The 60,948-nt window shown below is 37.4% G+C and overlaps 3 protein-coding genes across 8 annotated transcripts; 1 reads left to right on the forward strand and 2 right to left on the reverse strand.

Moving 5' to 3' along the window:
- Window positions 1-5,167: 5,167 nt before the first annotated feature.
- Window positions 5,168-6,917, reverse strand: MC5R (melanocortin 5 receptor; the record flags this gene model as incomplete). Its single annotated transcript, XM_081322774.1, has 1 exon — window positions 5,168-6,917. The coding sequence occupies one exon, from the start codon at window positions 6,915-6,917 to the stop codon at window positions 5,940-5,942; it is 978 nt and encodes a 325-aa protein (XP_081178900.1). The 3' UTR covers window positions 5,168-5,939.
- A 15,048-nt stretch (window positions 6,918-21,965) lies between these two features.
- Window positions 21,966-40,870, reverse strand: RNMT (RNA guanine-7 methyltransferase). Of its 4 annotated transcripts, XR_014026125.1 has the most exons (12): window positions 40,752-40,870; window positions 38,213-38,436; window positions 36,136-36,256; window positions 34,310-34,432; window positions 33,676-33,791; window positions 32,923-33,104; window positions 31,255-31,419; window positions 28,967-29,084; window positions 28,198-28,299; window positions 27,228-27,267; window positions 24,461-24,494; window positions 21,966-22,911 (listed from the first exon to the last, which is right to left on the reverse strand). XR_014026125.1 is itself a non-coding variant. In XM_081325259.1 (11 exons), exons 2-11 carry the CDS (start codon window positions 38,411-38,413, stop codon window positions 22,877-22,879), a joined length of 1,197 nt encoding a protein of 398 aa, XP_081181385.1. In that variant the 5' UTR covers window positions 38,414-38,436; window positions 40,752-40,870; the 3' UTR covers window positions 21,966-22,876. The 4 variants fall into 4 exon arrangements, 3 of the variants coding, with proteins under 3 accessions (XP_081181385.1, XP_081181387.1, XP_081181386.1); XM_081325259.1 differs by lacking the exon at window positions 27,228-27,267; XM_081325261.1 differs by lacking the exon at window positions 27,228-27,267 and having other exon boundaries at window positions 28,198-28,310.
- Window positions 40,871-40,931: 61 nt separating this feature from the next.
- FAM210A (family with sequence similarity 210 member A) lies at window positions 40,932-60,385 on the forward strand. Of its 3 annotated transcripts, none has more exons than XM_081324430.1 (5): window positions 40,932-41,095; window positions 48,038-48,220; window positions 49,846-50,341; window positions 54,230-54,341; window positions 57,438-60,385. In XM_081324430.1, exons 3-5 carry the CDS (start codon window positions 49,872-49,874, stop codon window positions 57,735-57,737), a joined length of 882 nt encoding a protein of 293 aa, XP_081180556.1. In that variant the 5' UTR covers window positions 40,932-41,095; window positions 48,038-48,220; window positions 49,846-49,871; the 3' UTR covers window positions 57,738-60,385. The 3 variants fall into 3 exon arrangements, with proteins under 3 accessions (XP_081180556.1, XP_081180558.1, XP_081180557.1); XM_081324432.1 differs by having other exon boundaries at window positions 48,038-48,155; XM_081324431.1 differs by lacking the exon at window positions 40,932-41,095 and adding an exon at window positions 45,461-45,695.
- Window positions 60,386-60,948: the final 563 nt, after the last annotated feature.

Here is a 60,948-nt window from a genome sequence, read left to right on the forward strand (position 1 = left end):
AAATATTGCTGCATTTGGATGTTTCTATTTGGAGCCCTGCAGGAACACCAAATTGATCTCAAAGTCTTACATGATTTTTAAAAACTCTATGATTCAGCATGCTTTATGTCAATCCAGGAGCAACAACAATGCACACAGCTTTTCCTCCAAATCCTTTCTTGCAACTTCCCTAAGAGTTGAGCTAAAGGAGAGTAAGCAGCCCAAAGTCATCCAAGGAATCTTCCTGTCTGGGAGTGGACTCTATAATAGTGCCTATAGTATCTTATGATACCTATAAGCTATGCACTACGTATTGACTCACCCAGGAGGAGCAGTGTTAAAAATGGATGAAACATTGGATTTTGCTCTGATCTGTCATTTTTAATCTGTAATAAAATTAGGCTATTCCTCATGGCATTGATTCCTATCAATATGCATATTACTGTCAAAGGATGCGACAGCATGAACATCAGATGAACTGATTTTAATATTATTTTGCAAACAGTAATATACTTGTAGTTGAGGCATCTTGTATGTGTACAAGCATGTTCCCGACCTCAGCAATGATTAGTGAAAGAGACTTTATAACTATAACAGAAAGCAATTTACAAAGAGTAAACATCAACATAGACAAAGCCTAGCACTATAGTATGCAGGAGAGAATATAACAGCATATGTTCTCTGTGTGTATGGGTTCACACACACCTACAAAGAAAAGGAAGCAGCCTCACTTTAGCAATTTTTAGTCAAAGAGTAGGCCCAATGATAGAAAAAGAAAGGACACAAAGTAAAATTTTAGCACTCTATCTACTCCCTATTGTTCTGTCCTCTTACATTCCATACATTGAATTTAGGCCTTCAGTATGATGTAGCTAAATATACTACAAATTACAAACTTATTATTTTGCTTAAAAAAGAATATTAACCAGAAATATCTCTTTATCCTTAGTTTATTTCCAATACTCAAAATCTGTTTGTGTTTAGATTTTTTTTATTTTTCCTTAGAATCTTGAATTACCTGCAAAAATGTAGAAGTCCCTGATCAAAATCTAAGTTTCAATGAATACATAAGTGAATAAAAGCTGATATAACTATTGCATAATAAAAAGCTACACAAGACATTTTTCTCCAAATGTGAATGCACCCTTTATGTATGGGCATCTGTTTATTAATTCAAAATAAGAAAAGGGTGAATATGATAGGTGTAGATATTGGAACATGCTTCCAGTTGGTGTAGTAATATTTTGGCATATGTAAAGTTTTAATAAGACCCAAAATGGTAATTAACTTGTTAGGCCTATAATTAGTCAGATGAAGATAATTTCACAGGTGAACAAGTTCTCCGACCCTTCTAATCTCTCAGGTTGTGATTATTATTCTGTCTGTTTTCAACCACTGTGGACTCCTTTAAGCAGCTGTCAACTTCATTTGAAAATGAAGTTCATTAACTTTCATACACAAAGGGAAGGCTGTAAATAAAATCTCTAATTGGTCCCAACTAGTCATTTAAGTTTGATAAGCATTCTTAAAAACTGAACTTGCTCTGAACAGTTTACGTCAAAGCAAGATCTGGACCACTAAGAAAAATATCTGCTAGAGTTCATGAAAACCTGGTTAGCTCAGAATCAATAGTTTTCTTCCAACACCCCCTACTGAAAAAATTAGCTGAGATTAGGGTAGCTGGTCACAGACCTACAGGGCAGCACTGCACATACAACAATAAACTACACAAGAGAGTTTCAGAAAAAACTTTGCAACAACCTCATCACAGTCAAGGGCACATAAACAGTAAATCTGCATTCATATCTGCAAGAAAATTATGCATTTAAGATTTAGGCAGGGAGGCAAAGTGTTCTGTTCATTTAGGGATTCAATGACGCATACAGTTTGATCAGGAATAGCTACATTTGCATATGTTTAAGTTTTATTGTTATTGTTTGCTAAACTTTGGTCAATTTAGACTTTCTGGCTTCTAATTTGTTGTGTGATTTTTGATAGATCATTCAAGAATGAAACCTAAAATCAATGTATCCATTTAGTGCATGTATTTAAATTGAACCAAAGAAGTTTGGTTCAAAATTTGAAATTAAAATTTTAAAAACTTGTTTACCAGTGACTTTAGGAGGCACTATTATTTATAATGCAAATCATAAGTAATTCCACTCCAACAATTCTAATTATTAGCTCAAATGCCTGCATGTTTATTTCAAGTAAAATTCCAGAAAAATTAACTAACATATATTCAGCAAGTTTACACAGCTTCACATTTCCTATTTACAACATAGTCTATACCACATGGAAATCAAATAGTCTTTGAGTGTCCATGGTTTCCTTTTACAACAACTCAGACACTGCCTTCTGCTTGAGACAATATTATTATAAATTCTTCAATCTTCATCCTATAATGAAATTTACTACAACACAAAGTATTTATTTGTATAAAGGTAAATGGTAAAGGTTCCCCCACACATGTGTGCTAGTCGTTTCCGACTCTAGGGGCTGGTGCTCATCTCCGTTTCAAAGCCGAAGAGCCAGCGCTTGTCCGAGGACGTCTCCGTGGTCATGTGGCCGTCATGACTAGATGCCAAAGGCGCACGGAACGCTGTTACCTTCCCACCGTAGTGGTCCCTATTTTTCTACTTGCATTTTTACATGCTTTCACACTGCTAGGTTGTATAGCAGTATGTAATTTCCTTTTCAGGGTAGGGCTTGTGATAATGCAGTCATTCCAATAAGAGTTACATTTCGATGAAAGATTATTCAAAATCCTTCATTAAGTCAGTAATTTTGACATGGTAATCTGTTTAAAAGCAAATTGAATCTGAAGAATCATTTATAGCAGCTTTTCCTAACCAGATAAGTTGGAACTGCTATTCCCCAAATTTCCAGCCATGCTGAACATTAAACTATAGGATTATTCTGCTTTTTTTTCATTCGTAGCCTTAGGGTACCATCAGAAAGAAAACAAAACTACATATGATCTAGAGCAGGGGTGTCAAACTTCTGGCCCATAGGCTGGACGCATCATGTGGAAACCGTGTCCACCCGACCCCAGCAATGGCAAAACAGTCCTGATACATCACGTGACATCGCGAGTTTGACATGTCTGGTCTAGAGGCTGAAAATATGAATAGACTGTAATTCACCTGCTTCCATGGCTTTTCACTATCACAAGAATATTAGGAAATATAAAGTAGATAAAAAGTTGTGAATCTACCCTATATATACAAGATTTGGAAGTTTCTTAAAAAGATATTGGATTTCTTTGCTCTTTGAGTAGTCTTTTTGGTAACATTTCTGTCATATGGTTTTCAACCAAGAGCTTTATTGAAAGGAGATTTAAATAAAACAGTTTCCAATAAGAATTTCAGTAGAGCTGCAAAACTTTCTTTTAAACTTACCTTACCCTACTGCATTAAAACTAAAAGAATATTTCAAAACAAATTATGAAATAGGTAATTTGTTACTTTAAAATATATAATCAGAAACATATCTTGCTGATATAGTAGATTTCCTAAAAGATTTGATGTGTTTTCAGCGGAAAGTGGAGAATCATACACTTAGCTAAACCTCTAACGCAGGGGTGTCAAACTGCTGGCCCATGGGCCAGTTTTATCATACCGAAGCCGCATCCACCCCATTGCCGGCAATACAAAAAGAATCATGATACATCGTGACACATCAAGTGACACAGTGAGTTTGACACCCGTGCTCTAACGTATATTGCCCTCTGCTTAGAATAGGAACCAGAATTAAAGTAGACCAATGTATTATTGTCTAGCTGCTGTTTGAACACGTCCAGTGAAGGCATCCATTTATTGTCATATTATCCCATACTTAATTAGCTTGCTAATTAGTGTCTTGGAATACTATAACCAACGTATGTCATATCTACACATTCCCACAACCCACTAAGCAATTCTTAAATAAGACTTATTTGCCATGCCAACATCTGGCAATTATTATATTGTTTTTAAGGAAAACATTTGTCACTTATTCATTATAAGTATTAATTCTATAAGTTGTTGTTCCCTTTTTTTTCTGAAATGATGTAGCTGTACATTTCTTGGAAGAAAACATTACTTATTATTTCTGAACATTGACCTTAGAAAAACTGCAAATCTAACAACATGCTAGTCAATTAATCTGATTGTGAAATGCATGCTTATTGATAGAAAAATGGATTTTAAAATAGTCTTCCTTGAGCAATTAAAAATTTGGGATATTAATCCAGCCAACATTCAGTCCAATCAATTTTTACAGCTATCACTATGTATTTAATTTTATTACTGAAATCAGTAGAACTATAAAAATGGTTCCCTTTAATTATAACTTAGGTATTCTAAGTGACTTTTTTTTTAAAAAAAAGTGGGGGTAGGGGAAACAATATGCTTGGATCTCAGCATCATTCAGACTTTGCCATCATCTCCAATAAAAGTTATAGTTTTTGCAACTGGAGACTTGCTGTATATGTTAACACTTGGCCCCTATATAATCTACCTACTTTTCTGATTTTGGCACACTTCAGATATATCTCTGTTTCTAGTGTATGTATAACATTGGACAAAGTTCAACACTTTGTGTATTCAAAATGTATTTATTTTCAAAGAAAAATCAGTTCATTTTTTGTAAATGCTGGCTCAAGAAACCCACATTCAAACTAACAGGAAATGCACATTTAAATATCTGTCTGATAGTAATGTAGTCATTGCTCCAACGTACGCTTAAATTTATTTCTGAATGATAAATAAAAGGTGTATCTTATTTTAGCACAATTATAAATTGTTGCGTTTAAAAATAGTAGTAAAGATAGGGATTTATCAGTAATAAACAGCTGCATCTAAATAATTAATGGACTTTGCTGAATTCTGTCCTATGCTGTCTATCCCAGACATATGACATAGCACTTAGCAATAGCACACGCTTCATAATACTTTACAGCCCTCTCTAAGTGCTTTACAGAGTCAGCATTTTGCCCCCAACGATCTGGGTTGTCATTTTACTAACCTCAGAAAGATGGAAGGCTGAGTCAACCTTTAGCTGGTCAGGATCGAACTCCTGGCAGTGAGCTGAATTACTGCAATACTGCATTCTAACCAATGTGTCATCACGGCTCATGCAGGAGAAACAGCAATACAGTAGCAATGGCTGTAAATACATACAATCAAGCCACAGACCACTGACCATCCACAACATTCATTCCCATTGAATCCTCAGTATTCAAATTGAGACACACCTATCCTATAAATATTTGAGGGCAAGTTATTCTTAGTTTTTATTTCAAAGAAAAAGAAAAGGACATGATAGAAGAAATATCGGCAAATATCAAATAATTCATGTGAGCCATAATCATAGAGTTGGATGTCTTTATACAATTTTAAACAAATAAATATGAAAATATTGTACTCATATTGCGTAATCTATTGTGTTTTCCTTGTACTTTGGCTTCTTTTCCCATGAAAAACTGAGTTCCTTATAAATTAATTACAAATTGCATTCATGCATACTGTAGAATTCATCAAAAACACTTTTTAGGGAACAATATGATTCTTAAGTATTGGTTGTTTAAAAGACTTATCTGGATTTATGGGCAGTACAAAGACAATTTACTATATATGCCCACCATTATAAAGCCAAACTGTTTGTATCTGTATAAATAATGAACACATATCATATTCATGTTTCCTGAAGGAATATAAAATCATCCAAAAATGGCAATACAAACAGAAAAATGCTTGTTTCCCACATAGACTGTCAACAAGGATCACAAGTTAAAAGTGTAACAGTTCATAATGAACAAGAAGATAAAACCAATAATTTAGTTTGTAAACTAACAGACAATCCTATGCATGTTTTCTCACAAATAAGCACCACCAAATGAGCTTTCAGGTAACTGCATTTAGGCTAAGCGTGTTTTTTTTTCTTAAAAGTTCTTATAGTATGGGATCCAGATCTGTTTTCTAATACTTGTTCGGTAGTCCACAGATCAGGTTTATGCTATAGCAGCATATGATCTCCTTTAAAGTCTTCCACATTTCCTGGCTCCGAAAGGCATAGATCAAGGGATCAATAACTGAATTGCACATTATAAGAATGAGGTACATGTTGAAATGAGACATGAAGCAAACACAGTAGAGGTTCTGAGGGCAGGAGATCATCAGGATGAGGTGGAGGAAAAAGGGAGCCCAGCATACAATGAAGATGCCCAGTAGTATTGTCAAAGTGATAGCTCCTTTCATGCTAGTCCTTTGATGGACAGAATTATATCCTGGCAAAGCTGCTATCCTCTTAACATGAGTACGAGCCAAAAGAAACATGTGTATGTAGAGAGAAACCATGAGAAACAACATGATGAAAAACATTGTGATGAGACACATGATTACATACTTTGATTCATAATAAAGGATGAAGATGATTCCACAGCCAGTGCAGAAAGTCCATATGCATGCAATGATGAGTCCCGATCTTCTCACAGTCATGATATTATGATAACGGAGGGCATAAAAGATGGTGATGTACCTGTCAACAGCGATAGCTAGCAAACTGCACATGGAAGCCACCACAGATATGCAGATCATTGAATCAAAAACATTATCTATGTGACGTACAAAAACATCTTCAATAATAAGATGCCTATTGTTTAACAAATATATAGTTATAGTCTCCCAGGCGTTTGACACACTGACCAACATGTCAGCAACCGCTAAGCTACATACAAAGAAATACATAGGAGAGTGCAAGTTCTTGTTCTTAAATATGGCACAGATGACAAGGATGTTTTCAAGAAGGCTAACAATGCCAAGCATGAGAAACACTTCAGCTGCTATAACCACCTGGTCACATGTTGATGGGCTGGTCCTGGTTGTGGGGATGGTCACGTTGCTTCCAAGAGCAGTGAAGTTAGTGTCTAAAATGTTGAGACGGTTAGACAAATTCATCTCTGCTAACAATTATATCCTTTTAAGATGGTCTTTTCAGTCTGAGAGGCTTGTCAGAACATAATCTTGGAAAGGCAGTTTCCAGAAATGTGTAAGTTCCTGCAAAGAGAAGGACCAAAAGTAATCTGATATCAAGAAAGGAAGTGGAAACTCAAGACATTGTTTCTGAGCTCATATAAAGCTAGGAAGAAAGGAATAAATACAGAATACAAGAATCCAAAAGCAATGATGAAAATCAATGTATCTCCCACTTGTCTACCCCCCCGAAAGATTTCTTTCCTTCCTCCTCCATCCTCTATTTTCACCTTTCATTTTTTTTATGGATCTGAGAGAATGTTAATATGCTAACCTTTCTAGATTAGCAAATAATACTGCATAATTGAATCAACCTCCTCTATTCTAAATTATAAATGTGTGATTTTCTTTTCAATTGTCTACTAAACCCATAAAGCAACATATTTAAATATTTTCCTTGATCTTTCAATCTATGAAAGAATGATACATGTCAGCTTCCTTGCTGCAAATCTCATACCTTCTAATAATATATTGATATTCAAAGGTGTATTATATGGCTTTCGTTGTTCTTTAGCACAATGCATCGGAATCTTAGCCTGACTATGCGTGCTTGAGTTCAGATTTCTTTGACACAGCAGGAATATTATCAAAAACAGTGCAAGACCATTCAGGTTGACAACATATTTAGATTCTTAGTCTAAGCAATAGTATTCAAAGAATCCCAGTATTTCCCAAAGACTTAATTTGCAAGTAAAGAAGAATTTTAGCTATTTACCAAATCCTGTTATTTGTTCTGATCCTATTTCTCTTCAGACCTCGTATATTTTCATCAGGATGTCAGAAGTTTCTCTTGCCCTTTCTTACATCATCAAAGCTTCTTGGGTTATTTGCAGGTGTAGGTGCCATGTCAAGAGAAATGAATAATTCACATCCAAAAAAGACAGGGCTGCTGCTGTTATAAGTTATTTACTGAGATCCTGCCTTTTTATAGTCTCAAGAGTAAAATGATTTCAATGTTTCAGCTCCTCCTATACCCCTCCTTTCATCTAACTTCGCAAAGACTTCCCAAAGATGCAGACTTGAATGCTTAGTGCCACCTCATGGCTGCTACTGGTAGCGCACCCCCTTCTTCTCCCCTGCCTGCTCTGTTATTAGAAACCATCCCTGTGATACTTCCTATCCCAAACTGAAAACATTTTTTTAAAAAATGAACTGGGTTTTCTGTTTTTAAAACAGCCTTTGTCATATATACACTGCAAGGTTTAATTTGAATCACAGTTCTCAAGCCCTTAACCCCAGCATGTCTGCAGCATTCAGGCTCTTTCCTAACATCACACGATAGCGTGCTAGCTTTTGAGCATACACAAAATGCCTCCTGCTCAACCTCAGTGCAGGTTGACTTTGTCTGTTGCCTTTAATAAGCCCTGGAATTTAGCATCTATTATGACTAACCAAGAGTGCTCCAAAATGACTATACTGATCTGATGCTGCACTGGAGTGGATCATTTACAAAAAACGTCAGCCTAACCTGAAAGGAGATGGATGAGAATTGCATTCTCTTCCGCAGCATATTCTCTGAATACATTTCTGTGACAAAGGTTAAAGATGACGGCTAAAATAAAGACGAAATAAATTTCTCAAATTTACCAGAGTTAACAACAAACCTCCAAAAAACCTTGCTTTGAAAGGCTTCATGAAAAGCTAAAAAGAAAATGTATTTTAGATTCTCATTGATCCATACCCTTTGTACACCACGCAAGGCTTAACATCCAAACTATGTTAATATTACAGTCCAGTTTTAATTCACAAACTTAGCTCAGTCTTTCAGCATGTGAAATAATCACATCTGGGGAAAATACTCACTTACTTGGGTACAGAGGAGCCTTGTACTCTGCTCCTTTGTTCTAAATTATACAACTATATTCAGCTCCAAATGATTTAGAATGACATATGTGAAACAACAAAAACCACTGAAATAGAATTATAATAATCAGAATGCTATCTCCTAATAGCACCACTCAATCAATCCTCATTATTTCCAAATGTTTTCCTGAAGAGATATGTCTTCAGGGCAGCTCAGAAGCTCAATAGGAGAAAACCAGTTGCTTACAAGACAGAGCTATCACTGATAGGGTTTGATTTCTGATCCGTCAGTAATAGGATATTTTACAAGCCTTTACAAGCATTCAGGCCCTTAGCCATATAGGGTTTTAAAAGGTAATAGCCAGCAGCACCTTGAGCTTTATTCAGAAGCATCTTAGTGGCCAATGCAGACCCATAGCGGTTCTGAGTGAATTTAGGTATACCCATACTTACCTGAACTACCACACACTGGGCCAGTGGAAATTTCCAGATTATCTTCAAACACAGCCCCATGTGAATCAAAATACAATAGCCCGGCTACAACATGTCCAGTAACTGCCCAGTATCTTCCACTGCAGGCAAGGTCACATTTGGTACACTAGACATAATTATGCTGTCTTGGCTGCAGCTTCCACCTGCTGTGAGAAGCCATGAATCCAAGAAGAACCCCCAAATTGCAAGCCACCTCTTTTTGATGGGAAGAAAGACCCATTTAGAGGTAAGGATGAGCTAACCCCAGAATCAGATGGTCTTTAAATTTACACCCCATATTATCTTGCTAGGTTAACCCCGAGCTTCTTTTTTGCTATTCAGTCCCTGTTAGCCTCCAAGTATTATTTATATAGATATTAAACAGCAGAGCAGAAAGGACGTGGCAGCCAACAGTGAATTGAGTTCCCCCAAATCACCAGGAGGAACTGGACCTTCAAGAAGAAAAAGAGTCATGGCAATATAGTGCCACACTCCCAGTTGTCACTGTCAATCTAGAAGGATGTCATAACTTTTGAAAGGAATTGGTATTGAAAGACACTGAGGGACCCAGCAGATCCAGAAGGACTGTATTTATCCTATCCTAGTCTGGTCAAAGGTCATTCAAACAAGCAACCACCTCAGTTTCCATTCTATACTCCTGAATCCTGACTGAGAGAAATCTAAATAATCCACTACAGTCAGTGGTGGGATTCAGCCAGTTCGCACTGGTTCAGCAGAACTGGTAGTTAGATTTTGCTGCATTTGGAGAATGGCTGATTTCCAGAAGTCCAATCTAGGCCTGGGAGGCCTGGAGGCCTCTAGGTGTAGAACACCTGCTGGAAGTGCATGGATGCCACTTCTGGAAGTCCGTTCTAGGCCTCGGAGGCCCAGGCCTGCATCAAATAAGAGAACCTATTGTTCAGGTATTTTAATTCCACCACTGACTACAGTTGTATGTCAACTATCTTCTCAGCAACTTTAACTTCAAACTAAAGGTAGGCTGCAGGACTATGATGGTTTAAAATAGCCAGATTGAGCAATGGCTTATTGAGAAAGGGGTCTACCACCACCTCTTTCAGAAAAGGATATGAATGTCTTTCCTTCAAGAGTGAACCCAGTCTCCGGTAATCTCCATGGCAGCTTCCACCAGCCAGGCAGATAATGGATCCCAATCCACACATGGCCAAAAAGTATCCCACAGAAGAACCTGTCTACATCCACAGGAAATGTTTCATACTAATGTTGTTAGTAAAAAAAACACCTCTTTTAACACTGGTCAACTTATTTTTGAGTAATAGTTTTACTTTGGAGATTTTTTATAGTTTTGTTCTTATTAGTGTTGTAGCGTAGCATAGGTGACTCAGGAATTCTGGGAGTTGAAGTCCATGAGTCATAAAAGAGCCGAGGTTGCCTACCCCTGGTTTAGAGTGACCCTATTCTATGAAATCATTTGAGACAGAGAACTCCATCTTCCTGATTGGGATGTAATAATACACAGAATGCCTTATTTATCTACTCCCAAGGTTGATCTCATTAAAAATGCTGGGGGGGGGGGAGAGCTGAGCTTTTAAGTCTTCTTGACTGCAACCAAATTAAAAGCTATCCTTGAGTACCATTATCTTGGTTATACAGATATAGTGCTACTCCATGATGGTATACCAAGACTTTTTGAAAGCATAAATGTATTTTGCAGGGCATTTTCCATTTAAATTTACTTTAAATTAATTCACTTTAAATTGAATGAATAAAATTGTAAGCTGCCCTGAGTCTTCGGAGAAGGGCGGGATATAAATGGGATTAAAAAAAAATGTTCTAATTGCCATTTTCTTCCAGCTCTTCCATAAACTATGGAGATATTTTTAGTTTTGCTTTGTTTTGTGTTTCTATATCATTCTTAATTCTGTACACCCACATCCTCTAAAAGCAGTACCATTTCCATTTGGACAAAATATTTCAGTCAGAAAGATCCTGTACTCTTTTAAGGATTAGTCATAGTAATTCCTACTTTTTTATAATTTGTTCAGATTTAATTTCTAATGTTCCTCTTATAACAATCTTTCCTTAATTTGTATTCTACTATAATTCAGGCGGGTTGTTGTTTTTTTAGAAAAAGCTTTAATCAGCTTTTTCTTGTTCCAAAGAAATTATAATATTTTACTTTATATGGATTCATCAAAACACAATAATAGTTAACACAAATGCCACAATGGTGTTTTAGCCATCTTGATGGACATTTCTTGCCCAGTTCTCAAGAAATAGTAAGATATATCTTAATAGAGAAGATGACAAAGTACACATTTAGATATTGCATATGTGTACAGTAAAAGGGACGCGGTGGCTCAGTGGGTTAGGACGCTGAACTTGTCGATAGAAGGTCAGCAGTTTGGCAGGTTGAAGCCCGAGTGCTACATAACAGAGTGAGCGCCTGTTACTCGTCCCAGCTTCTGCCACCCTAGCAGTTCAAAAGCACGTAAAAATGCAAGTAGAAAAATAGGGACCACTACGGTGGGAAGCGTTACGTGCGCCTTTGGCATCTAGTCATGCCGGCCACATGACCACAGAGACGTCCTCTGACAAGCGCTGGCTCTTCGGCTTTGAAACGGAGATGAGCACTGGCCCCTAGAGTCGGAAACGACTAGCACACATGTGCGGGGGAACCTTTACCTTTACTTTACCTTACAGTAAAAGTATTATATCTCAACATATTTTCATCTGTTCTTTTGAAAGATTCAGAAATTGTTAAATGCATTTAAGTTTCATAGTATAATGATCAAATAATAACTATCATGTTTAGAATGTGAAACTATAATACTGTTATGACAATTAGCTTCTCTGGAGGAACTAGAAAAAACTGCAGTTGTATTAAATAGTGTCTAAAACAAGAAAGAACTAAAAGATGGAACGCACCCCTGCAATTGTTGATTCTTCTGTAAGCACAGTTCTAAAATATGTATGACAAGCATTGTATCTGCTTTAGACAAGTGGAATTATCGTCCAATGTAGTAAAGCCAATAAAACTCCTAAGCTGTGTTTTGCAAATCCCCTACAGCACTTATGATGAGCTTCCTGCGGGTCTCATAGCTACTTAAGGAAGTCATTTCAATGTACTGTAGGCAGATGCATAAACTCAGGAAATTATTTTAGAATGTCCTTAAAGTGTAATTATGCATAAATTATATTATATTTATCCTAAAATACTTCACTGAATTGGAATTTGACACCTATAATCTGTCTTTCAGAGTGTTTTGCACTGTATAACTGCATAATGTAAAAAAGATATGGGAATATTGATTTATTCAACTCTTATCCTACTTGTTTTACTTATTTATTTTTATAAATAACTTAAGGCAGTGAGCATATATAATACTCCTTTTTCCTCCTATTTTCCTCCCACTTGTTTTATTTTTTTAATAAATAACTTAAGGCAGTGAGCATATATAATACTCCTTGTTCCTCCTATTTTCCTCATAACAACAACCCTGTGAGGTGAATCAGGTTGAGGGATGACTGGCCCAAGGTTACCCAGTTAACTTTCATGCCTAAGGCAGGACTAGAACTCACAGTCTCTGGGTTTCTAGGTCAGAATATCAACCACAACACCAAAATGGCTCTAAAAAGCTCAACTTGAATAACTATAAATTTTGTTTTCACCAAATGTGCTTTAAAGTCACATTGTGACTATCTGCTTTGATTGGATTTTTACAACACTATCCTGGGACATGTATGTTTGCCTTCATTCATAGAAAAAACCCCTAATGGTGACAGTAGCGCTGCTACAGAAAAAGCCCAGTTGGAATGTTCCTCTGTACCTGCTAACTGCTGAAGACAAAATTATACAGTGAAAGCTATTGTATAATATTATTAAAGTAGCAACACCCTATTCAATATTTCTCTACAATGCTATTGGAGTATTTCTGGACACAACAGGAAATTGAACAAAACTATTACGGATAATTTCCCTACCCAGAACTATATGTTATTGCTATAGTTAGGTTTAATGTTATTCTTTATCTTAGCATGTATTGTTATTATTTCATTCCTTTTATTCTATTTTTGGGTATTTTATCTTAACAATGGAATTCAATTACTCTATATTCAAAAGCAGCCCTGTAATCAATAGGATCAATTTCTCATTGTGTTCTTTGAAGGATTACAGATTCAGTGGCCAAGTATAGAACAATGAAACTTCCAATTTTTGCAGAAAAGAAGAACAAGTTATTGGACAGTGTTTAGTAATAGAAACGTTTACCTCTAAATCAGAAATACCAACATGTAATGATAAAATTTAAGAATCTAGTTAGTAAATTCATGTAAATGAAACCTGAAAAATAGTCCTTGAATTAGAGCAATTTAGTACTTTTTGGAGGGAACATAACTTAATATGAGCACAAAAATATTTTCAAAAAATCAGTGTTCTCCGTGGATTTGCAGGAGGAAAGAAAAGGGCCTATTAACAGCTGCAAGTCTGGAGAGAGTGCTATCTGATCTAGAAAAGTTATGCAGCAGTGGATATGACTTTTAAAAAAAGAAAATTAAAGGCTTGCCTCTCTACACACCCAAATCAAAATTTATGATTGACTGTTTTTTACAAGCTATATTTCCAGGAATATATCAAGACTGTATTTCATTAGTCACTTTATTACATATTTCCCTGGTTTTCAGCTAGTGATTAGACTTCATAATTCATGTGTGAAAAACAACAAAATGTACTCAAAGAAGTACATTTAATCTATTCCATAGTTAAATTGGTTCACTTTTTCCTTGTTGTTGTTAGCTGCGAAGTCGTGTCCGACCCATCGCGACCCTATGGACAACATTCCTCCAGGCCTTTCTGTCCTCTACCATCTTCTGGAGTCCATTTAAGCTCACGCCTACTGCTTCAGTGACTCCATCCAGCCACCTCATTCTCTGTCGTCCCCTTCTTCTATTGCCCTCAATCTTTCCCAGCATTAGGCTTTTCTCCAGTGAGTCCTTCCTTCTCATTAGGTGGCCAAAGTATTTGAGTTTTAGCTTCAGGATCTGGCCTTCTAAAGAGCAGTCAGGATTGATCTCCTCTAGGACTGACCGGTTTGATCGCCTTGCAGTCCAAGGGACTCGCAGGAGTCTTCTCCAGCACCATAGTTCAAAGGCCTCAATTCTTTGGCGCTCAGCCTTTCTTATGGTCCAACTTTCACTGCCATACATTGCAACTGGGAAGACCATAGCCTTGACTATACGCACTTTTGTTGACAGGGTGATGTCTCTGCTTTTTAGTGTGCTGTCTAGATTTGTCATGGCTTTCCTCCCCAGGAGCAAGCGTCTTTTAATTTCTTGGCTACAGTCCCCATCTGCAGTGATCTTGGAGCCCAGGAAAATAAAATCTGTCACTACCTCCATTTCTTCCCCATCTATTTGCCAGGAATTGAGAGGGCCGGATGCCATGATCTTGGTTTTCTTAATGTTAAGTTTCAACCCAAGTTTTGCACTCTCCTTCTTCACCCGCAACAAGAGGCTCTTTAGTTCTTCTTCACTTTCTGCCATTAGAGTGGTATCATCTGCGTATCTTAGGTTGTTGATATTTCTTCCGGCAATCTTAATTCCAACTTTTGATTCATCTAGCCCTGCCTTTCTCATGATATGCTCTGCATATAAGTTAAATAGGCAGGGCGACAGTATACAGCCTTGCCGGACTCCTTTCCCAATTTTGAACCAATCAGTGGTTCCGTGTCCAGTTCTCACTGTTGCTTCTTGACCCGCATATAGGTTTCTCAAGAGACAAATAAGATGGTCTGGTACTCCCATCTCTTTAAGAACTTGCCACAGTTTGTTATGATCCACACAATCAAAGGCTTTAGCATAGTCAATGAAGCAGAAGTAGATGTTTTTCTGGAACTCCCTAGCTTTCTCCATGATCCAGCGTATGTTGGCAATTTGATCTCTAGTTCCTCTGCCTCTTCGAAATCCTGCCTGTACTTCTGGTAGTTCTCGATCCACATACTGCTGAAGTCTAGCTTGTAGGATTTTAAGCATGACTTTACTAGCATGAGAAATGAGTGCAATGGTGCGATAGTTTGAACATTCTTTGGCACTGCCTTTCTTTGGAATTGGAATGTAAACTGATCTTTTCCAATCCTGTGGCCACTGTTGAGTTTTCCAAATTTGCTGGCAAATTGAGTGTAGCACTTTTACTGCACTGTCTTTTAAGATTTTGAATAGCTCAGCTGGAATACTGTCACCTCCACTAGCTTTGTTGTTGCTCAGCTTTTCTAAGGCCCACTTCACTTCACATTCTAGGATGTCTGGCTCGAGGTCAGTGACCACCTCATTGTGATTATCAGGGACATTAAGCTCATTCTTGTATAGTTCTTCTGTGTAATTTTGCCACCTCTTCTTAATCTCTTCTGCCTCTGTTAGGTCCCTGCCATATTGGTCCTTTATCATGCCCATTTTTGCATTAAACGTTCCCTTCATCTCTCCAATTTTCTTGAAAAGATCTCTGGTCCTCCCTATTCTATTGTTTTCTTCTATTTCTTTGCACTGTTCATTTAAGAAGGCATTCTTATCTCTTCTAGCTATTCTCTGGAATTCTGCATTCAATTGGGCATATCTATGTTTTTCTCCCTTGCCTTTCGCTTCCCTCCTTTCCTTAGCTATTTGCAAAGCTTCCTCAGACAGCCATTTTGCTTTCTTGCATTTCTTTTTCTTTGGGATGGTTTTGGTTGCTACCTGTTGTACAATGTCGCGAACCTCTGTCCATAGTTCTTCAGGCACTCTGTCTATCAGATCTAATTCCTTAAATCTATTTGTCACCTCTACTGTATATTCAACAGGGATATGATTTAATTCATACCTGAGTGGCCTAGTGCTTTTCCCTACTTTCTTCAGTTTAAGCTTAAACTTTGCAAGGAGAAGCTCATGGTCTGAGCCACAGTCAGCTCCTGGTCTTGTTTTTACTGACTGTATAGAGCTTCTCCATCTTTGGCTGCAGAGCATATAGTCAATCTGATTTCTGTGATGACCGTCTGGTGATGTCCATGTGTAGAGCCGTCTCTTGGGTTGTTGGAAAAGAGTGTTTGCTATGACCATCGTATTCTCTTGACAAAATTCTATCAGCCTGTGCCCTGCTTCATTTTGTACTCCAAGGCCAAACTTGCCTGTTATTCCGGTTATCTTTTGGCTTCCTACTTTAGCATTCCAATCCCCCATGATGATAAGGACATCATTTTTTGGTGTTAGTTCTATAAGGTGCTGTAGGGCTTCATAGAACCGGTCAATTTCATCCTCTTCAGCACTGGTGGTTGGGGCATAGACTTGGACTACTGTGATATTGAATGGTTTGCCTTGGATTCGAACTGAGATCATTCTGTCATTTTGAGGATTGTATCCCAGTATTGCTTTTCCTACTCTCTTATTGACTATGAAGGCTACTCCATTTCTTCTGAGGGATTCTTGCCCGCAGTAGTATACCTGGTGGTCATCTGAATTAAATTCACCCATTCCTGTCCATTTTAGTTCGCTGATACCTAAGATGTCGATGTTCAGTCTTGTCATCTCTTGTTTGACCACGTCCAGCTTTCCTTGATTCATGGATCTTACATTCCAGGTTCCTATGGAGAAAAAATCTTTACAGCATCGGACTTTCCTTTCACCACCAGACACATCCACAGCTGAGCGTCCTTTCGGCTTTGGCCCAGTCGCTTCATTCTTTCTGGCGCTACTAGTACTAGCCCTCTGCTCTTCCCCAGTAGCATATTGGACGCCTTCCGACCTGAGGGGCTCATCTTCCAGCGTCATATCGTTTTGCCTTTTGGTACTGTCCATAGGGTTTTCATGGCAAAGATACTGGAGTGGGTTGCCATTTCCTTCTCCAGTGGATCACGTTTTGTCAGAACTCTCGGCTATGACCTGTCCGTCTTGGGTGGCCCTGCACGGCATAGCTCATAGCTTCATTGAATTACGCAAGCCCCTTCGCCACGACAAGGCAGTAATCCATGAAGGGGTCACTTTTTCCTAGCCTTGGTTTTTTACAGTACATGTAACTATTGCATCTCTACAAAATTATTGTTTCACTCTCCTAAACCACCAATGATGAATTTTTATCAGCAGAAAGTCCAACCCCCTGCTCAGGCAGGAAACCCTATACCATTTCAGACAAATGGCTGTCCAGTCTCTTCTTAAAAATGTCCAGTGTTGGAACATTCACCACTTCTGGAGGTAGGTTGTTCTTACTGGTTAATTGTTATGTCAGGAAGTTTCTCCTTAGTTCTAGGCTGCTTCTCTCCTTGATTAGTTTCCATCCATTGCTTCTTGTCCTGCCTTCAGGCGCTTTGGAGAATAGCTTGACTCCCTCTTCTTTGCGGCAGCCCCTGAGATATTGGAACACTGCTATCACGTCACCCCTCACCCTTCTCTTCATTAAACTACACATACCCAATTCCAGCAACTGTTCCTTATGTTTTAGTCTCCAGTCCTCTAATCATTTTTGTTGCTCTTCTCCGTACTCTTTCTAGAGTCTCAACATCTTTTTTACATCGTGGTGACCAAAACTGGATGCAGTATTCCAAGTGTGGCCTTACCAAGGTATTGTAAAGTGGTATTAATATTTTACGTGATCTTGATTCTATCCCTCTGTTAATGCAGCCTAGCACCATGTTGGCTTTTTTGGCAGCTGCAGCACACTGCTGGCTCATATTTAAGTGGTTGTCCACTAGGACTCCGAGATCCCTCTCACAGTTACTACTATTGAGCAAGGTACCACCTATACTATACCTATATATTTGGTTTTCCTTGCCTAAATGTAGAACCTTACTTTTTTCACCATTGAATTTCATTTTGTTGGATAGCGCCCAGTGTTCAAGTCTGTCCAGATCCTCCTCTCAATCCCAAGTTATTTAAAGTTTCATAGATTACATGCTATATTAAATTGTATCTGCAAAACTTGTGACAATAAATATTCCACCAGTGTAGGTTAATGTGCTCCTAATCTCTGAACCAGTTAACAGCTTATTGCCATATTTCATTTTTATTTTGAGAGAGGGGGGCAGAGATTTATAAAAGTTATATACATGAAAATACATTTAAAAATGTTAAAAGTAGAACTAGCAAAAGGAAAAAGATATATAACAAAGTGACTTCTTTATAAAGACGTGACGTCTCATCTTTTTACAGTAGTTACAAACTTATTATCTCTTTTCCTCTTTAATATTACATGATTATCTTCTTTCCATATTCAATCCATTTTAAACAGCAAATCCATACATCACCAATACATCTTTTTCCATGTTTAGCAGAAAGTCCATAAGAAGCTTCTTGGCTGTTGCATTTGGCATTAAATTAAGTTTCTGCAAACTCAAAGGTAGTCCAGTGTTGACTACAATAATCAAAATAATATGTAAATATCACTAGATAGAAATTTTTGTAGTTAGAAGTTCCACATCATTTCACATTGAATTCAATTAGGATTTAAAGTTGACATCTGAAGAAAAACAAAGTAGGCCATGGAACATGCCATAAAATAGTATCTCACATCTACTTATTTCATTATTTTTGTCATGGAAAATACGCAATAGATTTAGACTGTGCTTTATATCTGTGGCAAAGTAGTGACATCTGGTCTCTTTATTGCCCACATGCCTTCTGTCAACCTCTACAACTCTGTTAAGCATTAAAACCATAAATATACTCCTGCTGCTAAGCATGAGGTGGCAGCATGTTAGAATAGCTTCAGGTACATCAGATTTACTTAAAAAATAATAATTGCCAAAAGAAATCCAGCACAACAGAGTAAGAAGGGGAATATAATGTGCTTCTCTGAGTTGTCCCTTTCTCTTTTTGCATAAGAACAAGGCTGAAATGCTAGTGCCCATTCTACCAAGTACCAGTTCCTGAAGTGGGGCGTGGGGGATTAGTTGGCAGTGTTGCTGCTGTACCACCCTCCCTGTTGCATGAGCTGCTGGAGGCCATCTCAGGATTGGCAGTGGAGTCCCCCAGGTTTATGGTCTTGGGAGATTTTAATCTGCCATCCCTGGGATCAGCCTTGGAAGCAGCTTTAGTTCATGGCCGCTATGGCAGCCATGGGCCTATCCAAATTATCTATGGCCCAATTCAAGACATGAGCTGGAGATATCTGGAAGGCTCCTCTGCACGGACCTGTGGCAGCTTTAGCTACAACCTGAAATCTGAAAGCAGCTGAGGCCTTGGGCAGGATCACCTCTATGCACCCTTTCCTGTAGGACATGACTAGGCGAGAGAGGGGCAAATGCCTCATGAATCCCTGCATGCCCACAAGAGATTTAAGTCCAGCCCACTTTGAATGCCTTAATTCCTGCTCATTTCCCTTGACTCTTAGTAGCTCAGATTCTTGTAGAGGGCTTAAGCTTGCAATAAACCTTTATACTCATTTGAACTGCTGAACTGCCTGATTTCCCTGGCACTTGATATCTCCTGGCCCATTGCTCCTGAAATCCCATGAATTAAGGAGATGAGAGCAATGAAAAGGTTCCAAAAGACAGCTAGAGCTGCTGGACAAAAACCAAGAACAAATCCAACTGGACACAGGTTAGAGTTGCAGAAAGAGTGCCAAAACATCACTATTTCTCTGGTCTTATTTCATCTGCAGTGTCAGCCAAAACCCTGTTCCAAGGTCACTTGGTTCTTTCTCGAGAAGGGGGGCTCAGATGATCATTTATAAGGCCATGCATAATTTGTCAAACATCTGCTGGATAGAATTACTCAGATCTGTTCTCAGTAGGAGACCAAGCATGAGGCAAGACCATTAGAGATGCCCAGGGAATAAACTTACCCAATTATATGGGAACTTTGACCCTGTTGGACATGAGAAAGTGGACTTCCTTATTAGATTCTTGTCCCTTGTGGTTGGTAAAAACCTCCAGGATGGTGACCTGCCGATGGATCCAGGCAGTGATTAATGCATTGCTGTAGGAGGGGATGATCCCAGCACCATTCAAGGATTGGTCTACCCTCTCTTCAAGAAACTTTCATTGGATCCAACCTGTCTGGACAATTTCCATTCAATCTGTCACCTCCCCTTCTTAGGAAAGGTGGGGAAAATCCTATCAGTATCCATCAGGCCCAAGAACTAAGGGCTACGTACATACAATAAATTTCACTTTTATTGTGAAATAAACATTTACAACTACCTCATTTTTAGGTACAGCTCTGATTCAAATTCAATTCAAGATCTGAAAAGATTCAAGAGTATATCATTTGAACATATGATCTGAGAGATATGTTTTGGTTTAATACATTACGATACTTAAAAAAATGAAAAGAAAAAAAGATTTGCGAACTGTAGGAGATGCCAATTCATTTTTTGGTAGAAAGGTAAAATAGGAACGGTAGAAGAGATTAACCCATGCAAATATCAGATACCCTCAAGGCTTTCAGTATTGTACAATTTTGAAATATGCCTCATTCCTCTCCTTAGCAGGAATTTTTCCCTAGCTACACCAATTGTTAATATTAGGGACCAAAACAGGGGTCATGACTAATATTACATCCTGGCAACTAACATTGAACTTTGTCTGGGAGACAGATACAATGAAATCTGGACAAATGTATAGAATGAATAGGAAAGGGGACAAAATGTGACTGATCTTTAATTATTATTGCTTAGCTTTCTTTTAATTAAAGACAAGGAAGTGGTTTTTATCTTGAATATGCGAATTTAGTACAGATCTTATCAAGAAAAAAGTTACTGGGTGCTTAAGAAATTAGGCAATAGTACACAAAATAATTGTCAGGGAGGAAAACTAGCTACACATGCATGTGGAAAGAGCCAGGAAGTGCCCCAAATAGGTGTTTTGTACAGGTTCCTTCTTGTTCCAAAACATCTCTACAAGATTTTCATTCACTCACATAACATAATCCACCTTTCCACCAGCTGTAAATAGCTTTATTATGAGAATTGAGCAGTTGGCAAAATATGGAGAATGAAAATGGGACCAAGAACAAATATGCAAGTGTGACTGAGCAGTTATTCATTTAAGATGGGAAGTTGTTCATTTAAGGTTACACAGTTTAAGTCACATGATGTTGTCTCATATCAATGTATCGTGTAGCAGCTGAGTGGTGAACTCATTTTTAAGACTACAATTTAAAGCTACGGTTACAGTAAAAATCTATGTATGAAGAATTTTGTGGGAAATTCTAGGCAAAAATCTTTCAATTTCAAAGAAATAAGTCTCATCTCTTCATATATAGTATATCCCTCACATATTGGAAAAGTATGCCACAAACCACACTTTTATATCTGCAATCATGTAGATAAGTGCAAGAGCTTCACAAGATTGCATTTCTCCAGACCATGCTTATCTTAAGCCATTGTCCCAGAGTTTTCCAGAAGTTAACCCTTCAAACCAAAAACAGAATGTAGTGTTTTTCATGGTATAAAATTGCCCTGCTTCATCCAGAACACCACGGCCAGACAATCCACATTCCTGCAAGCACCTACCATCATTTACTGTGTACATTCACTGTAGTGTCGACCCATACATTTCTCATTTAAAAGTGTATATCTAATTAAATCCAGCTCAGAAAAAATCATGATTTGTAGGATAATTCTAGTTGGTAAACATAGTATTGGTAAAAAATTCTTCTGGCAGTGACTTTTGCCTCTGACGTATCACAAATTTTCAAAGAAAATATATGATCAACCACATAGTTAGGAATTCCGACTTCTCAGATACACATAAATGATAAGAAGAGAAATATTTTTAATTTTCATTACCTGTTTGAAAAGAAATTACAGTCTAAGGAATACAAACAGCACAGTAGTATTTCTGCAGATATTACCCACCCTACATACCAACCACAATTTAGCAGCGAAAATACTCCACTGTGAAATAGAAAATCCAATAATAATGAAGTTCTGGTATCCCAACACACATAGAACTCGTACACATGAAAAGAGCTGTTGAAGCATGTAAGCTCGACAAGGTTGTCTAAAGAAAATGCCCACTAGTACAGGTTTAAAAACAGGGTAACATTTCTACTGACTGCAGCGAATACTGGATCCAGACTCACATTTCAGTGCTTACAAATTTACTAGCCTACAACTTGATACAACCCAACAGCATCTTGCAGCAGAAGATCTCAAGTGACAATCACTTGGAAATTTATTTTACAACAAGTGTAACAGTAAGTAGAGTTGTAGTCCTTAGCAATGTAATTTGTAGTCCTTGGCAATATAATTACCAAATCCTTTATTCCTTAACCGTTTTAGCTGGCAGCAGTTACATTATCATATTACTACGTTATGATCAGATCTTCATACAGTACTGTGACAACTGTCACGATACAGCTTTAAAGAGTCAATGTGGCAACTCTGTACCTGAAAACACCCTGAGTATTCCAGAAAACTCATCTTTCGTTAAAAGTAGGAACCCAGCCATACCAAACAAAAAGTAAAATGTATAACACATACACTGTATATACACCACATACAAACAACAACAAAAAATCCATCTGTCACAGACAGGCAGCCATGACTCAAACATAAGCATGCCCGATCTTGGTTGCTTCCTGCAGACGCTTAAACATAAAAATATAAAATAGCTGTCAGTTTGGATGCGTGATCACATCATCTGTACTTCATTGTTTTCTTTTTCCTTTTAAAGTTTTTCAAATACAAAAATCAAGTATAGACCTGAAAAGGAAAAAGGTCAAATTTTAATAGCCTGATCTCATTTCAAAAATTTTCTCACCATTAAGTTTCCTAATACTCATTTCTTTTTGTACATATACAAATCTGAAATTATGCAAGCTCTATTCATATTACTAAATTTTTATTATTAATATCATTCATAATCTTTCCAGGCAGAATTACTTAATGTGTATATACGGGAAGCAGGTGGACTTAGCCATATATTTTAAGAAAAGATCTTTTTTTTTTTTTTTAAATACAGGTAGTCCTCGGCTTACAACCACAAACGAGCCCAAAATTTACGTTGTTTATACGTTTGTTAGTGTGTTTTGCCACATTTGCAAGATTGCCACATTTTATAACCTTTCTAGCCACAGTTAAGGGAATCATTGCAATTGTTAATAACAGCTGTTAAGTGAAACTGGCTTACCCATTGTCGCATGACCCCAGGACACTGCAACCATCCTAAATATGAACCAGTTGCCAAGCACCCAAATTTTGTTCACCTGACCATGGGGATGCTGCAACGGCCGTTAGTGTGAAAAATTGTCATGTTACTTTTTTCAGTGCCACTGTAACTTTGAACAGTCACTAAACCAACTGTTGTCAGTCAAAGACTACCTGTACCACATATTGATATTTGAAAGATAATTTGCCCTATATATATGACCACATTTAACTATTCTAAATCCATGTACTCGCTTAATACAAAGCCCGGCACCTGCACCACCCTTCACCCAAGCCTTGGTTACATCCCTAGGATTTCTCTGAGAATTGCTAATGAATTTTAATTTATAGTGATACAGATGACAAAAAGATATTGCATACCTAGACAGTAATTGCACTGATTTTTTTTTAAAAAAATATAAATAAAATCAAAATCAGTTTGTCTCAACTCTACATTTTTTTTTCTTTTGCTATAACTACAATTTCTACACTGATGGGTGATCTTTTCTATAAATCTATTAATGGTATAAAAAATAATGTATATGGTTGCACTTAAAATACACGGTTCGTGTCATAAAGGCTAAGATAATATACAACAAAATGTACAGATGCTAGGCTGATCATCCTCAACAACTATATTGGCTATCTTACTGGCTCATAGTTCCTGTTTTACTTTAAGAGGAAAGCATAATCAAGCATGTCTCATAATTTTCAAACATTTTAAAACTAATAAATTGCATAATAATTGAGTTTTAGTCATTTCACTTTTTTAGAAAACATAAGGATATTTCTTTATTGACATTTATTCCTTACATCAATTCCACTGATGTTTGGGATACATTTCAATAAACATCATCCAAAACATTAGGGAGATTAATTTGTTATTTCTAAAATATAATAAAAGCAGAACATAAGTAAGTAAATAAATAACTTGAAGTGAAATTTTAAGGCCTATTTATATAAATTACTGATTATAAATTTGAAAGGTAAAGACTTCTTCCAAAACAAGACAAATGCAGAAATGCTGCTAAGCAAACACATGTATATTTGATAGATATTTGAGAACTATTCCAGGAATTTTCACACACTTCTTTGCAATACATACTTGTTGCTTCCCATTCAGGTTTACTCATTGTTCCCTAAAAGGAAAGAGAAAGAAATTTACAAGATTGTTTTTTTCTGAAGTTTTATGTACTTCAGAAAGCTAAACCGAGTTCTATAATATTATAATACTGTAATACTTAAGCATTTTCTTTGAACCTAAGCATATTTATAAGCTGAACACTGGATTAATACAAAGATCTCGTGCTTTTAAAATATCTAAAAACTTCCTACCAGTTTTCAATTTCAACTCATCTGAAGATAAGCTCCCAGGAGAATCTATGGCAGACTCCCATTTCTGTGAAATTAGAGGGATGGAAGGATGCAAATATTGCTTTCTGTAGTGGGGGCAAAGTTACTGAATTCTTTGCCCTTTTAAATTTGATCTTGCTTTCCTAAGCTTCAAGAAATTAATAAAAACAGCTATTATGATGATTAGTTCCACAGTCAGCAAGATGTTTGGACAGGATTTGCCAATTATGTCCATCTATCAAGTCCTTCCAAAGGGCCTGGAATAAGCAGACGTTGTTGATTAATAATATTAAAAGTATCGACACAAACGTAAGCTGTTCTAAATAAAACTGTCTTTGGCAATGGACTAGTGATTTTGTTAATAACATCGGTCACTCAGTTAGCCAGATGTTTAGACTGGATTTGACATTTTTGTCCACCTATCAAGTTCTTCCTCTGGATCTGGGATAGCCAGATGTTGTTTTATGATGTCACAGGTATCGTTACAGGATGTAAATTGTTCCATGTAAAGCTGCCTTCTACAACTGTTTGATGGTGATTTTCTCAACGCCAGTGGGGTTTAAGTGGTGCTCCAGATGCTTTGGAATTCCAAAATGCTTATTACTTTGGTGCAATTGTTGTTTTCTTTTTGCTATAGTTGCTCTATTTCTAGTCAGAGGTCTTTTGTGATTTTCTCAAGTTCTTTATTTTCTATTCTATCTCTAGATACTGCAATGTCAACTTTCCAGACCTTGCCTTTATTATTGACAATCATGAAGTCTGAACTGTTATGTGGCAGGTGCTTGTCTATTAGAAATCTAAAGTCCCAGAGCACTTTAGCTTCTTCATTTTCTATTACTTAATAATATTATCATGGCTTATCACACAATCAGCCAGATGTTTAGATTGGCATTTTTACTCATCTATCAATTCCTTCTTAATGACTCTGGTGATAGAATTTGCAATTTACATCTAATATTAATTGCCTTAATCTGTGGTTTAATTATTCATCATTAAAATGATTCAATCTACAGATCTTTTGTTATTACAGATATACCCTGGCAAGAGCCTCACAAAGAAGATGCGAGGAAAATAAATAACAACATCCAATTATAGATATGCAAGAAATTCCATCTCTATGAAATTAAATAACCATTTTTACATGACCCCCCCAAACAGGAAAATAATCTTAAAAACTAAAATATATATACATATAAGACACCCATGGTAAATCGCTTTCATACATTCCATATGTTCCACCCCCCAAAAAACCTACATGAAAGATTTAATGTAATTACCAGAAGTTAAGGACTTAAGGATATCTTTAGGTTTACGCTAATCTTATGCTATGTTTTCTCTCTGGTTTTCAAACACCAATAAATCAGTTATAAATAATAAATAATTTATATAAACCTATGTGTATTCCTTGATAAAGATTAAAAATGTGAATCCCAGGCATGTTAAAATTAACAAACAAACGAACACTGGGATGGAATTAAAAAAACTAAAACAGTTTTTATTGCTAAAAAATCAAGCTTTCATTGGCTAACTGCCAACGTCGTCAGGATGGAGACGCTGGGGTGGGGAGATCGCGTTTATACTGTTGGTGTCTGCACTCTGCTCATGGAGCGTGTCACCGATCTGTTTGTTGAGGTCTGCCGTATTTCTTTGAGTTGTCGCGCATCCGTTTTGGAGGGATGTAGTTGTCTCTGGGTATCTGTTGTTAAAAGTACCTCATTGTATCAAATCCAAGATTGCACCAACACACAACCACCATGCAATGTTGAACACAGGGAAGAAGAGCAACAACCATTTAAGACCCCTGGCACGAGAACACGGGCAATGACCAGAGCTATGGCTACAACACATGGAACTATCAGCAATTCACTTTTAACAACAGATACCCAGAGACAACTACATCCCCCCAAAACAGATGTGTGACAACTCAAAGAAATACGGCAGACCTCAACAAACGATGCGCTCCATGAGCAGAGTGCAGACACCAACAGTAAATTCTATCACCAACGCAATCTCCCCACCCCAGTGTCTCCATCATGACGACGTTGGCAGTTAGCCAACAAAAGCTTGATTTTTAGCAATAAAAACTGTTTGTTTTTTAATTCCATCCCAGTGTTCGTTTGTTTGTTAAACCTGTATGTGTGTGTATGTATGTGTGTATATGTACATACACACACACACACACACACACACATATATATACATACATGCACACACCCAAAAACTGCTCGAGCCACTGTGCTGGTTATTTCGTTAATATTAATATTCAGAAGCTTCTCTGCAACTCTCCAAATATATTAAAGGATACTGTAGCAAACAAAGCTAACAACTAATTTGGATGTAACTTATTTATCTACCTGGAACAATTGCTTAATATTAGAACTCCCGAGTTACCTTTTTTAACATAGGAAATAACAATATTTCCTACTTTCTTAATATTACTACACATAGTCGTTATTGCAACTACAATTGGGAACAGTAATTCAGTTGTTTAGTGAAGCAGTCACTAAGTGAAATCCCACCTGTATTTATTGTCTTACTTCAGCTGTCCTTTGCTTTATTCTTGTGAAGGTCATAAATGTAAGAATTGTTTATAAAGTTACTTCTTCATCTTCATTATAATTTTGAACAATCACTAAATAATGACTACCTGTATTCTCTTAGAAAAATATTGTCTGTAACTTTCCACACATAATAAAGCATACTCAGGCAAACAAACTATTTGTTACCTGGAGCAAAAAACATTTTCAAGAATAAAGATACAAAGGATTTTGTCAATTCATTTCTACATTTGTCTTCAAACAGTAGCTGAACTCTTATGTTCTGAGCAGGTAGACAAGTAATGTTAATTAAACTAGCAATTTTCTTAAATGTATCTACAAGACTGATGTTTCATTTTGAACAGCCTTGCTTATACACAAAGAAACCTTTGTAATTTATTATATGCCAGATCTTAAAACAAAATACTGTACCTACTCTATATCTCCTTCTAAGGCTCAGAAGTTTCAAATAATAATTGTTTTAAAAAGCTATTTGCTACACAAGCAAACCTAACATTAACACTGTGTACCTAACATGACACAAAAAAAGCTTCAGTATTTTCTTACCCTTTCTGCAAACAGAAACCAATAACAAAACATGAATAGGTTCATCGTTTTACAGAAATTAAGGGGGAAAAATCTATCCCTGACATTTGGGAAAAGAGACAAGTCCGGCTTCACAATCTACATCAAGTGAGCAGCTTGAGAAAATGTTCTTCCTTCACAGTGGCATCAGGAGAGAAGAGAATATGTGCTATAGGGCATCTAATATAGAAACCTGAGCCTATCCAACAGAGGGAAGAAGAAAAACATCTTAAATTGCAAGACTTCAACCAAACTGATCTAGTTGAAAAACAAGATATTGCAGTGTTTTCACATTGACTTAAGATGGCTATGGCGCCTTTGGACTTAACGCTTCAGGCAGCAAAATAGAATTCCGCAAAATACTTACAAAAGGTAGTTTTGCTTTTCCATCCTTCTTAAACGTTTCTGCATGTTCATAATCCTCTTTTCTATGCGAGACCAATCTGGAACCTTCATCAGCAGGGTATTTCTGAAAAATAGCTTAGGTAGAATTAATGCAAATATAACCTTTGGACAGCAAACTAAAAATTACATGAGCAGGTAATAAATCTCCACAACAAAATGTACTTGCTGTACCCAACACCTGTCTCTTCCACCCTATAATTATATACCTCCTTCCACCCATTACAGAAATAAAGGAAGTAGAAGTGGTTTGTATTCAAGCTCTTTGCAGAGTAAGGCCTATTTAGCTTTGGAACGATACTACACTTTGGGTCCACAGCCCATATCTCGGAATAACCTTCTGCAATCAAATGCTGTCCAAATGTATTGGAACTGCATTTCTTGTAATTTCCAGGGAGCATGGCTGATGACATCCAAATGGGGAAAGTCAATAGTTATCAATAACAAACTTAAAACAACTTACTGTAGGCTAGTCCTATTGTGGTATCCATATACCATCAATTAGATTTTAAATTTAATAAAACTAAAATAACCCATTTTAATGTTTCTTGCAGAAGTGGGTAGCTAATAGTACAAGTCAAAACCTTACATACACTTGATTCAAATGCAAATAAACATGGAAACTATTACAAAATTCCCTCTTAATCTAATGACAGTACATTATTTGAAAATTACCTAATACTCGGCCTGTCCAACAATTTAAGATCATACATACTTATATCTTTATCAGTTACCTCCAATGCCATCATTTGTTGCAGAAGTATTTTATGTTCCACGTTCTTCACTTTTTCTTCATAAAATTCCCAAAATGTTTTTTTGTAGACTAGTTTCATTCTATACTTCTTTGCCATGCTGCAAAGTAAATTTAGTAACATATCATGAAATTATATTAAGTTTTCAAATAGTACTTCTGCATCCAAAGCTACTATGTGATCTGCTTCAAAATTGCAGCAACGTGCATTACAGGATCAGAAAGAATTATTCAAGTCACCAAGCCCAATACTGTGCTCAATGTGGAAATCAAACTTAAAGTGTCTGTTAAAAATGTCTGTCTAAATTTTATTTGAAGGCATCCATCCCACTATCTCCTTGAGTAAGGTAAAGGTAAAGGTTCCCCCGCACATGCGTGCTAGTCGTTTCCAACTCTAGGGGCCGGTGCTCATCTCCGTTTCAAAGCCGAAGAGCCAGCGCTTGTCCGAGGACGTCTCCGTGGTCATGTGGCCGGCATGACTAGACGCCAAAGGCGCACGGAACGCTGTTACCTTCCCACCGTAGTGGTCCCTATTTTTCTACTTGCATTTTTACGTGCTTTAGAACTGCTAGGTTGGCAGAAGCTGGGACGAGTAACAGGCGCTCACTCTGTTACGCGGCACTCGGGATTTGACCCGCCAAACTGCCGATCTTCTGATCGACAAGCTCAACGTCCTAACCCACTGAGCCACCAGATCCCTATCTCCTTGAGTAATAAATTTCATAAATAAACTGATTTAACTGTAAAGAAACTTACCCAGCATTTAATTAGAATCTACTTTCACATGATACCTTTATTCTATTTTCTGAGTCTGAGACAACAGAGAACGTGTTGTAGCAATGTCTATGAAGATTCTCAGTCATCCAAGTCATGGCTGTCCCAAAGGTCCTTTTTCAAAAGGCAACTGGACTTTTCTTGGTTTTTTCCTTGAAAATGTTTCACTTCTTATCCAAGAAGCTTCCTCAATTGTAAATGGTGTGTGTGTGGGGGAAGAATAGAAAGATTTATATTCCTGGCAGTCAACTGGTCATTAGCACTCTGAGAGTGGCTGAGGTCATTTGAGGTTTAACTGTGTCCTCAGGGTCACCTGATTCAGGGTGTGGAAGCAAAACTTCTTCAAGAAAAAAAAGCAAAGAAAAGTCCAGTTCCCTGTTGAAAAATTACCTTTGGGACAAAGTTGTGACATTCTTTTGTGTGTCACTTATTCTGGTACTTGTAAAGGCATATTTTCTCAAGATTAAAATTTCCACTTGTCCTGTTTCTAGAAAGAATTAATTTCTAGTCCCCTGCTCATCCTCTTTGCCATTTTACACTCGTTTTAAATTGTCTCCATCTTTTTAAAATACTGCATCCAGTGCTGGAGGCAATACTCGAGATGAAGTACAACTAATGCAGAGGAACAGTTACTTTCCACGATTTTGGAAACTGCACTTTTATTCAAGCAGCCTTAAATTACATTTGCCTTTTTTCCAGACACATCATCCTGCTGATTCTACTGGAAAAGTAAGTTGGAATGCAATATTAAGACTATAGGACCAAGTACACTCATTTTAATCAGTATTAATTCTGCCTGTATGAGAGAAGATGTAAAGAGGAAGGAATGAAGAAGGAAGCTACAAATAGTCTTCAGGTTATCTGGAATTGCCATCATTAAACAATGTAGTTATAAAGTGCCACATCATATGACTGCATCATTTAACAATGGCAATCAGTTGCCATCATAGCTCCAGAAGGATGTGGATTAAGTGAACACCTCATATGGCCACGGCATGAGAAGAGTCAGAAATTCCTGGCAACAACTGCAGGTGAAAACTACAGGTGGGGGATGGGTACTGTGGCAGGGAGGTGAATGCCACAGATGGGCACTACGAAGTGTGGGCAGGAGAATGCTAGGCCTAATCTTGCTCATTTTTCAGCACCATCATATATTTGCACAGTCATTGAACGTACAGACGTAACCTATATAATTCCAAACAGTGAACAAAAAGTCTGCTTATTCGAATTCATAAACTATCACTGGCTACGTTACTCCTCAAAGAAACTTAAAACTTAAATTACTCCACAGAGAAACTTAAAATAGCCAAAGCGAACTTATGGAGAACTCTGACAAATATCTAAATAAAATGCAGTTATTTTTGTTATTATTTTATAACCTATCTTTCTATGTCAATTACTCAAAATAGCTGACAATATTTAAAATATAAAGCAAAGAGGCTGAAGAGAAATAAAACTAAACTAACATGCAAAAAATAAGATTAGGTAAGAACTTACTCTACTAGCAATGGAAAATAAACCAGGAACTCTGGAACATCAACCACTTCTTCCAAGTGAAAGTCATATTTGCAACCAAACAAAGGATAATCTCCCTTTGTCTGAAACATTACATTATATATTTCGTTCCCAAATGAATTTGTTTCTGAAGATTCAAGACGTTTTCTATTGCAGAACATTAAAAAAGATAATTATACTTACGGTTAAACTTAAGAGAAGTTATAGCCAATTCAAAGAGTACTAAGAAGCCAAATAAAACAATGACAAAAAATCCTATTCGACAGAACAAACTTTTTTAAAGCAGTGAGGCACCCACATCTTACAAAAAATTTAGTGCAGCTGCTCAGAGGACTTTTTGAAGACTGACTGCACATTTGTACTTGTGGAAATCACTCCAGTCAAGACTGATGGCAGTGAAGCAGCTGTGGAAAATGCAAAATAGCCTTGACACTTCAGTAAGGAGCATTTGATTTATCCCAATATGCTGAGAGAAGTGACTTTTCAACAGGCACACTCAGAAACGTGGTGGCTGCATGTCTTTGGATATCCTGAGTAAGTTAATTAACAGAGTAAATGAAGTCTAATGACTGTGGAGGGCTTCAGATGAGAAGCAAATGGTGCTTCGGAATATGGGGACATGCAAAAATAGTGTTTTCTTAAACTAAAGAACTTGTGTCTTCCTAGGATCAGCTGCCATATTCTTGCTTTCAAATCCAAAGTTCCACACACCCCCTACTTATTAATTGTATTTTCTATCTATGGCTACAACTGTCCATTATCTCATGTTCATATTCAGTGTTTGGAACAGTGAAAATTGGGTATTTTAATGAGCAGAAAATGCTTTTTTATATCATAAGAGGGTAAGCTGCTTCTTTAAGAGGAAGTCTAAAAATTTCAGTGTTAGGAATCCTGTGGGCTAATAAAATACAGAATCAAACCAGACATACAGTATTTCTCATTTACATGACATTTATATTTCCCATTAATATAATTCAGGGATGTCAAACTGGCTGCCTGCAGCCCAAATGCATCACATGCAGGCCACGCCCACCCCAGCTCTGCAAAGGCAAAAAAGTCACGATATGTCACATGACACGATCAAGTTTGACGCCTGTGCTTTAGATTATATAGCCCACAGACCAGAGATAGATGGATGGATGATGTGCCATCAAGTCCTTTTTTGAGTACTAGTGACTTCATAGCTAGATGGGATCAATATTCATGAAGCATAATTCCAAGTCCTGCAAGTGACTCTGGAACACCAGAATAGAATGGAACTCAGTCCTTCCACAGAAAAGTATCTATCAAGCTTCTTTTATTCAAGCTTTATAATGTGGCATGGTTAAAGAAGAGATATGTTGTTGTACTTGTTTAATAATTGACAGAAATTAATGTTGATTATCGTGTGTTCTTTTTTGTTATGGAGAAATTTTGCTGCTCCAATTTTATGTAACACATAGTCATCGTAAAAAAATAAAACAGAAAAGCTGCAGGCCGGCAAACAAATGAAACAGTCAAGTCAAATAATATGAGCATCTGTGCATTTTCATCATTGTTATGGCAGTAATACTTTGCCCAATCAATTCCAAAAAACTGACATTTGAAAATATCTGACTTATAAAGTATTTCCTTTGTTTGCTCTCACATAATTCATTCTCACCAACTTACACAAGTTCATAACTATCTGGAGTTGTACCAATGAAGTATCCGCCAGGGGAAAGTTGCTCACAAGCATTTTTAAGCATCATATCCGCTTGCTCATAGGTCTCAAATGAATAATGATACACAAACTGACAACTACAAATGTCAAAGGACATATTGCTATCCCTGTACTTTTTAGACAGAAGTTCCTGAAACAAACAAAAAATGAAAGTAAAAACACATGTATATTACTCCAGCATCCTAACACAAAACTTTTTGAAACTTTTTGAAAACCTAACTAAAATTACTTTTCTGTATCTACTGTATCTATATCTGTTATATCTTTATGAACTGAATTCTTGAACTGAATATTTAGAAGTTTTTTCCCAGGTAAAAAAAATCAACAATGAAGAGAGCAATTTTAGGCAACCCGTATGTTGATTTATGATGTAACAGTATATAGAAAAATTGTTACATAAAATTGTGAATATGTGAACATACAAGTTCATATGGTATAAATTACAAATGTGTACTTGTCTCATTGATATCCAGTACCACACATCTTGAATATTTAAGACTAATTCCTTGTAGGTTCATAACTCCCCCTACCAATAAGATTAGATTAATTATTCAGTCTGTAAAATATGCAACTATTCTATTAAAATAGAATTTTTTTTAAAAAAAATTGCTTGTCACATTGTAACTACTTTCCATATTTTACCGAAAAAATAACAAATCTCAAAGGAATACAAAGAAAATAAGAGCATGAAAGAACTATACCTTGCTGCTATCTGCAGTTATAAATTCTGCACTGAAAAACCTATCATTCTGGCGACCACGGTTTCTCATATCTTGGTAACGCTGTTCACACTGTTGTACAGATATACCAGCAATATCTATTTAAAAAAAACACAGTAAAAATCTGAAATATCACTCATTTGCTGAGATTTAGCAAAAATGGAGGCTTAATTCAAACAAATACAGTTCTATTTAAAACTAAATAGTTCTTATTTATAGTACATTAAATGTGTGTCAGTGTTCAGTAGTGCTTATTCAGAACAAATATCACAAACCTAAGAGTAATACTTTTGGCAATGTTTAGGACAGTTATTTGCAGTGAGCACAGTATAGGATAGTGCAGTTAGCTGTTTTAATTGCCAAGGGAGAATGTGCATCGAAGAGATCCAGTTAAAGAACAATTCTTAAGCATTTTGGTCAGAACACATTTACATGAATACAATACATATTATTTATTGCACGCATAGCTTCATTTTTAAGCAACTCGTATGTTGATTTGTGATGTGACAGTATATAGAAAAATTGTTACACAGAATTGTGAAAATTGTGAAACTTCCTTTTCTATTTTATCTACAATTTAACATGATTCCTACATCAAATTAATTTGCTGTCTTACCTGTACATACAAGTTTACTTATTCGGCCTTTTCTCCATTTCAGCAAATCCCCACCTTTACCACATCCCAAGTCTAACACTGTTATGTTTTGTTTTCTTTGTCGCACCTTATCAAGGAATTCACCTAAGAGAAAAATAATAATAATCACGAGAAAATGAAATGTTCTCTCTTTATTAGAGCATAGCTTCCTGATTATTTTGACAGCTTTCATGCTCCGGCATATTGTTCCTATCTTTAAGTTGTATGAGATAAAAAGAAAATCATCATGCACTTGCATGGATCCTGAGTTTTCATCTCAGGTGTTAGTTTCACTGTGTTCAGTAGAATTTATTTGTAGTTAAGTGTATAGGATTGCCTCACAAGAAAACTTAATTCACTTAAAAAGGTTGCTATTTTATGTGCTAAACTTTAGGAAAGTTAATTTCATCACTGAATTCTCAGAATTTCATTAATTAATTTTAGTAATATCCAAGGATGACTAGTCTGGACTGAGATGTATTTTTGACAAAAAGTATCATTTTTATCTCACAATATATTCATGATTATAATCTCACTTTTTTTTAGACCAAAACGATAAACAGAAAAACGCTCTTACAAATACGTGCAATGCTTGCATTATATTACAGAGTTTTACAAAAACAAAGTTTTACAATATATCCCCAAATCCCCCCCACCCCAAACCCGCCAACTTCCCCCCCCCCACTTCCCAGAGCTAAATACAGGATTATAGTTACAATAATCATATTCTAAATAAAAATTATGCATAATATACAATTAACCAAATTCATAATGTGCTTTAACTCCCCTTTAACATAACTACAAACAAAGTACCAATAACAATATCCCACTAAAATCTACTCATAAGCTAAATGGAACTTTTTAGTCCCATATTTGTTCTGAATATAATTTATCCATCTCCTCCAAACTGAAATATATCTTTCCTGTGAATGATCTTTCAAATAAGCAGAAATCTTAGACATTTCTGCAAGATTCGAAACTTTAAACACCCATTCTTCTATAGTAGGCAAACTATCCTTCTTCCAATATTGTCCCACCAGTAACCGTGCTGCTGTTATCATATTCAACATCAAATTATTTTCTTTAACATCACAATCTACAACAATACCCAATAAAAACAATTGCGGAGAAAACTTTATCTTTCTCTTAAAAATCTTTTGAATGTTCCACCAAATTTTAATCCAAAAAGCTTTTATATTTCTACAAGTCCACCACATGTGAAAATAGGTAGCTTCTAAACTACCACATCTCCAACATTTAGAGTGTAAATTAGGATACATGTTGGACAACTTCTTGGGATCCAGATGCCATCTATAAAACATTTTATAAACATTTTCTCTTAAGTTTTGAGCCTGAGTAAATTTAACATTTCTGACCCAAATTATCTCCCAGGTGTCCAACGAAATTGGTTCCTGAATATTTTGTGCCCACTTTATCATACAGTCTTTAACCAATTCCATTTCCGAATCCAATTCAATTAAAGCATTATATATCCTCTTTATATGTGTACAATTTAAATCTCTAATTTGTTTTACTAAATTTTGATCTGTAATTGTGATGCCAACCTTTTGATCTGACTTCCACCTAGCTTTCAATGCTTGCATTATAGACCAACAGTGAAGAGTAGTCCTGGTTTTTTGCGCAATCAAAATATTAATTTTCCAATATATAATCTAATATTTGGAATTTAGAAATTAACTTTGATATTTGTTTGTCTCTCATAGCCAGCTGTACTACCACTTTTTTCCCAAAAAGTAGATGTGTGAATTACAGATATTTTGAACTGTGTTTTTAATACACAGACATACCAATTAGCACGCTCTTTATCCAATTGTTAAAGTTTCGGAGATAGAAGATGCGACTCTTGCTACGTTGTTCCAATCCAACCTCTTCAAGCTTATTATAATGTGCTGCTACGGCTTCTGCATGCTATATAAAATAAATGATTAAGTATAGCATATAAATGTTTATATGCATTTAGGTAATATCTAAATCCCAATATTTTTCTTTATTTGGTGCATTCCTTTTTTACAGTAATAGGGTTCATACCAAAAAATTCTATCTTTACATGTGGAGTGTATATTTCCTGACAAATTCTTTCCAACCTACTAAGGAAACAAAACAAATAAGAGTACAAGAAAAAAAGAGAGCAGGACTAGTATAAATCTGTTAAGTAGAGGAAACATGAAAAAAAATCACATTAAATGCTGAAACATAAACATTAAGCAAACCTATTCAATGCATTCTACTACTGCATTTTGAATGAGGTGAAGTTCCATATATTCTTCACAAGTTGCCTTTGATAAAATGCATTATAATTCAATAGTATAAATAAGATGTATAACTTCTCCTCCTGATATAAAGGAGAACGTGAAGTTGATACTTTACAGTGGCAAAGGCTTTATACACACACACACACACACACACACACACACACACACACACACACCTACTTTACCACCAGAACCAATACCGGTTTGAAAAAAACACTGAAGTTACTTCATTACAGCTCTCTATTTAGAATAGCTAAGACGACTTGGGTCTTTACCCAGACCTTTGGTAATGGAGAGAAACCCTTCACTACACTTGCCATCTTTTATTTTTACCTTTTATTGATTCATTTCTTTGATTGTTGTGAGATGGCCAGAGTCAATGAGAATGAGACAGCATACAAAATGAGTATTTTATTATGTCTGATTGCACAGTGAGCCAGATTTGGCATTTTTATCCTTCCCAAGGACCTGGGATAGGCAGATATTGTCTGATAGTGCTAAAGGTATAACACAGGATATAAGCTATTCCAAGTAAAACAGCCTATTGACTAATGGTGATTTTGTTAATGTCAATGGCATTCAACTAGTGTTCCAGTTATTTGGGGATTTTACCCAAGGTGGCTATTACTATTAGTACAATTTTTGCTTCCTTTTGCCACAGTTCTACTTTTAGTTTATATTTTGTGATTTTTCTCCAGCTCATTTTCTTCTGCTTTTACTGCCCTGTCCAGTATCCAGACTTTTTCATTTCTCTTATCAACAATAATTAAGTTTGGGATGTTATGTGGCAGATGCTTGTCTGCTTGAATTGTGGCCTCACAAAAACTTGCTTGCAAATGGTTTCTCTTCCAGGTATTTTATTTATGCTATGGTTCATCATATTATTAGTTAAAAGCAAACCTTCTGCTCTTGTTTTTTATACACTCATTAATATGGAAATCCCATTCAACTTAAAACTTGTTCTTGCTCCTATCTTACCCGGTTTTTGTCAGTTTGATAAGCACTACTTCTTCATCCAAATCATCAATGAAAATTTTGAAGGGTATGTGGAATCCTATACCATTCCCACTTAATATTCCATTCCAGTTCAATGAGAACTAAGCACTCTTATAGTTTCCCAAAAAGCTATGAATCTACCAAACAGACATACCCATCAGATAACATGAAGTACTTTGTTAAATGTTTTCCTGAAATATAAATATATTATGTCCGTTGCATTCCCAAATCTATTAAGAAATTTATATAAACAAAAATATAGTAATATTAGTCTTCCAAACCTATCCTTGTCAAAACCATGCTGATTTCAAGGAATTATTACTAGTACACGATACTGTGCTGTTTTATAAAACCTTCCCAGATATGGCTATCAAATAGTATGAAGTTCCCAATGTTCATCCATGGGTGAATATATCTAAGTTTTGATTTCACCCGTAACAGCAGAATCCTCTGCAAGTATACCCAAAAGGTCAACAAAGTTTAACACAAGATAGAATACAAAGTTGTATGTGTTTCTAGTCTTCTATCCAAATAGTAGCTAACATTTTAATTAATCTTAAACATGGGGAAAAAGTGCCTGGAAGAATTTGATTTCTTTAATATTTGAAACACTCACCGTTTTCTTTTTAGGAACCTCTTCAGATTCTGTTTCATGATGAAGAGTGTTTCCATCTCCTGTTTGACCTTCATCATACTTATTTGCAGTTTTATCATCTTTTTCAACAAGAGAATCCCTACGCGTATATTTTGTAGGTCTACTATCAGCTTCTTCATCCAACTTTCTCTTTTGCTTTACACTCTCTTCTACTTCAGCCATATTTGCTGAAGAATTTGTTACAGCTGCAAACAAAAAATAAAATTTTCTATTATTAAACAAGATCTTGTTGACAAATCATTTGATAAACTGATGTCTATTGGGACAAGAGCATTCCAAACAACTAGAAAATAACAAATCTTGAACTTAACTTTAGGATCGCACATTAATAGTGCTGTTAAAGAATTATGTTAAATTTAAATTTGTATTTTTAATTAAATTTTAATTTTTAATTAAATTTTAGTTCATATTCAAACTGATTTGAGTCACCAGATTTATATTTTTCAAATAATCACCCTTGTATCTCTATTTTAAATATAAACAAATCAAAACAATTGATACTAAAATGTACTTAAAGCAACACAGTGATATAACCATAAAGCTGCATCATCAATTCATTTATGTCCACAATCAACTAATACTGCAGTGAGATTTGCTTATTCTGGTAAGTAAAGGCAATGGCAGGCTCTGCTTTGTCAAAGAAACCATGCACATTAAATTTATTCCTGTATCTTTATCCATGATATCCTATTAAAGTACAATTCATTCCAACCAAGTTTTCTTCTCACATGCCTCCTCTCTAAGCACCTTAGCCCACACTTGATTATTGGGATACAAGATTTATATTCTTAGGCCTATTTTTACTAGCTTTTAATATCCTAAGCTGTCTTTCATTTCATTTTCTTCATATCAGTAGGCAGGCAGATGGAAGGGGGAAAAGTGCCTTAGCCTAATCACTTTTCCTTCATGGTAATTAATTCTTGGAGAGTGGGAAAGAGTTAAAGCTTATAATGCAATGGCACAAGTCAGGAAAAGAATAAACCCAGTAAGAGGCCTCATCACAACTGCCCTATCAAAAGGATTTAAGCTACATTGAATCTTTTAAGGAACTACTTTACTTTTGGGGAACCAGTTTTCACAAACACAATAACTCGGAAAGAGGTACATCTTAAATATGATCAGAGGCCTGAATAATTGGAACGGCAAGCTCAGTCTAAAGCCTAGCCTTCCCCTTGTTTTGCACTCATCAAAGACATTCTCTACATGTGCTTTATTCAGCCATCACACCAAGGGCATGCTCAATCATCTCAGGGTTTTTTTATTGCCTTCAAGTCAGATTTATCTTCTGAAAACTGCTTGCTTAAGTGCTTGTAGTTTTCTTGGCAAGGTTTGCCATTGTCTCATTCCTAGGGCTGAGATAGTGACTGGCCTAAGGTCACCCAGATGGCTCTGTGCCTTAAGGTGGAGTAGAGCTCACAATTTCCCACATTCTGGTTTGATGCCTTAACCATGCACAACAAACTGGCACTGCTCTCTCCAGTAGCCCCGTAGAATAAAATAGCTTATAAACTACATAGGAAAAACTCCCATGACTCACTTTAACTAGAAGGACCTTGAGAGATTGTCCCTGGCTACTTGGGCTATGAGAGATCTTGAGAGCCAATTTGGTGTAATGGTTAAGGTGGCAAGATCCTAAGAGTTCTTGGCTTCTCTTATGCGGGAAACCTGTCTGTGTGATTTTGGGAAAACTCTTGTCAGCCCAGGCAATTTCACAGATTGTTGTTTTGAGGAAAATAAGAGGCAGGGGTATTAGATATCTTTGTGGCCTTGTGTATTTAAAAAAGGGGGAGAAGGATGTCACACAGGTAGTCCTCGACTTACGGCCACAATTGGGCCCAAAATTAAGTGAGACATTCGTTAAGTGAGTTTTGTCCCATTTTACGACCTTTCTTGCCACAGTTGTTAAGCGAATCACTGCAGTTGATAAGTTAGCAATCCAGTTGTTTAAGGGAATCTGGCTCCCCCCGTAGACTTTGCCTGTCCAAGAGGGTCGCAAAAGGTGATCGCGTGACCTTGCGACAGAGCAACGGTCATCAACACGAACCAGTTGCCAAGCATCTGGATCTTGACCAGACAATCACGGGGATGCTGCTGCAAAGGTCGTAACCGTGAAAAGCGATCATATAAGTCGCGTTTCTCAGTGCCACTGTAGCTTCGAACCGTCACTAAACGACTTGTTGTAAGTCGAGGACTACCTATAACCTCCAACCGTGGGAGATCCTGGCGTCCAGTGGATTCACTGCCAGCGGTTCTTATCGCGCCTCGGTTCCTTGATTTGGCCCCAGAAGCGGGCGCCCCGTCTCCGAGACCTCCAGGAGACGCGACGGGGGTGGGGGAGGGAAGGAAAACGGAATAGCCCGTCCCCGCTTTCCCTGGCACGAAACTTTAAAAACCTTCCGAGAAGAAGCAGGCCCCCCGCTCGCGGGCTGGAGGACAAGATGCCGCAATTGGGGGGGGGGAGTGGCAGGCCACAACGACGCCTTCCCCCAAGGCAGCTCACCCTCTTCCTCCTCCTTCAGCGAAATGGCGCCCTTCGCGTCCCGCTCTCAGGAAATGGGAGGGGGGGGGCGGCCGCCGTTCCCCGCTTTCCATCCGGGGTCGCCCTCGCCACTTCCTCTTCGGAAAGGTCAGGGAAAAGGGGGCGGGGCGGCGGGGCGGGAAGCGGAAAAGAGCCTGGAAGGCTCCTGCGGGGAACGTGCGCGGAGGGTCGGGACGTCCCGAGGACACGTGGGCCGCCCCGGAGTCAGTGGCGGCAGCAGCAGCAGCAGCCGGGAGAGAGAGGTTGGGCCTGGCGCGCGCCTGGCGGCTGTCCTGCACCTGCGGCGAAGGCGATTTCTTCAAAAGGTAGCAACCGGTCCGGACAGAGCAGACGTGGAGTCCGGGCTTGCCGTTCGGGGAGGGTTGCCTTCGGCGGGCTGAGTTGCTTGTCGGAAAGCCCCTGTTGGGGAAAGCTGCGGGGAGGAGGGCTCGTCTGAATCCCGCCAGTGCTGCTGGCCGGGATTGATGCGGCGTTACGTCAGCCTTTCCTGTCTGAAGCGCATCAAGGATGCTGAGACTCCAGTCCCCATAACGCCCAGCTAGGAAGTGCGCGTGTTGTGGGACTTGCAGCCCGCCCGCACCTATACAAGAGTTTCAGCTCCGAAAAGGCCGCCTTAAAAAAAACGCCCCTTAGCGGTAACTGCAGCACCGGGAGGTATTTCAGTGCCTGAAGTTGGAGACGAGTTTGTGTTCTTGTTTTTTCTTAATGACAGAGCTCCCTTACAAGTAGTCCTCGACTTGCAACAGTTCATTTAGTGACCGTTTGAAGTTACAACATGGCTGAAAAAGGGACTTGTGACCATTTTTCACACTTATATGACTGTTGCAGCATCCCCAGGGTCAGGTGATCAAAATTCAGACTCTTGGCAACTGACTCATATTTATGACAGTTGCAGTGTCCTGGGCTCATGTGATCCTCTTTTGCGACCTCCTGACAAGAAAAGGCAATGGGGAAGTCAGGTTTACTTAACAACAGTGTTACTAAATTAACAACTGCAGTTTTTCACTTAACAACAGTGGGGGGAAAAGGTCGTAAAATGGGGCAAAACTCACTTAACAAATGTCTCACTTAACAATAGGAATGTTGGGCTCAATTGTGGTTATAAGGCAAGGACTACCTGTATTTGGAGTGTGTGAAAGATGGGCCAACAAGCTTTCTCCAACATGGGTTTGTAAATGCCTTATTGAAAGGTTTGGCATAGCTTGGGTTGCTGTTTTTCTCTCTGTGTCATGTGAGAGCACTAAAGGGTTTTTATATATCTATTTGGAAGTATTCGTTGCACATCAGTTGTGGGAATTATCCCCTTCCTAGCAAATCAAGTAAGGTGAGGAATTCAACAAAACTTTTTTGTGCAGTTCTGATACAAAAATCATTACCTTATTGCATGTGTTTTATTTTTTAGAATGGCAGTTTTGTTTGTTTCAAAGTGGTTACACTAACCAATATCTGTTGGGAGTATTTAGAAAAGAAAAATGTTTCAGGGATATGCATGAAAGAGAAAAAGTAATTGAGATGAAACAAAATTTGTGGCAATTTGCCCATTCTGACCCCTTCATGGATTACTGCATTGTGGCGAAGGGGCTTGCATAATTCAATGAAGCTATGAGCTATGCCGTGCAGGGTCACCCAAGACGGACAGGTCATAGCAGAGAGTTCTGACGAAACGTGATCCACTGGAGAAGGAAATGGCAACCCACTCCAGTATTTTTGCCATGAAAACCCCATGGACAATACCAAAAGGCAAAACGATATGACACTGGAAGATGAGCCCCTCAGGTCGGAAGGCGTCCAATATGCTACTGGGGAAGAGCAGAGGGCTAGTACTAGTAGCGCCACAAAGAATTAAGCGACTGGGCCAAAGCCGAAAGGGCGCTCAGCTGTGGATTTATCTGGTGGTGAAAGGAAAGTCCGATGCTGTAAAGATTTTTTCTCCATAGGAACCTGGAATGTAAGATCCATGAATCAAGGAAAGCTGGATGTGGTCAAACAAGAGATGACAAGACTGAACATCGACATCTTAGGTATCAGCGAACTAAAATGGACAGGAATGGGTGAATTTAATTCAGATGCCCATCAAGTATACTACTGCGGACAAGAATCCCTCAGAAGAAATGGAGTAGCCTTCATTGTCAATAAAAGAGTAGGAAAAGCAATATTGGGATACAATCCCCAAAATGACAGAATGATCTCAGTTCTAATCCAAGGCAAACCATTCAATATCACAGTAGTCCAGGTCTATGCCCCAACCAGCGGTGCTGAAGAGGATGAAATTGACCGGTTCTATGAAGCCCTACAGCACCTTATAGAACTAACACCAAAAAATGATGTCCTTATCATCATGGGGGATTGGAATGTTAAAGTAGGAAACCAAAAGATAACCGGAATAACAAGCAAGTTTGGCCTTGGAGTACAAAATGAAGCAGGGCACAGGCTGATAGAATTTTGTCAAGAGAATACAATGGTCATAGCAAACACTCTTTTCCAACAACCCAAGAGACGGCTCTACACATGGACATCACCAGACGGTCAACACAGAAATCAGATTGACTATGTGCTCTGCAGCCAAAGATGCAGAAGCTCTATAGAGTCAGTAAAAACAAGACCAGGAGCTGACTGTGGCTCAGACCATGAGCTTCTCGTTGCAAAGTTTAGGCTTAAACTGAAGAAAGTAGGGAAAAAGCACTAGGGCACTCAGGTATGAATTAAATCATATCCCTCATGAATATACAGTAGAGGTGACAAATAGGTTTAAGGAATTAGATCTGATAGACAGAGTCCCTGAAGAACTATGGACAGAGGTTCGCAACATTGTACAAGAGGTAGCAACTAAAGCCATCCCAAAGAAAAAAAAATGCAAGAAAGCAAAATGGCTGTCTGAGGAAGCTTTGCAAATAGCTGAGGAAAGGAAGGAAGCGAAAGGCAAGGGAGAAAAAGATACGCCCAATTGAATGCAGAATTCCAGAGAATAGCTAGAAGAGATAAGAATGCCTTCTTAAATGAACATTGCAAAGAAATAGAAGAAATCAATAGAATAGGGAGGACCAGAGATCTCTTCAAGAAAATTGGAGAGATGAAGGGAATGTTTCATGCAATGGACATGATAAAGGACCAAAATGGCAGGGACCTAACAGAGGCAGAAGAGATTAAGAAGAGGTGGCAAAATTACACAGAAGAACTATACAAGAATGAGCTTAATGTCCCTGATAACCACGATGAGGTGGTCACTGACCTTGAGCCAGACATCCTAGAATGTGAAGTGAAGTGGGCCTTAGAAAAACGGAGCAACAACAAAGCTAGTGGAGGTGACAGTATTCCGGCTGAGCTATTCAAAATCTTAAAAGACGATGCAGTAAAAGTGCTACACTCAATTTGCCAGCAAATTTGGAAAACTCAACAGTGGCCACAGGATTGGAAAAGATCAGTTTACATTCCAATTCCAAAGAAAGGCAGTGCCAAAGAATGTTCAAACTGTCGCACCATTGCACTCATTTTACATGCTAGTAAAGTTATGCTTAAAATCCTACAAGCTAGACTCCAGCAGTATGTGGATCGAGAATTACCAGAAGTACAGGCAGGATTTCAAAGAAGCAGAGGAACTAGAGATCAAATTGCCAACATACGCTGGATCATGGAGAAAGCTAGGGAGTTCCAGAAAAACATCTACTTCTGCTTCATTGACTATGCTAAAGCATTTGATTGTGTGGATCACAACAAACTGTGGCAAGTTCTTAAAGAGATGGGAGTACCAGATCATCTTATTTGTCTCTTGAGAAACCTATATGCGGGTCAAGAAGCAACAGTGAGAACTGGACACGGAACCACTGATTGGTTCAAAATTGGGAAAGGAGTCCGGCAAGGCTGTATACTGTCACCCTGCCTATTTAACTTATATGCAGAACACATGAGAAAGGCAGGGCTAGATGAATCGAAAGTTGGAATTAAGATTGCCGGGAGAAATATCAACCACCTAAGATATGCAGATGATACCACTCTAATGGCAGAAAGTGAAGAAGAACTAAAGAGCCTCTTGTTGCGGGTGAAGAAAGAGAGTGCAAAAGTTGGGTTGAAACTTAACATTAAGAAAACCAAGATCATGGCATCTGGCCCTCTCAATTCCTGGCAAATAGATAGGGAAGAAATGGAGGTAGTGACAGATTTTATTTTCCTGGGCTCCAAGATCACTGCAGATGGGGACTGTAGCCAAGAAATTTAAAAAATGCTTGCTCCTGGGGAGGAAAGCAATGGCAAATCTAGACAGCACACTAAAAAGCAGAGACATCACCCTGTCAACAAAAGTACAAATAGTCAAGGCTATGGTCTTCCCAGTTGCAATGTATGGCAGTGAAAGTTGGACCATAAGAAAGGCTGAGCACCAAAGAATTGAGGCCTTTGAACTATGGTGCTGGAGAAGACTCCTGCGAGTCCCTTGGACTGCAAGGCGATCAAACCGGTCAGTCCTAGAGGAGATCAACCCTGACTGCTCTTTAGAAGGCCAGATCCTGAAGTTGAAACTTAAATACTTTGGCCACCTAATGAGAAGGAAGGAGTCACTAGAGAAGAGCCTAATGCTGGGAAAGATTGAGGGCAATAGAAGAAGGGGACGACAGAGAATGAGGTGGCTGGATGGAGTCACTGAAGCAGTAGGCGTGAGCTTAAATGGACTCCAGAAGATGGTAGAGGACAGGAAGGCCTGGAGGAACATTGTCCATGGGGTCGCGATGGGTCGGACACGACTTCGCAGCTAACAACAACAGCCCATTCTGGGCATCAACCCAGACAAAACTTCAGAACACTTTTAAGCATGAAACAGTGAAGTTTAGAAGAAGCCTCTTGGGCTGCAGTAATTGTTAGAGGGCATCAAATAAACAGAACTGCTGCCTTCTAGTGGTTGTTAAATTTTTACAGGTAAGAATTCGCCCTAATCTTGAACTTAGAGCGAGGGTTCCCAACTAGGGGTGCGAGACGATATTCCAGGGGGTACGCGAACTTGGGTTTTCAAAATTATAGTGTATACGCATAATTCGTTGCCGTTATTTCAAACTTTTGTATGGGGTGCAAGAATACATCAGAAGCATTCTAGGGGTGCAGGTTATAGAAAAGGTTCGGAGCCGCTGACTTAAAGCAACCATTTGCCATGAATATAAGAGGTAGTCTAACTGAAAGAAATGTGAAGAGAGAGAGAGATTGACAGGCTACATGTTCTTGATCCGTCACCCTAGACACAATCCTTTTAAGCAATTGCCTCTTTCCAGGGCAGGAGGACATCCTAGTATTACTTATTAAATCATCAGTTGAGGTGTTACTTTAAAAATTATTTAAAATAAGTCTTCTAAGATATAATTAAGAGACAGTCTGGTGTAGTGGTTAAGGCATCAGACTAAAAATTGGGAGACTGAGTTCCAATCTTGCCTTAGGCATGAAGCCACCTGAATGGCCCTGGTCCAGTCACTCTCTCTCAGCCCTAGGAAGGAAGCAATAGTCAACCACTTCAGAAGTCTTGTCAAGAAAACTGCAGGTATTTTCACGTGGTTGTCAGAAGTCAAGACATTCAATGGCATAAGAAAAACTATAATGTTGCAGGTATTCACAGAAATGTGACCTGCTAACTGCTTCTCTACGGTATTTAAAGGTTTATCTGCAAAGTTTATCCCTCATTCCCTGACTGCCTGCCAAAACTAATTTCTATCTGATAGCATGAGCAAAGATTACTCTCTAAGACAGGGTTAACCAGAATACTAGAAATCTCCCTACTTGGCTAACATTATTTGCTTCCTACATATAAATCACATTGCATGGTCGATAGAACACAGAACAAAATACACACTCCAGGAAAAGTTTTACATCTGAAGTACTAAAAAAAACAGAGCAGAGGGAGGCCTCCAAGACCCTGAACAGACCTCTGAAAGCACTGCCCATAGCCTCTGTTCTGGGCTTCCAAGGCCTGGAGGAGGCCTCCGAGGCCCAGAACGGCCCTTTAGAGCCCAACTGAAGCATCCCCAGCATCCTTTTCGGGCGGCAGCAGCCCAGAAAAGGCCTCCAACGTCTGGAAATGATGCCAGGGAATGCTTCAGTGGGGCTCCAAAGGTCTGATCCAGGCATCTGAGGCCTTTTCTGCCACTGATCTTGTGTTACTTTAGGCCTCCATTCTCTGCGAACGCACCGAAGCAAGCAGGAAAACAGCCAAAAGCGAAGGATCTCTCGATCTTCGCAAGAGGAGTATCCATAGCCTAGTGCCTAGGGAGATCTGGGGGAGGGGAGGGAATACCCAGGGTGAATGTTGCAGTGCCACTGTGGTCATTCGTAAGGGTAAACAAATGCCGTGATGCGGCAACATTCGTAATTTCAGGACTTTTTTGTAAACACTAGGGCAGGGCTTTTCCACCGGTGGTACACGTAACCACCAGTGGTACATTGGCAGGTGGTACGCGGCCATGCCCAGCCTAGCCAAGTGTAGCGGGGGGAAGGTATGAGCCAAAGCGGCACAGCGCAGGACTTCTGCAGGGAGCTGCAGGGGTGAGGCAAAGTATCAGCACTTCTGGCACACTCGGAAGAGAAGGATGAGGAGGGGGAAGAGACAGGAAGGGATTTAAAAGGAGGCAGTTTGGGTGGGAGAGGGAGAGAAAAAAAAAGACATAACCTTGGGGGGAGGAGGAAGAGTAAGCTGGAGCTGCACTGAAGAGAAAAGAAGGGCCGAGAGAGGAGAGGATAAAAAACAGACTGGCCAGGAGCCGATCTAAAGCTTCTGTGGCAGCCATCTGTACCGGGCGCGCACACAGGTGGCAGCGAAAAACAGGCAAGAAACGCAGCTGGGGAAGGGTCACCCTCCGGGAGGAATGAAGAAACATAGCATCCCCTGAAGGAGAACAGCAAATGGCCCTCACCCACTTCACCCACCCATGGACTCTGGGGAAGGGGATGCTGTGAGCGGAGTGAGTCCACGTTACCTGTGCTATGTCTCCCAGACACCACCACCCCCCAGCCTGCCTGGTTTCAGCAAGCAGCGGCGCGCTTTTCTCACCGCTTGGAGAGGCTGTGCCAGGCAAGGCAAGCTGGCGAGAAGCCGAACCTACCTGGGCACGTGCACAGGCGGCAGTGGTGTCCCGGGTAATTGTTTTGCCCTGCAGACTGACCGTGTTCTGAGTGCTTCCCTTTACGCTTATTGTGTAACATCGAATGTTTGCTAACACTCGTAACTCTGGGTTACCTGTATTGTCTCAATTTTGAAAATGTCTAAATTTTTTTTCTAGGTTTTCCTCTTACTGGAAGCTGAAGGTCCTTTTGGTTGAAGGAATATTTAGATCTATTTGTTGTGAGGTTTTATGACATACCTGAAGACAATGACTTGATTATGACTCTCTTCCAATGGTATAATACATCTGTCATGTTCTGTCCTAGTGGCAAATTTTTGGTTCCAAGAGTGCTGTAAACTGGTGAGGAATTTTTTTTCTCCTTAATTCTATAGCTGTCTTTGTGCAACTATTGTCAAATTAGATACCCATTTGATATATATTTATATCAATGACTTATTTGGACATAAAGGCAACATAACACATTCTCTCTTTCAAGTGAGAAAGCGTTTGCTTTCTAGTAATCTTATCACAGTTAAATGTCACTTGCAGGAGCACCAGATTTTCAAATATTCAAGTTACGGTATTTTTGCTCCAAACTTAATCTTAATTCTGGTTGCTGCTGCTGATTAACAAACTCTGTTTAGGTTCTGTAGTTTTATTAGCAGCCTTTTTAAAGAGAGAATTATGGGCATCTAATTGAAGACAGGAATTATTATTTTTTGTATTGGCAGCAAGATTAGCATGTAGTGGCAATGAGCCCTTAAATATCATTGCATATTTGAATTCAGTAAGGGACCGTGAGCATTAAGTTTAAAAGTGAGTGATTTGACCCTGCTGGAATTGAATATAGCTAATAATAATGGATTGAAATGGTGCAATATTTCTGAAGTTCAGATGCCTGTTTTGTACGCCACTACATTAATGATGATATGGCTGTGCTGTTAATTTATTATGGAAAAATCATTTGACTTTTATCTGGTGTAAGCATTGTAAATTGTCTTTGCAATATCTATAATCCTTATAATAAGTCCTATAGTGTACTGATAGCATTGTGGAGTTTCACAATGCTGTGAGTACAGTAACTTTTATGGTTTAATTGATAGTCAATGAAAAGCATCACTGTAACATACTGAGTCTTTGGAGTTTTTATTTAACAGCAGGAAATTATCCAAGGGATAATTAAGTAGTAAGATTTTAATTAAAAAAAATTAAATTAAAAAAACTGATCAGAGTGTTTAGTATATTTCATTATGTATGGAGTTAACAACTCACAGAAAATGTTATGCAGTTGTTACCTAGGAAAGAGAAAACAAAACCACAATGGTACTGTAAATTGACCACTGTAAAATCTTTGCATGGGAAAAGTTTGTTATACCATTCACAATACTTGTTGTAGTGCTAAAATGATACATTAGAGGGCAGACTATAACTTCAGATTTCTATGTCTAATGCATTGTAAAAAATTACTAATACATGTGCAACATAAGCATTCATCAATAGAATGTAATTAACATTTTGGGTTTGGCTTCTTTGATCCCTTGTAAAGTTCAAGTAAAGATCCCTTGTAAAGTTCAAGGAACATATAGCTGAAAGAACTGTGAAAGATTTTGATATACAATACTGTAGTGTTTTAATAAATGTGCTGGGTTTAATTCTCAGTACAAAACGTGGATGGATTCTGATGCTATTGTACTACTGTATGTTTTCGTATTATGGACTATATGAAATATGAAGAATGTTTTATTATATTATTGGTACATAAATTATAACTGGTGAGCAACACAGAGCAGGAAAACCGAATTCTTGGAGAAAGGGACTGTTCAGTGTCTCACTATATGAGGATTTTGTTTAAGTCAGGATTTGATTATACTAACTTACATTTTGATTAAGGTGGTGAGCCAATTTTTCTTGCTTTTACTATGTAATTATGATGCCAGGGATAATTCTTCACTTAATTTAACAATTTAACTATTAATATTTCTTAGGAACTGTATACAATACTATCAGCACAATGCTGCCACGATCGATCAAAATGCAGAAACCGTTTCAGCTGGCGTTTAGGACCTGTTTGCTATCCTATCGTTCCTGTATTTTTCCATGCATCCAAGGAAAAACATCCTTACCTCCAATAAGGCAGAAAACAACATCCTTGATGCTGAGCTGCCAGAGTCAATACCTGCATACCTCTGCTCCTTTTTGGGATTCCAAGGAAGGGGGCTTTGGGGGCAATACAACTTCCCAACCTGAAGACCCTCAAAATAAAGAACTGAAGAGAGAAAATTTTAACACATCAGCTGGTAATTTTGCCAGGGAATCTCCTATAGAGCCTAATTCTCTAGAACTTGACCCTTTGCAAGATAAATCAATTAGTCTTGTGCAGAGATTCAAGAAAACTTTTAAACAGTATGGCAAAGTTCTGATTCCTGTGCATCTTTTGACCTCCAGCATATGGTTTGGAACTTTTTACTATGCAGCTTTAAAGTAAGTGCAGAGGTATTAGCTGAAACACCGATGATAATTTCTGTCGTTATAATTCCTGTTGTGTACTTTTTAAAAAAAAATAGCTGTACATAAGTTTGGGGAGGATGGACCTAAAAAAAGGAAAAGATGGGAAAGAAGTCAGTGGTACCCTGTGTTTCATTTCAAAATAACAGTGTGTATTATCTTAATTGGCCAAGTATTCAGCGAAGGATCGAGTGAACAGTTTAGCACAGGATAGTTTTTAAAGGCTGAGAATGTAACAAACACTGTTTTGCTTTTTGAAAGCCTTAGCTATCCCCAAGAATCGTAGAATTAAAGAGCCTGGAGCTTATCATATTGGAAATTAGAAAAATCTTAGAACGTTATAAAGACTCTGATCATACTTTAACAATGAAAATACTTGATTTTGTATGAGAAAAGGAAAGCATTTAGATGTACAAGAAAAGCAATGAAACACTTAAAGGACTTGTAACTTTTCTGAGTAGGAAGCCCAAATGCACATAAAGTGCCTATACATATTCTAAAATAAAATTGATTTTAATATTAACTAAAGTAAGTTTATACTAATAGCCCCTTAAACTCAGTGGGAATTTTAATACAATTCTGTAAAATTGCACTGTGATTTTCTTACCTAAATCTATCAAATTTGATGTTCGTTCTTTTGGAGGTTTCCTTCCCTCACTCTTGTTCTGTGCCATTTTATTGATTAGTGGAAAGTGGAGTTTGTGGGTAGTGAAGAAAATCTGTGTTAGAGTCCGTCCTTCATTTATTTCCATGTGTTCACATGCCAGCAACTTCTGTTAGGTTTTAGAAAGCTCCAAATTTAATTTCTGGCCTATCAGTTAAGAAAAAACAGCAATTTTTAAATCATGGTTATCTCTATTACACTTCAAAATAAAATTACAAAGTCCACATTAGGTATTCATTTGCTTTGTGCAATAAAACATAACATTTTTAAAACTGATGTTTGTATTACAGGTAGTTTTCAAATTAGAACCATTTGTTTAGTGATAGCTCAAAGCAAAAGCTCTGAAAAAAGTGACTTATGACACCCATTGCAGCATCCCTGTGGTCACATGATCAGAATTCAGATGCTTGGCAACTGGCATGTATTTATGACGGTTGCAGTATCTCAGGGTCATGTAATCACCTCTTACAACGTTCTGACAAACAGTCAATGGGAAAGCCAGATTCAATTAATAACTGTATTGCTAATTTAACAACTGCAGTGATTCACTGAACAACTATGGCAAGAAAGGTTGTAAAACTCACTTAACTGTCTTGCTTAGCAACTGAAATTTTGGGCTCAATTGTAATCATGAATTGAGAACTACCTGTAAAAATAAGACAATGTCATCTTATGAAAAAATAGTAGTGTGAAGGAGTCTAATAGGAAGTTATACTTGTGTTTATAGCAGTTCTAATGTTTTATTTTCTGTTTTAATCCTAGCTTTATTTCAAAAGGTGAGCAGTTTCTTATATTGTGTAACATGTAAAAATGCTAATGAGGAAGCTAGAATAAGTAGTACAGGTGTAATTAGTACTTAAGACAATATCTGCTAAAGCTGTGAACTTAATGTATAATATAGGATCTCTGCTCAGTAATTTTGCTGCATGTTTGCATGCATGCTCTAAAACTTGCTAGTGAATATTTAAAATATCTCTGGCTTAAGTTACAGACTTGGAACCCCTGCCATATACACAAAAGTGTGACAAAGTTCAGTGGGATCAATCCCAAGTACATATGAATAGACTAGCACCTTAAAGGAGTTTTAAAGGGTCTGTGCTGTATGGATTCTATAGTTCTACAAGAAGGATCCTAAATATATATGAATTCCTTTGTAGATTTAAAATATGATATCTTGTTGAAAACTAAAACAGTGGTCCCAAACATTAATATTCTAGCTTCCCAATTTAGATCCTTAAATTTGTTTAAATCTGTATCAAGCTACATGATCAAGAAGTAAATATAATTAATGTCTGTAATACCAGCTATTTATTTTTTCTTAATACCTGAAGATAAATATGTATCTGGAAACAAAATTTTAAACAGCTTGGATGTTTATTACCCTGAGAAGGGATAAATTTAGAATGACATTTAGACCCATTGCTTTTAGAAAGGGCATTTAATGCCATCTGGTTAGAATAACTAAAATAGTTATAATACCTTCTGATTTCAAAGACACTTGTGCTTCTGGTCACTAATTATCATTGTTCTACCTCTTCTATGAGAAGCCAAAAATTGTAACCTACTTAGAACTAACAAATCTTCACTTCGACTTTGCCAGTAATTGACTCAGTAGATGTTTGTTTACTGTTATCTAGGGGTTATGACTATCCTTTTCCAAAGAGAACAACAGTTTAAGTTTCTGTCCTAACAAATCATGTTTCAAGACCTTGAAAACTTTCTGCCAATCAAAAGTGATAGAATTCATAAAGATGAGCTGAAAAGAAAAGCATGGTTACATTATAAAAAGGTAAAGGTTTCCCCTGTCCAGTTGTGTCCAAGTCTAGGGGAGGGTGATGTTTCCTAGCTAAGGAAGCCAGCATGTCTGAAGACACTTCTTGGTCATGTGGCTGGCATGTCTATATGCCAAGGCACATGGAATGCTGTTACCTTCCCACCAAAGTGATACCTATTTTATCTACTTGCATTCGCATGCTTTCAGACTGCTACGTTGGCAGGAACTGGGATAAGAACAGGAACTCACCCCATCACACAGTACTTGGGTTTCGAACTGCCCACCTTCCAGTTGACCAGTGTCTTAACCATAATTGAATTTGTTCTCAGAGAAACATATAGGGTTGTGACACTTGTTTTTTTCATATTGTGAGTTATATCCAGTAAACTTTCCAACAATATTAATTCTCCAAGGCACAGGTTAAGGTATTGTTTGAATTTAGCTAAAGTTCATTGGTTCAAATGGATCTGGCTTAACATTTGATACTTAGTTTTAATGTAATGGAGACTACATGTTCAGAATAATGTTTAATTCATGTTTTCAGAAGACCTGACTATATTTTTTTAAGACGTATTAATTGTGTAACCTGTTTAGACAAGAAGTTGGTAGATGCCAGATAAAATTTTGATTTTTTTAAAAACTTGGTATTATATACTTCAGTATTAGCTTTTATGGTTGAGGCAGACATTCCAAAATTCTTTTAATAAGTCATGTAGTTTGCCCCGAGAACTAATACTTTTATTCATGTTGGCCTTGATTTACCACAGTAAAGACAATGGTTGAAATAACTCCAAGAATCAGTTATGTCTGAATAGCCTAGACAGGTGATTCCTAACATTTTAATGCATAGCACTACATCATTAGTTTTGGAGACCACTATATTAGTCAAAGATCATCAACCTGGCACCCACAGGTACTATGTTATACTTGATCCCTTCCATTTGATGCTCTTAGGACTCAAAATTTAGGTAAAAATAATCAGAGCCATACAAAATCATTACATCTTCCAAGCTGCTGGTTTTCCCACCTGAAATATCAAATTGACAATCTGGTGATATTTTTGCAATTTAGCTATGTTTATTATTCTATACACATACACAGATATACATACAAATTTAATTTGGAAGCTGTATAGTAGATCATGTAAAGTACCCTCCCAGATCCCTAGGGCATGGAACACATGTTATAAATCATAGTTTTAGAATATTGGAATTAAATTTCAAAACTGGAAATCTTCTGTAATGGATATACTTCATTTTTTCCTTCTTATAACCTATTCACCATTCATTCATTACTCTGTATCAGTTGAGGAAAAAAGAAATGATTTGTTATCAGATATAAAAAATCCTTCTTTATTATAATTCTACAAAAAACTTTACCCAAATAGGAATGGTGTAATTCATTTTAGTATGTCTTCATTTTACAGGGGAGTAAATGTCGTTCCGTTTCTTGAACTCATAGGGTTGCCTGAAAGCATTGTAAACATCCTAAAGCATTCTCAAAGTGGAAATGCATTAACTGCCTATGCATTGTATAAGGTAAGTAGATGCATAGGTTTCTTAACCCTACCCACAGGAATATTTGAATGTACAGTTACAATAGAAGAGAATATCCATAGCTCAGAGTTGAACTGTGGAGTCCCTGGTGCTCTCTGAGCTTGGTTGTTTGCTCACCATTGTTTCACTGTCTGACAAGGTAACATTGTCAGTTCTAGTGGATATGGGATTTGTATGCATCCATGAACACAGCTAGCAGAAGACACAGTGAAAATTTTTAATCTCACAATACATGGACAGATTCAACCATAGTTTCAACTGGGAAACTGTGAGCATCCTAGAGAAAACTAAATCCAAAAACACTAGCAAATTCCTGGAAGTTTGGCATTAGATAAATCAGCTATCAATAGACACATAGAGATAAACCACATTTACACATTTAGACACCATTCAAAAGAAATAGTTTAAAGCTAAGAAGGTAACAAAAAGACCAGAACACATCCACTCCAGCAGCAACACCCTGGGATTAGTACCAGACAAACAAGCAGAAAACAATACCGTAATCAAGGAATTGCCAAGGAGAAAACCACCCCATTAATATTAGCATGGCAAACAGAGAACAAATTCTACACCCACTAGTTGGATAATAAAAGCTGAAATAGCATCAAGAATTACATTAGGTAATTAGGCTTCCTTAATTTAGGGCATTCTGATGTGTGGCATACTGTTAGAATTTGTGGACAGAGGTGGGTTAAGGAAAACTGAATCAATCAACCTCAGACTATTCCCTACAGAATTACCAGTGAGCCTCTGGGATTCAACATTCAAAGTATGCAATTGTGTGTGTGTGTATAATTACTGAGGAATAGATTCTGTCACGAGGGCTCTGAATAAATACAATAATGCTATAATTAATAAGATAAATTCTATATGGTGATAGACAGATGTTAAAAATTCATTTACATAATTTGACATTTATGGGGAAAATATTTAGTGGAATGCAAACATAGTTAAAAAGTAAGAAAGTAAAAACCAGTGTTGGAGGAATGAAAAAGGAAGGTGAATAATGAAGAGCAACATCTGTTTAGAAACTAAGAAGACCCTGGGTTGTATTCAGTAACATCATTCTGCTCATCAAATTGCATGTGATCTTCTAGAGGAGACATGTCAAACACAAGGCCCGGGGGGGGCGGATCCGGCCCGCAAAGTGGTTTCTTGTGGCCCGCGAAGCCATCCTGGAAACAGTGAGGGAATGGCCCCCACTGCCTTGGCCCTGGCCCAGAGACCCTCCTGCCAGAGACCCTCAGATCTGTCCCACTCCTGCCCAGGCCCCCATTGGCACCCTTGATGCGAACGTTGTAGAGCTGGCCATTCCCACCCAGTAGGCCATACGTACTCTAGCCACGCCCACCCAGTAGGCCACGCCCACCCTGGCCATACCCACCCGGCCGCTTGAGGGCAACTGCAATGCTGATGCGGCCCTCAATGAAATTGAGTTTGACACCCCTGTTCTAGAGGAGACTTGGGGTGCAATTGGCAATACAGGGAGAGGAAAATCATATTGCCCAAGTGCCCTTCTACAGCAGACTCGTCAAGGGCCTCTTTTTGTATCACTATCTGTAAAACATTTCTTGTGGGAAAATGTTCCATTTGGTTTGGTATTTTGTATTCATCTAAATATTCTACTTTAAAAATTAAAGTTAAGAATAAGTTTTGTTAAAAAAAATACCCTCCTACTTTATTTAATAGTATCTTATTGGCAACTGAAGTATTTAGCAAATACTTCAGCAAGGATGGAAAAGATTCAGCTCAAAGTACGTGGCATTAAGCTTAATGCCACGTACTTTGAGCTGAATCTTTTCCATCCTTGCTGAAGTATTTGCTAAATACTTCAGTTGCCAATAAGATACTATTAAATAAAGTAGGAGGTTATTTTTTTAACAAAACTTATTTTTAACTTTAATTTTTAAAGTAGAATATTTAAATGAATACAAAATACCAAACCATAAACCAGGGAATTTATTTATAAGTCTTTCCATTTAATAGCTCACGATATGTCATTGCATAAATCTAAAAACTGGAAGTAACTATTTGGGTAAAAGGAAAAACGAAGCTGCACACTAGGTACAAAATTGGAAAGGACAATGAAAACTGCATAAAAATCCTTATTTAATTCATACAGAGATATTTTTCCCCTTTTTAAAATATTTTGAAAGTTTTCAACTGGTCTCTAGGAATTATTCTTTTAGACAAAAACTTTCATTGTATCTCCGTAGAAAATGTAGTTGTCTTTCAGTAGCTACATTTTATTTTATTTTATTTTTTATTGAAAAGTTTTACAGTACATTTTATCTTTAACAAAACAAAACCCTTCCCAACCCCCTCCCCTCTTCCCAACCCTCCCTAACCCTCCCCTCCCCAACACCTCCCTCCCTCCCCCTCCCCCCTCCCCAACTTCCCAGAGCTAAATACAAGGTATAAAAGTAGAAACAATCATAATCTACCTTATGCAAACAACAATAAGCTATTAAATCTATCGCACTTTAACTCTTATAAAATGACTACAAGCAATATAAATATCACATCAATATTTATTCAAATGCTAAATGAAACTTTTTAGTCCCATATTTATTCTGGATGTAATCAATCCATTTTTTCCACTCCACAATATATCTCTGTTGCGAATGCTACATTTTATTTTTAACTTTATTCAAATGAAACTGCACAACTCATCTATCAAAGCTTTAAGAGCAATAAAATAATTCAGACAAACCATTCAGACTAAATTCAGCTTTCTCTTCCAACTTCAACAGTGTGATCTGTTCTGTAAAGCACTTTGCAGATGATGCATTCTGCGTTTCAGAATAGATTTTGGAGGCACAGATGTTGCTGATGGGACCAGCTTGTTCTTTTGGTGACTGAATGACTTATTAAAATGCATAGATCTACCAATATCTCTTTAGGAAATGCTCTGGATAGTTTGGAGAATTTCCTTGCTAGGGCTATATCAGTACTTTAACTGCACTTAACATAGTGTCTGAAAGAGATGTATCCCTCACTGTGAATGCTATTGGGCAAAAGAATTTAAAGTCCCTTATAAGTCCTTAATGTTTCTATATGTTTTTTTAAATTGGGAAGATTGCAACTCCAGCCAGATACACAGTGACATTAGGAGGAACATCTATCACTGTAAAGTATCTTCGCAAGCAAGGACATATCTCCACACCACCTCCAGTGAAGGAATATATTCAAGACCGAATGGAAGAAACAAAAGAACGAATCTCGGGAAAAATGGAAGAAACAAGAGACATGATTAGTGGCAAAATGGAAGAAACAAAAGAAAAATTTACTGAGAAAATGGAGGAAACAAAAGAGAGGATAACTGAAAAGATACAAGAAACCAAAGAGAAAGTTTCATTTATAAAGAAGAAAGAGTAGGGAAAGTTGGTGTGAAAGGTGATATTTTTAATCCTATAGAATATCTGAAATGTATGTTCTTGCTACTGTTCCTGTCTATTTTGTTATAGGCTGACTAGACATTTGAAAACTAAAAAGATAACGCTTAAGACTTACACTGGCCTTAATAAAAAAAATATCCAACGTTTTCCAATGTAGGATGTAGTAAATGCAACAGTTTTCTCCACCCACAACTTAGTTCCTGGAGAATATTCTGTGGTCGTCCCATCGGTGACTTGAATGAATCTCTCTGCACATTTGAATGGAGCTGATATTCTTACCTGGCATCACTCACCTTGTTGCAAAACAAGTATTAAAATGGCTCAGTCATGTAAACAATCTTGAATATTGAAAATTGTGTCAATATTTGTATATTAATTAATCTTACTCTCTCTAAAAAGATCAGGTAATGAGAAAGCTATGTTACGTTCCATATTCCTTTGATAAAAACTTGACTTAAAATGATGCGCGAGGCTCAGTGAAATGGTACTAAGTGTAATTTCATATTTATAATTGCAAAATGGATTTTGATTCTTCTTTAAGCTAAAGTATTACATTTCATATCACTGATAAAGCTTTAAAAAGAAAGGAGATCTATCTTTATTCATGGAATGAATGTTTACATCTTTTTAGCTTAGTGAAAAAGAAAAAGAAACACTGCTACCATTTTTTGTAGAAAATCCCCCAATATTGTTATTAGAGGCTAAAACGACATTATTGTACTATTAAATGCTATAGATTCATCTCAGGTAGGGTTTTGGATTTTTTTTTTGGGGGGGGGGGGGAGATGGCTGAGATCAAGAAACTTTGATTTCCATTTATTGTTTTGGTGATCACAGCCCTGAACATTGATATTGCAGGTACTTTTCCTGTAATGAGAAAAGCTCATGGGCAGGTATAACAGAATAAGGCAAGGCTCTCAAAACCTGGCAACTTTAAGACTCATGGACTTCAACTCTCAGAACTCTACTGGCTGGGGCATTCTTGGAGTTGAAATCCACAAGACTTAAAATTGCCAAGTTTGGAGACCCCTGGTATAAGGGATGAAAGCATTAGGATGATAAGAATCTTCAAAATGACTGTCACATCTGTGTTAAAATCCATGGTTTATATCACTACCTCTTTGTGACTTGAAGGAATACTTTCAAAGTGCTTTACATTAATGTAAGTCAAGCACTTTGTTTGGTTTACAATTCAACTACTTGGGAACTATATATATTTTTTTAAAAAAAATCTGATTTGTTTCTTTCAGTTCCGTTAAAACATCTGATACTAGCTAGTCTAAGAAGCTCTTTCTCCAAAAAGCAATAAAAAAGTGGTTACAGAGGTGATAGAGACCCAGGAGACAACTAGGAGCCAGTTACCAAAATCAACCTTGCCTACCTATAAAGCAGGAGTGGTTTAGAAAATGTATTTTCTTAATTGGTAAAGTTTGATAATATCATAAAAGCACTATACTACTAAATCATACTTATGTAAAAGCAAAATAATGCTTCTGAGAATTGGTTATGAGATTATATACTCTTATGATAGCATTGCTGAACACTATCTTAAGCTTACAGTGAAACGTTGTGTCCCATGAAGTCAATTCTGTGTGAAACCATGAAACAAAACCTTGCTGTATTTACATAATAGTTCTTCTAATGAGAGGAATCCTACAGTCGTTTTCGAGCACAGTTTTACTCCTATAAAATACTTGTTTCAGATTTTTAATATGCAGGTAAGTTTAAAACATGTACAGTATGCTTTCTGGTAAACCTAATGAATATTGTATTCACCAAATATTCTTACTGCAAGTTGCTATCCTAGCCTTGCAAGAAGATACTCACAAAAGCTTGGCAGAATTATCTTTTTTGATCTATCAAAGAGTTGCTTGATAAAAGTAGAACATTATCTTTGCCTCTAAAAGCAGTGGCATGTAAAATAGATTGCTATTCATTTATTAAAGGTAGCTTTCCATCTTTGTGATTGGCAAGCTTCAGCTATTTCTCCTTTAGTAGATTCAGAGCAACCTTTGTAAACCTGCAGAAAGAGGAATGCTAATTTGAAGTTTAGAATGAAATGATTTGGCAACTAGCAAACACCATCGAAAGAAAAGAACACAAAAGAGATAGAAAATATATACTTTGCCTACAAGATCATTTTAGAGAAGCTGGTTTGGACTTAAACATATTCCATTTTTATAGATACAGCATGTTGGAAACTTTTTCATCCATAATTCCATGAATATTAAATTCTAAAATTAACAGATATGATCAAATTACACAACAAGAAATGGTATGGGAGCTCTCCCCTAGGAAAAAGTGAATATTTCTTGTATTTTCTGTACTTTTAAGTAATTTTTAACGAACAGATTCTTATTTAATGCCAGTGTATTCAGAATGAAAATATATCTCTTTTAGTATTTCAATTTGATTCTGGTAAAAGCATCAGGAATTTCAAATAATAGTTCCAGACCGATATAAATGGAAGCAGTATTGGCCCGGTTGCTATGGAACGGGCTAAGCAGGATTTAATAATATTCATCAAAGCACTGCTCAGTTCTTTCATAAATTTGTTTTGATTATATTCACTGCAGAGGAATTGTTCTTAAAATAATAGTGCAGATAACATTAATTGAATTAAAGTACTCCGGCTATACCGCATTGTCTGTTCTTTTTGTATAATTGGCTTAGGGTACCTATTAGTTCTAACACCATTTAACCATTCTCCAAACCAACTGCTACAAACCACATACACCACACTTCAGTAGAAAAATGCATATATGCATAGGTTTTAGACTCCTAAAAAGAAAACAAAATATTTACTATTTCAACCTTTTAAGCTATCAGATCACTATCTTTACTTGTACATAAAAATGCTTCATAGTAATGTAGGAATTTTATTCAAAACATTCCGGGCTTCATGTGAGCTGTGAAATTATGCATTTTAGTCAATTTAGGTTTTAATTTGGAACTTTTATCTGCACATAGAATTGTCTTCCAGATTTCAACTTATAATTAGTGGACCAGTGTGTGTGTGTTTGTCTGTACACACACCCACAGACACATACTCCTGGCAGTGAGTAGTGTGTGTGTGTGTGTATCTGAGGACCCAGATTATTGGGGGCAATATGCTTACTCTGTAAAAAGCTTAGAGAGGGCTATAGAGCACCTTGAAGCTTTAGTCTAAGTGCTATGGCTACGTGTTAGCA

This window comes from Vipera berus, assembly GCF_964194415.1.
Source record: "Vipera berus genome assembly, chromosome: 3".
Lineage (NCBI taxonomy): Eukaryota > Metazoa > Chordata > Lepidosauria > Squamata > Viperidae > Vipera > Vipera berus.

What these genes read in the sequence shown, in the direction of transcription:
- FAM210A (XM_081324430.1), top strand. Translation starts at nt 49,872, where the DNA reads ATGCTGCCACGATCGATCAAAATGCAGAAACCGTTTCAGCTGGCGTTT. An exon ending in TTTTACTATGCAGCTTTAAA is followed by an intron (nt 50,342 to 54,229) that starts GTAAGTGCAGAG and finishes TTCATTTTACAG; the next exon opens with GGGAGTAAATGTCGTTCCGT. An exon ending in CTGCCTATGCATTGTATAAG is followed by an intron (nt 54,342 to 57,437) that starts GTAAGTAGATGC and finishes TAAATTGGGAAG; the next exon opens with ATTGCAACTCCAGCCAGATA.
- RNMT (XM_081325259.1), bottom strand. Translation starts at nt 38,413, where the DNA reads ATGGCTGAAGTAGAAGAGAGTGTAAAGCAAAAGAGAAAGTTGGATGAA. An exon ending in TATTTTCCATTGCTAGTAGA is followed by an intron (nt 29,085 to 31,254) that starts GTAAGTTCTTAC and finishes TTTACTTTGCAG; the next exon opens with CATGGCAAAGAAGTATAGAA. An exon ending in ACCTGAATGGGAAGCAACAA is followed by an intron (nt 22,912 to 24,460) that starts GTATGTATTGCA and finishes TTTCCTTTTCAG; the next exon opens with GTCTATACTTGATTTTTGTA.